A 70,730-nucleotide genomic window follows, 5' to 3' on the forward strand; every position below is an offset into this window, starting at 1 on the left:
ATTTTTCCTTACTTGTTTTCGATTTATAGATCGTTTCCGTCAGAAGCTTCGCAACATGGACTTTGACACGCTACTCCGCGTGCAATATGAGCACCATAGCCTTGTACGTTTGCGATGTGTTATATTTTCCTTCGCCGTTTTTCGCTCGGAGGTTGGTTGTGACTTTTATTTTTTGAGCAGGGTCATCACATGGCTGCCGCCTTGGAGGGGCGTTGCTCCTGGGAGGTTATTTGCCGGGACGAGGCTATTGGTGCTCTGAAGAAGGAAAATGAGACCTTAGAGGCCGAGAAGGCTCGCCTGTCGGAGGAGGTCAAGGGGCTTTCTTCTGCCCGACAGGAAATTGCGTCCCTGAAAAAGGAAAGGGATGATTATAAGGCTGGGTCAGAGGCCTTGAAGAAAGAGAAAGAAGATGCCGAGGCTTCGGCCGCTGTCCTCCGCACAAGTGCTACTGAGGCGGAGAGGGCTAGGGATTTGGCCTTGTAGCGAGCTGAGAAGGCGGAGGACATTGCTGACCGCCTCCGCAAGGAGCTTGACGCCGAGCGCGAGTCTGCGGCTGCAATGCGGACTCGTATGCAGAAGGCGGAGGCGGAGGTTGCAGATGTCGTTGGGCTATATACCAACTCGCTGGCACAGTTCGGAGGTAGCACCTCTGCTCCTCCGCCTGGTGGCGACGTTGGTGCTAGCCTCGCATGGCTGAAGTCCCATATCCGCATGCTCCCTGACTTTGTTGGGGGTGCTGTTGATTTTGGGGCTTTGGCTGCGGTTAGCTCCTTCGCTAGGTTTTTGCGCCGCGGAGGTTGCTCCCACGCCGAGGGGGTTGCTAAGGAGGAGTTTGCCTCCGCGGAGGATGTTGGCGAAGGCATCTCGAGCCTGCGCAAATCTGTCCGAAACTTCATCAGTTCGTTCTGGATTAGGTTTGGGCGGGCTGAGGCGAAGAAGATGGCGGAGGCTCGTCGCGCTGAGGTATTCTTTGACTTGGTTTTTCTTCTTGTATCCTGTTTTGCTGCTTTGCAATGTTTCTTAAGCTTGTTATTTTGCAGGAGATTGCCAAGAGGGCGGCTAAGGTTGAAAAGCCCGGTCCTTCGCGTCCTCCTAGCGAAGCGCGTCCTTCGACTCAGGCTGAGGCGGAGGTTCGTGACGCAAGTGCTAAGGCTCCGGAGGAATCTGGCGCCCAGGATTCGGCGCAGCCCGAGACTTCTGCCCCTCCTCCGCCTCAGGTGTGAGGCATTTTAGTTTGTAGGTTTTTATTAGCTTTTTTGCGTCTGTGTGTGTGACGCTTCTTTTGTAAGGCCGGAGGTTCTGATTATTTTGTAAAGAATGTTTAAAAATGTAATATACTGAGTTGTTTTCGGATAAGCTTTTGTTTTACACTTTGATCCTGCGCAGGTCTCTGGCGGAGGACCAGCGCAGGATCTTAGCGAAACTCCGCTTTCAATTTTCTATAAAGGAATTTATGTTTCTGGCGAGTTGTGGGAGTACTGGCGGATTGCCTTCCCTAATATGAGAGTGGTGGATATGTTTGAGTTTGTTGGATACGACCTAGATGACGAACGATCTGAATTTGTCCGGTCGCTTGCGCGCCGAGGTTCATGGCCTCCGGCTTAGGTTGTGGTTTTTGCCTTGTTTTTCGCTTATCGTAGGCTATGCGTTTATTTGTTTGACATGGTTTGATGTGTTTATGCAGTTGCCATATCCTATCCTTCGCATCTTTGGTGAGAAGGATAAGGTACGCTGGGTGACGGAGGTTCCCGAGGATGTTGCTGAGCCTTTTCTTCATGGTTTTCCTGAGGTTTGAAAGCTTTGTTATACGTTTTGGTTTTAACCTTCGTTTGGGTTGGTTTTGAAGTTGTTCTTTTTTGAGCAGGTTGTGAGATCTGCTCCAGGGGATGTTCTTCCTTCGAACTTTGTCGAAGGAAGCTACGTTACCCCGGTTACGTTCAAGCGTGGAGATCTGTACGTGAGGGGTTATCTGATTGATTGGTGGCGTCATAAGTATCCTACGCGTAGTATTGATGACTTAGTTGATTTTCTTGTTCGTGATTACTGCGATGAGCTTAGGCTTATTCCGGATTCGTATGAAAAAATTGTGCGAGAGTCTTAGAACCTTCGACTCTTGACGGTCGAAGGCTGTTTTTCGTTTTTGGTTGTAAACTTTTGTTCTGTGCGTTGTTTATAGTTAATAAAGATCAGACATTTTTACCATTGCTTTGGCCATGGTCTCCGCACTTTTAGCTTTATTTTTATTACAACCTTCGCGCTACAACGTTTATACATTGCAACGTCACGGTGGTGTTGATCCTAAGGATCTTTGTGTTGCTGTAGCCTGCTTGTGCTTGATGCTCGATATTGCGAAGGTGTTGGTGGTTGTTTCTTGTGCGTAGGATTGCCGCTTCTTGGCCTTAGGACCTTCGCTTTTTATGGTGCGAAGGATCATCTGCTGAATTGTGCTATTTTTTTTTCCTTTGCTCAACTCCCGTGGAGTATTGTCGAGGAGGACCTTCGGGTATGTGTGTTGTAGGTTCTGAAGGGATGTTACGAGACTTCGTGCGATACCCTTCAGAGACCTCTGAGTCTAACTTCCATTGCTTCTGTTGTGGCTGTACACGACTTTGTGGTCGACGTTCATCACAACGCCGCAGTTAAAGTATTACGAAGCTTCGTGCAATACCAACTTTTGTTGCTGCTGTGAGGCTAACTCCTGCTTCCATGGTGGCCTAGGATTTTTCCTTTGTGACTACTAGGCTTGCACTCGATGCTTGGGTCTTTGTATACTGATCCTGACTGAGCGTGGGGGCAATGTGAGCCTTGTTTTATAGGGTTTCATGCATTTATTGCATGTACTTTGTTAGGTAAAAATTTATTATTGAGTTATTGTTGGTTGTTGGTTTTTCTGTACCTGACTGGGAATTATTGTAGCTTTGTTTTATTTTTACACTTTGTGTGTTAGGGGTCTGCTTAGATTATCAGGATACCTTCGACCTTATTTTGGTGAAGGTTATGTATTTTTTTTTTGAGGTTTATCTTGTGAATGTGAAACCTTCGCTGCGTTTTGGCAGAAATAGTATAGTTCCGGATGCCTGATTGTCCTCAGTTCTTTGACAGGTTTGAAGGTTTTGTTCCTTCTGGCCATGTTGTGATGCCTGAGGAGGACAGGTCTTTTTTTCACTTTTGGCCATGCTATCCTTGCTGCCCGGCTCTTGGCTAGGACTTTTGCTAAGGATTTGGTGTTTTTTCACCTTTGAGGACGTTCCGAGCTTTCTTATTTTTGATTGAAAGCTGCGGAGGGTCCTCGTAATAACGTGATGTTTTGTCGAATGCTACAGCCTCGATGCTGGCTGTTTTTCGACTTTTGAGTTTTACTTTTGGGGGGATTCCTCTTTATATCTTAGAGGTTTTTACATAGGTTCTGCCTCGTTAAAAACCTCACCTCCTAGTAGGAGTACCCCTGTGAGGAAAAGAGTGCAGACCTTGGATTTGCAAAATAGTAGAAAAAGAAAGCAAATGTATCTAAAGACATGGATGCCACCGCTTATTTTGCAGGGGTCATCCTTACATTCAGATGTAGAACCTTCGTAGATTGTCGACGTTCCACGTGTGGGTGGAGGTTCTACCTTCCAAGTCTTTCAGGTAGAAGGATCCCGACCTTCCTGCTTGTACTGCTGTATAAGGTCCTTCCCACTTGGGTTGCAATTTACCAACGTTTGGGTGATCTCCTTTTTTCCTGAGTACCAGGTCCCCATCTTGTATGTCTTTCCGTACCACCTTGCGGTCTCTCCATTTTTTGGTTTCTTGTTGATACCTGGTAATGTTATCCACTGCCTCAAGTCTTATTGATTCTAAGGTTTCCTTGCAGTAGTCTTCATCTTCAGCCAACTGCTGCTTCATGGAACGCAGGCTTTGGTGTTTGATTTCTTCGGGCAACATTGCCTCTTCCCCATACAAGAGTTTGAATGGAGTGAACCCAGTTGTTCTTGAGACTGTGGTGTTATGAGACCACACAACTCTTGGTAGCTCGTCGACCCATTTCCCCTTTCGTAGGCTGAGTAGAGTTTTGGAGATTGCGGATTGCTCTCTCTACTGCCCCGTTTGACTCTGGGTGGTAGACGGATGCGAAGGCAATCTTGGTTCCTATATTATGACAGAATTCCTTGAAACTGTCTGAATCGAACTGCTTTCCGTTGTCAACTGTGAGCAGGCTTGGAACTCCGAATCTGCAGACTATGTTCTGCCAGAAAAATTTCCTGATTGTTTCAGAGGTTATGGTTGCCAGTGGCTTAGCTTCGATCCATCTTGTGAAGTATTCGATGGCCACGACGGCGAATTTATTTCCCCCCTGGGCAGTTGGCATTGGTCCTACCAGGTCCATTCCCCATCTTTGCAACAGCCATGATGCTGGTACAAGCTGAGTTGGTGCTGAAGGTCCTGATTGAGTTGGTGAGAAGGTTTGGCAAGCTTTGCATGTCTTCACTATTTCTTCAGCATCTTTGATGTGAGTTGGCCAGTAGAAGCCTTGTCTTAGTGCTTTAGCAGATAATGCGCGAGGTCCAATGTGAGACTCGCATATTCCAGAGTGTATCTCTTGCAGGAGTTCTCTGCCCTCGGTTTGTGATATGCATTTCAGCAAAGGTTGGACTACACCTTTCTTGTACAGGGTTCCGTCAATGATGGTGTAATTTCTTGCTCTCGCCTCCATTCTCTTGGTTAATGCTTCATCATCTGCGGCTGTCTTGCCTTTGAGGGAATCAGCTATTGCCTGCCTCCAATCTTCGCTTTCTGTCAGCAGGACTGAGCGAAAAGCTTTTGGCAACGATTCGGTTGCGGGTGCTGCAATAATTTGGTAGAAGGTTCCTTCTGGCAAGGGGGTGTTGTTGGCTGCTGCTTTCGCTAGCTCGTCTGCCTCGTAGTTCTCGGCTCTTGGAATGTACTGCAGAGTGAATCCCTTGAACCTTCTCTCCAGGCCTCTTACGACGGCCACATATCTTGCCAGCTTTGGGTTGTGTGCTAGGTATTCCTTCTCCACTTGTCCTGCCACCACCTGGGAGTCTGTTTTGATGAGCAGGGTTTTTGCTCCCGAAGCCTTAGCTTTGTTCAGCCCGAGGATGAGACCTTCATACTCAGCTATGTTGTTTGTTGCTTTGAATTCGAGTCTCGCAGCATATTTTAGCTTGAGCCCGGATGGTGCGATCAGAACGGCTGCTGCTCCTGCTCCTGACTGCCCCCAGGCGCCATCTGTGTACAGTGTCCACGGCTGGTCGACTACCTTCTCCTCTTTTTGGTTCGAAGGTGTCCAATCTGCCATGAAGTCAGCTAGGGCTTGAGATTTGATGGAGGTTCTGGGGACATAGGTGATGTCAAACTGTGATAGTTCGGCCGCCCATTTTCCTATACGTCCGAAAGCCTCCTTGTTCCTAAGGATATCACCCAATGGCTGTGAAGTGGGTACTTTGATCTCATGGCTTTGGAAGTAATGCTTGAGCTTTCTTGATGCGCACAAGACTGCGTATGCGATTTTCTCTATCTCCATGTAGTTCAACTTTGCTCCTGACAGAGCTTCGGACACATAGTAGACGGGTCTCTGCAGTGTTCCCTTGCTGCCGCTTGTTTCGTGTACCAAAACGGCACTGACGGCGTGCTCGGAGGCAGCCACATACAGCAGTAGTGGAGTGTCCGGCTCGGGCACAGTTACCACCAGGTTGGTTGCGATATAGCTCTTGAGTTGCCTGAAGGCCTCTGATTGTTCTGGACCCCATTCTGTTTTGCCTCCTCCTCTCAGCACTTTGAAGAATGGAAGGCTTCGTTCTGCGGATCTTGAAATGAATCTGTTGAGGGCTGCTATTCGGCCAGTCAACCTTTGCACTTCTTTCTTGCTTGAAGGTTCTGCCATTGACATGATTGCCTTTGTCTTGTCTGGGTTACCTCTGATTCCTTCAGAGCTGATGATATATCCCAGCATTTTTCCTTTGCTGACCCCGAATACGCATTTCTCTGGGTTGAGTTTCAGCCCGGCGGATCTGAGGTTGACAAAGGTTTCCTGTAGGTCCTTGATATGATCTTCTTTGCGCTTGCTCATGACGACAACGTCGTCAACATAGGCTATGATGTTTCTCTGCAGCTGACTTCCCAGAACCTTCCCCATCATTCTGGAGAAGGTTGCTCCAGCGTTTTTAAGACCTTCCGGCATTCTCGTGTAGCAATACGTGCCGAACGGGGTTGTGAAGCTTGCCTTCCCCTCGTCTTCCTTTTTGAGCCAAATTTGGTGGTATCCGGAGAAACAATCCAGTAGTGAAAATCTCTGGCAACCAGCGGCTTTGTCAACGGAGGTGTCTATCCTTGGCAAGGGGAAGGAGTCTTTGACACAAGCCTTGTTGAGATCTGTGAAGTCTATGCACATTCTCATTTTACCATTCTTCTTGGGGACCAGGACCACATTCGCCAACCACTCCGGGTACATGACCTCTCTGATGACCTTTGCGTCCAGAAGTCTTTGTACCTCTGTCTTCGCGGCTAAGGTTCTTTCTTCAGACATTTTCTCTGTCTCTGTTTCTTTGGCCTCATTCTCGGATCAATGTCCAGCGAATGCTCTATGATATCTCTGCTGACTCCCTGCAGGTCAGCGGCACTCCAAGCGAAGATATCTTGATTCTTTTGCAACACGTCCAGCAAATCGAGTTCCTCCTCTCTACTGAGGGTGGTGGAGATGGTGACCTTCCTATCTGGAACGGCCTCCTGCAGAGGGACACATTTCGTTTCCTCCTGATCGGCCAGGTCTGTTTTACCCCTTGGCATGTCTGGTGGCTGGGAAGCTTCCTGTTGCGTAGAGTCCACGGAGTTTATGTTCCGGAAGGACTTGTAAATCGCTTTCTCTATGTTCCTTGCCTCCTTTTTACTTGCGTGAACCGTTATCACCCCGTGCAGAGCCGGGATTTTCATGCACAGGTATTCCATATGAGCGGCCGCATTGAACTTGTTCAAGAATCCTCGCCCGAATATGGCATTGTATGGGTAGTGCAGGTCTACCACATCGAAGGTGACGTACTCTGTTCTTGCGTTCTCCGATGTGCCGAAGGATACGGGCAAGGCGACCTTCCCTAGAGCATGTATCTGCTTTCCTCCGAATCCGATCAAAGGTGACTCCGAAGGTTGGAGTTGGTTTCTGCTGAGCTTCATTTGGTCGACGGTTCCAGCAAATATTATGTCTGCGGAACTCCCTGAATCCACTAAGATCCTGCTTACTCCCCAACCCGCAACATTCGTTGTTATAACCAAGGCATCTGTGTGAGGGTAGCTTTCCAACCTTAGATCTTCCTCGGTGAAGGTTATTGGGGTTCTGGACCAATCGGTGCATCTTACTGGCCCTTGAACTGCAACGTTGTTGACGAGCCGGAGGTGATCCTTCTTCTGCTTCTTTGTCTGGAACTCCATTGAGGACCCTCCAGCTATTGGTAAGATCATTCCAATCGTGGGCAGGGGTGTATGAGGGCCGATCTGATTATCGGGGTGGGGTTCGGTTTTTGGTGGGGGTGGAGCTTGGAGTAGCTGCAGCTGGTTTGGGGGAGGAGGTAGTGACTGCTGGCGGGGCTGCGGGGTTTCGATGTATGTAATATGTGGAGGTCGTGGAGGAACATAGTTTGGTGGAAGGTTGTGATCCGCGGGCTGCTGTGCTGGGCGCCAAGCTGGTAGGAAGCTGGGATAGTAAGCGGAGGCTAGCGCGTTCGACTGAATGGAGCTGGGTGCTGCTGGCTTGATCCTCCGACATATGAATGGTAGAAGGTTTGAGGGAATGTGTGATTCACCTCCAGGGGTTGAGCAACTGGTGTCGGAGGTTGCGGAGCTGACCTGCTCTTAATCCTCTCCTGAGTTTCCTTTGCATCCGGGCAATCCCTGGTGGAGTGACCCTTCTCCTCCCCATGGAAGAAACAATATTGCTTCCGTGGCCGCTGATTTTGATTTTTTGGCCATCCTGCGTTTCGGCCCCCTCTTCCGGCTTGATTGGGTCTGCGTTCCGAGTTTCGCGCTTCCGCCGGTGGACGGTTATGTTCCGGCCTGTCACTCTTTGGTTGCTCAATATTCATCATCTGTCCACTAGCCTCTCGCTGTGGCCGGCGTTCATCTTGGCTAAGGCTCTTCTTCTACGAGTTTCTGTCATTGCCCTGCCTCTTCTGGGAGTTTTGGTCTTCCAATCTCTTGCGGTAGTCATTGTCCGACCTGCAATACTTTTCGAACTCACGGTACAACTCGTGCATGGATGCTGGTTTTTCTCTGGCCAAGTGAGCTGCGAAAGGTCCTATGCGAAGACCTTTGATAGCAGCCTCAATGGCAACCTCTTCCGGCACGCCGGGTGCCCTGGCCTTGGTCTGCACGAATCTTTGGAAGTATTCCCGCAGTGCCTCTCCCTAACTTTGGCGACACTGGAACAGGTCCGTGGAGGTTAGTGATTCAACTGCGAACCCCTGGAAATTTGCCAAAATCTTGTCTCGAAGGTTCTCCCATGAATAGATCGACCCGGTTCTGAGCATTGAGTACCATGCCAAGGCATCTCCTTCGGCCGCGATCACAAAGGATTTCGCCATTACAGTTTCGTTCCCTCCAGCTGAGGCTACAGCTGCCTCGAAACTCATCAAGAATTGGCGGGGGTCAGCTTTTCCGTTGAACTTGGGGAGCGTGATTGGTTTGTAGGTTGCCGGCCAAGGTGAGGTTTGCAATCCTTCAGATAAGGGGGAACGAAGGTCCAATGTGCTCAGCGCGCCACCGTAACTTGTTAGCTGCGCACTTACTGACGGACCGGCGCCGGGTTGGACAGTGGGTTGGACCGTCGGCTGTGGAGGTTGCATGCTAAGGATCTCCGCCTGCAGGATTGAAAGCTGCTGCCTGATCTCAGCTGCCTGCGCTGCGGCTACTGCTGCCTCTTGGCTGGCGGCGTAGGCGGCAGCAATTCGGTCTCGCTCCTGCTGGAGGCTCTGCAGCTGCGTCTGCAGTAGCTGGAGCTCTTGCGCGGCCGTGGGTTGTGCTGGGCCTGCGGCGGGAGAAGGTTCCTGGCTGGGGTCCGGCTGCTCGCCCTCAGAGCCTTCCCCCTCTACGGTCGCATACGTGCTCCGCACGGCCCTTCTCGGCCTTCCCCTCCTGGGGGGCTCTGCCCGAGGTCTTGTGGTGCTAGTTCTCTTTCCAGCCATCGTAGGTGATCCTTCGAAGCCCCACGGTGGGCGCCAATGTTGGGAAAATGCCCTCAGCACTCCCCCGCAGTACGGTGGATCGAGAACCTTCTCACTCGGTGTTGTGAGAGGTTTGAGCACAAACGGACAGTGGGCTCAACAGTAGGTGAACACAGTGAATGCTCTCTCTCTTTTTATCAATAACGGCATCACCTCTTATATAGGGCTCAGAAACCGACCTAATGACATTTACAAAAATACCCCATGACGGTGGGGGAATATCCCAGCATATTCTCCAATTACAGTCTACCGACTCCAAATCACTCGAGTAATTTCGCATTTCATACCCCACGCGTGCCCCCTGTCTAGGGCTTCAGCCGGTCGGAGGCTTGGATCCTCCGCCTGGTTGCGGATCCTTCGACACTTCATGTGTCGGAGGTTCCTTAGCTCGGACGCGCCGGGGGTTCCTCGGCTCAGCTGTCCTGGAGGTTCCTTGGCTCGCCCGGTCGCCGATCCTTCGGCGCGTCTCCGTCGGAGGTTCCCTGACTTGGACGCGTCGGAGGTCCCTCGCCTCCGCCACGTCCTCAACCATCCTCGGACTTGAGAGGGCCGAAGGTTACTCTCTTCCTTGCTTGTGGGCCTCCACTAGTGCAGTCCCTGCACGCACTTAGCACGACAAGACGAGTCATTAATATTAGTTTTTTTTCAGGGTCCTCCGCACGCAACTGCACGGAGGTTCTCTGGGTGGAGGATATCCTCCGACACTTCAGAGGTCGGAGGTTCCTTGGCTTGAAGGGCATCCTTAGACGCTACCGAGGGGAAGGGTGCGGCCATCCCCCAACAGTGCCGCGCCGCAGTGATAGACTCACTGCGCCAAGTTTGTCTACCGCGACCCACGGAGAAGCAGACCAACAAGTTGGTCGTGCTCAGCAAATGGCAGCCATCGACGAGCACCCCACGGTCAGCGATGGTGACACTTGACGCGACCATGGCCACTCGGTCCCACAAGGTGTTCCAAGAGCCGTTAGGCCAGGCTCACTGGGGTTTCACCAGAATGTCATGCACATTTATTAGAGCGTCGTGTCAGCAAAACTGTACTTTTTTGTATGAAACGAAGAGGAGAGAGAAGGAAGTAGTTTCACCATGGTGAAACTCTACGGGCGTTGTTTCCCACACGGTGAAACGGAATGAAATCTCTACTGAGGGTCAAATCGTTTCACCATCTTGCATGTGATCTAATCATTTTGCAGCAATTAAATGCTTTTGCTTAGCGTTGGAAACAACAAAGTGAAATGCTCCATTGCTAGGGTTATTTCATAGATGGTTTCATTTCAATCTCGATGACGTGTTGGTATGTGAAACCGTGTAGTGACACTGTCCATTGAGACTGGCCTTATCGTCGTCCAAGCGCAAGGCAATTCGGGAGCTCTTCCCCATGGTTGGTGCTCGCGGGAGGCGGCGTAGGCGCCTTGAGCACAAGTTCGCTCATCATCGCCAACCCACATTCAGTTTCTTAGTTACAACAGCGTAGGTTCTACCGCCTTGTGGTGCCTTGTGTGTTCGTGTCCAACCCCATCGCTCATGGTATGTCACCGTGATGTGATGTTGGGCGTGTAAAGTTTCTAAAGTTTTTTTTAATGAAATATGTGCTAAGTATGTTCTCGAAAAGAAAAACTTAATGGTCAATAACGAGATATTTATGATGATTTTATCAACATTAAAATTTAACAGCTTTTATTTTTCCCGTTATGAGCGTTCACGGGGTTAAGATTGGTGTGTACAAGGGTGAACACGTGTGTGTCTAACCAATAATAATATCTAAGAATTCGTTTGTCTGTCTTATAAGTTGTACTTTTTCTATCAGCTAGTTAGTAGTGTTTTTCTATCATAATAAATCAGTATGATTTTTCAGACAAGCGAATAGCCTCATATTTTGTAGTTCATCCGGAAAACAAACCTTTCCATTCACGTTCAAAACTAAATGTGATATTTTGCTATTGCAGAACAGACGCTATACAGGATCTGGCTCCATTCCTTTGTGACTCTGTCAGTTGCTCCAACAGCCCTGATGCGTGCAAACCTGCATGGTTCGTTCTCTTCTTCCGATCCAAGCACCTGCAGGCAGCAACTAGCTCTCCATGAATCATGATAGTGGTGGCAGCATGCATTGTTGAGAGCTCTTTCGCCAGGTGCGAGAATGTCCGTACAGAGGTGGGCACACACACGACACAACAGCATCCGGTGTGTTGAGGGATCCAAGGCCCCCATTGATCCTGTTGATTACTACACTATCTGTACTCCATTTCAGCGAGTTCACCAAGGTTAGACGCAATAGGATCCTCTGTTAAGTCGGTATCTAATAATAAAATGTCCCTCGCCGCGCCGCCGGTTCCCATTAGCTCCGTCCACTGTTCTCCACTAATGAAAGGCCGCCATGCATCTCGTCCAGGGAAAGCAAAGCATCATGATTTTCCTCGGGGGAAGCATAGATGGCCACCATGTGCCCTACTTATTGGCTCCGCGACATGCTTAGGCACGTCCCCCTAAACAAAACGATCGAGAGGCAATTTGCACGCAATGCATGCCTCGCCTTGTTTACTTTTGCAAAAGGTTCGCATAACCTTTAAGTGATACCCTTTAGAAATTAGAAATTTTGCATACAATCAGCTGAGTCGGAAAGAGAACCGTCAGCATATACCGCGAGGATACAAAATAAGGACTTGTCCACGACTATCAATGAAAACTCACGCACTATTCAAGCTACCTAGGCCTGGTTTGGTTTCTCTTGCTAAATTTTAGTCAGTCAAATACACTAACTAAAAAGAAAATAAAATAATTTAGTCCCACTTCATCCAAAAGTAGCTAAAATAATTTTAGTGCACTAAAATTTAACAAGGAGAACCAAACAAAACTTAATAAGAAGACATGCACAGGAAAAATAAATTATATTACCACTGGAGTTCTAAAATAGATATGTTTAATTCCGGCTCCAAGCAAGGTCAAAACATAGCCTCATGGGAATATGGAAGGCCGTACCTTGTGCTTAGGCTAGTCTCAATGCATAGTTTCATGACACAGTTATCAAGACTATAAACTAGGTAACCGAGCTACAGAAGTTTCATGGGGATGAAACTCCTCTCTCATATGATGAAACTCCTTCATTTAATGACCCTGCCAAGTCAGCAATTTTGCTTATGTGGCACCCTATTTAATATGCATGACACTCTCATGAAACATACATTGAGACTGGCCTTAGGGTGTCCGCAACGGCCTTGGTAAGGGCCTGTTTAGTTCCCCATAATATTTTTCAATCTCATCGTATCAAATATTTGAACAGCATGTATGAAGTATTTTTAAATATAGATACAAAATAAATAATGCCACAGTTTATATATAATTTGCAAGACGAATTTTTTAAGTCTAAATAGTCCACTAATTACCAGGTAAAATAAAAATACTATAGTAGCTAAAACCAAAAAGTATCACGAATTAAACAAGGCCTAAATTGCTAGCTGACACGTAGCCTAGTAGCAATTAAAAAAAATGCAGTCAAGTAGTGGTGAAAGTATGTTTCTCAAAAGCGTGCGAGCAGAGTGATTCCTTCCAAGCTAGCGCTGTGGATTTTCTATCCCTCTCTCCTTGTGATTGGCCCAGTGCTCCTCCTTACTGCTGATCTAGTATAATGCAAAAAAAAAGACTCCTATGTGAAGTATTTTTTAAAATAAAAAAAGCCAATAATACTGGCTTAACAATCGCAATCCATATCGCCAGTCCATTTTATACAACTATGGCATACCAAAGGAAACTCTGACAAAATCAGCCAATTAATATTACGAAAATCAAATCGTTCGACCACATCCCAGTAGCAATCAGATATCAGACTTTACAGCCAACACAAATCAGAGTGTTTGGCAAAATGTTCTAGATTGCATCTAAAAGAGCTAGACTCCACTCTTGACGACAAGAAAAACTGTTTATATCGATATCCCCAAATGATTCTGAGACCGGCTGCACAACTTGTGCAATGAACCACTGGAGGTCCCTAAACTTCGTTAGGCTACAATGAACATATTTTGCTTACAGTGACTTCAAATTCTAGATCACGATTCACGAGTCAGCGAGGATGTACCTCCCAGATTGCTTACTACAGCCATAGAATTCATAGCCAGGGAACAAGGTAAGCATGGTTAGAAGAAATCAGCATCCAAAATTAGCCAACACCATCTATGTGCACCAGCTCTCTACAATATTTCAGCATATGATAATTTTGAAAAGTTGCCCAAGCACAGCTTCACACCGGCGGATGTGCTGTTCTGTCATCCTGATCCTGTTGTTCTGCACTCTCGCCGCCTGCACATTAAGAGGCCCGAACAAGGTTACATATTTATTCAAGTACAAAACACGTCGTTCCAATAAACAAGCAACATAAGAAGCAAACTGCAGCTGATGCAGATGCACTATAGTACCAATATCTAACAAAAAAAAAAGGTAAATCCTTACTTTTAGGCCAACATCTTAAGATGATATCCTTCAATTGAGTCCTCGGAACTGGAATGAACTTTCCAACAAAAGCCAAGGGCCAACTGCATGACCAGTCAATAGTTAATTACAAGCAAGCTACAGTCAATCCTCTAGGACACCTATCAGAAATTAAATCTCATATATTTTAAGTTCAAACTGCTAGCAGACAAATAATTAGACAATTAAATAATCATAGAAAGTTATATTATATGTAACTAAAATGCCAGAAGCCCAGAAGTCGCCACTGCTGAGTTAGATGACCAGAGGCTGTGGCTGCAGATCAGGACAGCAATGCCGTTGCGTGAAAAGAGGAAAGACAAGAATGTAGTGGACTCAAGAGTAGGAAGGGCCTCCCTGACACAAACTATTTTTTAAACGACTCTGACATAAAGTTATAGCTACAAATTATCCCCATCATAATAATACACAATAGGGACATCACCCACCAACATAAGCAAAAACCACCAGCAACACTGGGTTAAAATTAACGTGTAACTGGTGCTACAAGTTCAGGAATAGGATGTCTGATCTTTTATATCTGGTGGTCGCCTGGTCAGATGGATGTTGCCCAAAAGTTCAGGAGGCTATTAGATCTCTCCATCAAATTATTTAAGAAAGCATAGCTTATCCCTACAAAACAATTAGGGGTTCTTAAAGTGGAAAAAGTATCTTACCTTAGAAAAGCAATAACTACAGAAACAAGCCAAAGCTTCCAGTTGAGTCTCACTGTCGACGTAAATTTCCCGAGGAACTCAATAATTATCACCTGACATAAAAAAGGCATATCAGGAAGTGTTATATCCTTAAAATCATGAATTTATTTCCAAAACTATCCAAAACCCCTTCATACCTGCATCACAACAGTTATGCTTACTACTCCCAAGAAAAGATGATTTCTTGAAACTCCAGCAAAGATGTTCAGTTCCTCTGGTTTACGAGAATTGACCTCATTAAACACCTATTGGGAAATGTGAAGTCAAGGTTTCAAGGTTCGTCAATTCCCAGAATGGTTTACACATATGCTAGCGGTTACGAACATACTATATCCCTTGATTCAAATGAAGAAAATCTAAGCATAAAAGAGAAATCAGTTGTCCGAAAATTTGTTACCTGACACAAGACAAATGTGTTGAATATAAGTGTATTTTTCACTTTACTGGAGTGATCTAGTGTGTCATGAGTTAAATGCAAAAGATCCCGACCCCTAAAGTTGAGAGTCAGAAGAACAGCAACTTGAAAAACAGCCTGTGGTTACATAAACATCGATATCAATATTTAACAAAAAGTAGTTCAGTCACAGTTTAAAGTTAGGCAACATCTGGCAGGACCTCAATACCTGAATAAACAAGTTTCTCCACATGATATTAGTCACAAGAGGTTCTCTGCATCAAATGCACAAGAAAGTTAGTCATTTAAGCATATACAACAAACAGTTATGAAAAAATGCAATGTCCTTTAGTTTTAAATTAATCTGAAATGCAAAGAATATGCTATTTCTTGGGTGCTTCCTTCACCAGGAAATTACATTTTCAATGCAGGCAAAATATAGCCTTAAGAAGGATATGTGTCAAGCTAAATGGTGATGCTCAATAAAAGGTTACACAGACCCTGATGAACCAGTAATAAATAATAATAAAAAATGACAAATGGGTACTAACAATAAACACATCATTAAAAAAACTCAACCAACTTAGGTGTAACAAGGTGGCATGGTAAATAAGAAATAATCAACCAAATTTGAGCCAAAGATGACCTGTGCTAAGGTACAATAGTCAAGGGAATTAGTGTAATCTTCTAGCCTAGGGTTTCCCTTTTGTGTCTCCCAGTCCCATGTACTTTATATATAGTCCCTGTTGGACCTGAATATTATTATCCAGTTGAGTCTCTCTGTATTCGTAACAGAACCTAGGTACCAAGGGTGTACATCCAATGATCCACAACTAACATAAATAAACATAAAATAGCCACTATGTTCTACTCTACTTTTCATGAAAAAAAAATATTTAGCGTTTTGAACCTAGGTACTAAGGCAGCTGGCAGGACCTTCAGAATTGAACTTCGGCAACTAGCTTCTTTCACATATAATACTCCCTCCAGTTAAAAACTTTAAAATATTTAGCGTTTTGGACAGAGCACAATCTTCAATATCTTTGAATGCTATTTTCTATTTTTTTCCTCGAAAACGCAGGAGAGAAATGCTTCATTATATTAAGAAGAGGGGGGGGGGGGGTAAAGAACCCTTAGTACAACACACACCCACACAATATTAACTCATAAGATGCATTCGCAATGGTAAACAAAGAAAAACGACCCTGCACCTACAACAAATCAACTAACAGCTTGCGCGGGGACAGTCAAGTGGGATAGCCCACGAGCCCCTGCCATTGTCCACCGCCGACGCTCATCACCGGCCAACTTCAAGCTTTCAGCTATTGAACGCTATTTTCTACTGAAATATATATGGGTAAACTTCAATAGTTTTATGAGGTTATGGAAGTTTCACAAAATTGACTGAATATTATCCAAGACGTATATGTTTGTGACTAGAGAGAATAATTAATTGTAATACTATGGAGTATTAATCATTTTTACAGCTTGGTAGAAACTTTCATAGGTCAATGATTTTCTTTCTGACTTATGAATCAATCAGCACCATTCTGTGTAACTTCACCTAACGTAGGACCAAATAAAATACTAATCTTGACATGTGCAGACGCCTTACGAACTGATTGAAGGAGTATTTAACAGCCTTTATTAGGAAGAGAGCTTTGCAATTGCAACTAACCATTATATTAGGCAAAATTGCCTCAATAACACTATGTGATGGGTGTTAGCCTTGTGCTAAACCTAGTTACCCTGTTTTCTACTTTCACTAGTATGTACTTTTACTGATGCAGGTTCCTTGGCAGCCAAGGTGATTATGATGCCTTGAGAACCAAGTAGAGCATCTTCAAATTTTGTTTGTTAGAATCTGTCAGGGCTGTTGGGGGGCTGTCTCGCTATATAAGCAGCAGCCATCCCCTTGTATCCTTAGCGTGTAAGCAGTTCTATTTCAATACAATCCAAGCGGCAACCTTGCCAAGCTGCCCTCTGGCAGCAAGAACTACCTGTGTTGATGTCCATGAAACCAACACTATGCACTATCCATGAACAGGTAACAGGTTTGCTAGCATACCACGTCTACAAACCCAGGTTGCTATTCTAGCACTCCATACTTCCAAGGTTTTATCTTTGCTAGCACTCCATGAAGCTGGTTGTCTTCCTCCCCTCATTTGCCATGGAGCCATCCCTCGCCCTCTCTTGTGGATGTGTACATGGTGTTGGGCCTCAACGTGGGACACTCCAGGTGGATGTGGTCATGGTGCAATGTGTCCATGAATGCAGCACATGACTAACACAAACCATGGAACCACAGGACACATTGCTGCCCGTGGCAACAAGCGGTAGACAGGTAGAGCAACACCACTTTGCATGAGCTATTGAGCTCGCCGCTAGGGGACCCCAAGAATGAAGATGCACCTCAACAGACATGCCCTCCCAGATACTCTCTGTTAGAGTATATGAGTATTAGGCCCATGAGGCTAGGCCCATGAGGTCCATGTATCCCTAACTATATGGCCACCCTGGTTAGGGTTAGCCCAATAATGAAAATCAGACATTCTAACATGGTATCAGCTTAGGGTTTCTTCCTCCCCTGCTCCCCTGCCCACCCCAGCCGCCGCCACCTCTGGCCGGCGCGCCGCCGGCAGCCATGGCCGGCCGGCCTGATCCCCCTCCTCCTCCCTTCTACTTCAACCACTTCCCTCCTCTCCCAACCTCTTTCTGGGCGCAAATCGCGCAGCAGACGCCGCCCAGAGCCGCCGCCCCTGCCTCTACCTCTTCTGGCGCAGCTGCCGGCCTGGCCGCCGGCGCGGCTGCGGCTCTGGCCGCGCGAGCGGAACCGGCGGACGCCGCCCAGGACGCGCTGCGCCTCGACCCAGGCGGCGCTCGCGCGGACGGGCTGGCCGCCGGCGCAGCTGCGGCTCGCGCGGAACCGGCGGACGCCGCCCAGGACGCGCCGCACCTCCTCCCAGGCGGCGCTCGCGCGGACGGGCTGGCCGCATCCGACGTCCACTTCGCGCCTGGAGCTGGCCTTCAGGCCGCTCTGGCTGGCGACCAGGGCGCGCCCGACGTGGCCACCGCGGCTGCATACGCCCGGGGTGTCGCTGCTGCCATCGCAGCTGGCCTGGGCATGCCTCCGGACGTCGCCTCTCTGCCTGGGGCTCTGCTCACGGCCTCTGCCCAGGGGACCGGCCCCTGGTCTGGCCGCAGGGACGCGCGCGGGAGCTCCGTCCGCGGCCCGCTTCCCCGCCCCGCCTCCGCTGCCCGTGATGCACCGTCCGGACTCCTCCCTGATCGCCGCTCTCGTCACTGCTCGTGCTGCGGCTGCAGAAGGCCGGGCTCGCGTGCGTGAGGCCGCTCTCGCTTGGGAGCGCGAGCGCGACGCGGCCGACACCTTGGCCCGCCAGATCGCCGAAGCCGAGCAGTTCCTCGGCCTTCCAGCCTCGCCTGACGTCGGGACCACGTCCTCGGGATCGGCTTCGGTCGTCTGGCACGATCCGGCCGACCCCCACGTGGTGCAGCTCCACTACCAGGCTGGGGGCGTCCAGAACATCCGCCTCCTCGTTCCGGTCGTCCTCGAGCCCAAGTCGCCCTCCTACGCTCGCTGGAGGGACTTGGTCCTCCTCACCCTCCGCCGCTACGCCCTCGACGACCACGTCCTCCTCGACACCGCGGGGGTGGTCCCGACCCCCTCGTGGCTACGCCTCGACAGCATCGTTCTCTCCTGGATTCTGGGGACGATCTCCCTGGACCTCCACGACCTCGTCTGCAACACCCCGAGCGCTCGCGGAGCCTGGCTGGCGCTCGAGGGACAGTTCCCGGGCAACGCCGAAGCCCGGGCTCTGCGGCTCGACGCGAGCTTCCGCACCTTCGTCCAGGGCGACCTCTCCGTCAGCGAGTACTGCCGCCAGACGAAGGGTATGGTAGACTCTCTCGGCGACCTCGGCTGGCCTGTGGAGGACCGCATCTTGGTCCTCAACGTTCTCCGCGGGCTCAGTGACCGCTACTCCTACCTCCGGACGTGGATCACCCGGCAGCGGCCCTTCCCCACCTTCCTGCAGGTCCGTGACGACCTTGTCATGGAGGAGCTTACTCAAGGCCTACAGCCTGGGTCCACCTCCGCTCCGAGGTCCTCGACCTCCTCGACTGCTCTTGCTGCCACTCCTCCACCCCGTCCCGCCACACCCCCACAGTCGTCACTTCTGGGTCCTCTTCCCCCCGGGCCGAGCGAGGGTGGGGGGGCCGTGGCGGCCGCCGTCGTCGTGGTGGGGGACGTGGAGCAGGTCGTGGGGGCACGACGCCGCCGCCACCTCCACGGGGTGCACCTTGGCCATCCTACAACAACCCATGGTCAGGGCGCATCTCCATGTGGCCGTTCCAGGCTTCCGGTGGCGAGCCTCGCCCGCCGGCGGCCATGCTCGCGGGTGCTCCCCCGGGGTTCCCCTCAAAACGGCAAGGCTGAGCGCATGATTCGCACCACCAACGACACCGTGCGCACTCTCCTGCTCCAGGCCTCTCTTCCTGCTCGCTTCTGGGCCGAGAGCTTGCACACCTCCACTTACCTCCTTAACCGCCTTCCTTCCACTGCTTGTCCAGCTCCCACACCTCACCACGCTCTCTTTGGTACCCCTCCTCGCTATGATCACCTTCGAGTCTTTGGGTGTGCGTGTTACCCCAACACCACCGCCACCGCTCCTCACAAGCTGGCACCCCGTTCGACTCTCTGTGTCTTCCTTGGGTACTCCCCGGATCACAAGGGGTACCGATGCTACGACCTTACCTCTCGTCGAGTCCTCATATCTCGCCATGTGGTGTTCGACGAGTCGATCTTCCCCTTTTCCACCACTACTACTCCTGCTTCCACCTCGGAGCATGACCTCTCCTCTGTGTTTCCTACTGACCCGGTGGTCGAGCCACCTTTCCCGGTGTTTCCTGCAGGTACAGCTACGTCGCCTGTCGCCCGTGACACCTCGGGGCCTCTACACTGCCCGGGTCCCGAGGTGTCACCTTCCGGCCCGGCCCCTGCGCCTGACGCGGGTCCCGGGCCGGCACCTTCGACACCGGCCCCACCGGTACGCTTCGCCCAGCCGGTGCGTGTCTACCAGCGACGTGCTCCCGACGTGGGTCCCGGGTCGGCGTCTCCGACTCCGACCCAACCGGCACGTTTCGCCCAGCCGGTGCGCGTCTACCAGCGACGTGCACGGCTGGCGCCGCTTCCTCCGGCGGCGCCGGTGGCCCCCTCTTCGCCGGGGTCACCTGCGCCACCGGCGACGTCTTCCCCGCCGGCGACACCGACCCCGCCGCCGCGGCACCCAGCTACTCGGGCCGTGACGCCGGTGTACCACCCACCGCTCCTTCACCGACACCCGCGTCATGTTCACCCGATGGTGACGTGACACGCGGCTGGGACCCTGCAGCCCCGGGCTCTTGCGGCGATGCCCGGGGACTCGCAGGTCTCACCGGTACCCTCTTCCGTCCGTGAGGCCTTGCTGGACCCTCACTGGCGCCGCGCGATGGAAGAGGAGTACGCGGCCCTCCTCGCCAACCAGACACGGCTCGCTGGGTTCTCCGGGGCTTCACTCAGCGGCCCGGTGTCGACTACGACGAGACCTTCAGCCCGGTGGTGAAGCCGTCCACCGTCCGCACGGTGCTCTCACTGGCTCTCATGCGCGGGTGGCCCGTGCATCAGCTGGACGTCAAGAATGCCTTCCTGCATGGCGTTCTTACTGAGACAGTCTAGTGCAGTCAGCCGGCGGGGTTTGTTGACTCGTCTCGTCCTGACATGGTGTGTCGGCTCAACAAGTCTCTCTACGGCCTCAAGCAGGCCCCCCGAGCGTGGAACCATCGGTTTGCTGCTTTTCTACTGACTCTGGGGTTTGTGGAGGCCAAGTCAGATACCTCTCTGTTCATCTATCACCATGGGACTGAGACTGCATATCTGCTGCTCTATGTTGATGACATTGTCCTCACAGCCTCCACTGAGTCACTCCTTCGGCGAATCATTGCCTCTCTTCAGCAGGAGTTTGCCATGAAGGATCTGGGTGCTCTACATCACTTTCTCGGGGTCACTGTTGAGCCTCACCCTGCTGGATTACTTCTTCACCAGCGGCAGTACACTCTTGATATCCTGGAGAGAGCTGGGATGACTGACTGCAAGCCCTGCTCCACTCCAGTTGACACACAGGGCAAGATCTCAGAGGCTGAGGGTATACCAGTGACAGATCCCACTGCATATCGGAGTCTTGCCGGGGCACTTCAGTACCTCACCTTCACCCGGCCGGATATCACGTATGCAGTTCAGCAGATCTGCCTCCATATGCATGATCCCAGGGAGCCACACCTCACCGCTCTCAAGCGGATCCTACGGTACCTCCACGGCACAGTCAACTTTGGTCTTCTCCTTCACCGACGGTCGTCTTCCACCGAGCTCGTCGTCTACACCGACGCCGACTGGGCCGGGTGCCCGGACACCCGCCGCTCCACCTCCGGCTACGCCGTCTTCTTAGGCGGCAACCTGGTGTCTTGGTCGTCCAAGCGCCAGCCGGTCGTCTCCCGCTCCAGTGCCGAGGCGGAGTACCGTGCTGTCGCCAACGGCGTGGCTGAGGCTTCCTGGCTCCGACAGCTCCTCGCCGAGCTCCACAGCCCTCTCTCCCGGAGCGCGCTGGTCTAGTGCGACAACGTCAGTGCGGTGTACCTCTCCACCAACCCTCTGCAGCACCAGAGGACCAAGCATGTGGAGATCGATCTACACTTCGTCCGGGACCGGGTCGCTGTCGGCGATGTTCGGGTCCTCCACGTCCCGACCACCTCCCAGTTCGCCGACATCTTCACCAAGGGTCTCCCGTCCTCGACCTTCACCGAGTTCCGCTCTAGCCTCAACATCACTAGTGGCTAGTTGTGTCTGTGGGGGGGCTCGTGTGTTGTACCTCTTTTCTTTCGTGTCCAGTCTGCGAACTCCGCTGCGACGGTAGTTCAGACTGCGGGGGGATGTTAGAGTATATGAGTATTAGGCCCATGAGGCTAGGCCCATGTATCCCTAACTATATGGCCACCCTGGTTAGGGTTAGCCCAATAATGAAAATTAGACATTCTAACACTCTCCCTGGGCCTCAGTCTCTTTCAGCACATAAAGCCAGCATAAACTTGGTCTGAAGTTTCCTCCACACCCACACCCACACCCTGCTGTAGCGAAACTGATTGCAAAAGAGGGTAAATTGGCCACTTTAAGATTACCATCTGGGGAGGTTCGTTTGGTATCCCAAAACTGCTGAGCAACAGTCGGACAAGTGGGTAATGTTGGGGTGAACCAAAAAAGTTTGGGTAGAGCCGGATCTAAGTGTTGGTTAGGTAAACGCCCTGTAGTAAGAGGGGTAGTTATGAACCCTGTGGACCACCCCCATGGGGGTGGTGAAGGGAAAGCCCATTGGTAGAAAAAAACCCACAACCCACCTTGGTCTGAAGCCAGCACACTCCCTCTTTGCCGGCAAATCTGGAAGGATGAGGCAATGAGTTTGGAGGAGTAAAATATGTGTGGTGAACTGGTGACCAGAGGGGGGATAGATGGAAGGTTGAAGGCAGAGATAGGTGATAAGGAATTGGGAATAACTGTGGAGATGGAGGAAATAACGGTGATAGGCGCCACGTCCAAGCTCAGCCATTGGTATTCAATTGTGTGCACGACGATGCTATGAAGGGGGAAAAACAAGTAATTAAGGCCTACTTTGGCAGCAGGGGATCCTAGAGGGTTCCCGCAGTTTTCCCGGGGCTAGAAACCCACGCGCCATGCTTCCCTGTGCTAGCTTGCCGCGCCATTTCGAAGCGCAAGTGACAGGGTTTGGTGGTCTGATTCCCTTCACTTTCCACGGGCGAGAAATCCACGACCCAACAGGTCAGGAAGCGCTCCCCGTCGTTCTTTGCTCACGGCGAGTCGATGACGCATCTGCTTCTCTTGCGCATGTGCGTGTGCGTGTGAATTGATGGACAGCAGCGACGCAACTCTGCTCTCTCTCTCTCTCCTCAGTCCACACTCCGCTGGACAGCAGCGACGCAACTCTGTTTCTTGTGGGCTCCAGGCGATCAGGCACCAAATGCAATCCATGCTTAGTTTCCCTGACACATCACTTCCAAATAGCAGTAGATAATCTTTCCGCACGTGAAAATTCCCCACGCAGATGGAGGGGGATTGCAGTGTCCACAAAAATCCCTCCCCTTAGCTTAATTTCCAGGGTTAATCACCCGGTCCTTGCCAAAGCAGCCCTAAGGAGTGCGAAAATAGCAAACTGGGTTTGAAGGGTATGCTAGAAAACCAGATTGTGGAGTGCTTTTTGTAGCAATATTGTCACCATGTTATTGTAGGTTGATTACTGAAAATTTTGAAACATAAAAGACTAACTGCTAACTGAATAAAGGATGATATTTGTAGAAGAATAAAATGCAGATGCAGATTTAGTGTTAGATCTGTTTGTTTGGTTGCCTGCATTAGTTTACATCCAGGATTCTACAGTGCAGCTTATCCATGTTTGCCTGTTTGGTTGACTGCAGAGGCCCTTATGCAGGCTTGCATAGTATTCATAAGTCATAACAGGTCCAATGCTGCATTAGCTAGTACGCCAGAATTGGGCATATTAGGTAATGCATGCAAGTTGCACAAGCTGATAGCTCCACACAAATAGAATCTTCTCACCTCCCCAACCTATACTAACATGATGTAACCAACCGAAAGCAATCTTACTTTATGTTTGCAAGTGCAGACGACAACCAAACACCGACATATTGCATATATTTATGGTGGATTTGGTTATGCTGCATAAGGCCTAATGCAGGCTAAATCTAGTGGAGGCAACCAATCACACCCATAATGATTCAAAGGAAAAGACTTCTAACCTCCTTCCAACAGGTGGCTGCCTCATAAGTTGATCCGTTGGTGGTTCAGTAGCCAAAGCAAGAGCACCAAGTGTGTCCATGATGAGATTAACCCAGAGAAGCTGTATAAGAAACAAAAGGAAGCTAATATTTGTTGGTGTCCAACTTTCAAATAAAAGCCTAATACTTCAACTACACTTTGTTCATTAACAACGGTTTGGTCCATGGCAAGTTGGCAATATTATTTTCACAGTACTCATCATTGACATTTATTTGTAAGGCATGGGCTTTATAATGCGTTACTGAGTTCACTCTTGGGCTTGAGCGCACTGTACCTAGAAGGAACAAGAAGAGCTTCACAGATTGGTGGAGACAAGCAAACAAAAAAGTTGTGAATACCAAAGAAAAGGTTTTAACAGTATGGCTATCCTAGGATCATGGACCTTGTGGCTTCACAGGAATAGAGGTTTTGACATTGTGATTCCTTCCCTAGCAAGGGTACAGCATTCCTTCAAAGAGGAAGTGAGTCCATGGTGCTGCGCTGGTGCTCGAAAACTTCAGGATCTATTTTTTGGTCGTGGACAGATGCTAGTGTAAGTGTGTAGAAAGGCCAGTTCCTTGTAAAAAGTGTTTGAGTGCTTTGTGTGTGTTTTTTCCTTACAACCTTCTCTTGTCTCATAGGTGAGGCATAGAGTTGCCTTGTATGGGATTTCATCCCCTTTCTCTTAATATAAATATACACAACTCTACTGTGTGTTCAAGAAAAAAACACATTACTCAAAAGAAAAGTATTCCTAATAGTTATTACATCACATTTGTGCATATATCTTTAATAGCCTAGCTTTGGATTACATTTGTCTGTAACTAGTTCCTGTTTACACATAAAGCATTTGATTCACCTAGTAAAAGAATAATAAAATAATAACAGGATTCGGTTCAGGTTAGTAGCACAAAATGGAGAGCAACAAGACAAGACCAAGTGTATAGTGCTAACAACCACATACTGCAGCATGCAACATTGCAGCCATTTATAATGATACAGAAACTGCAAGTTGGGAAAACAGGGTACCGCAAAAGTTATCTCTTGGTATTCAGAGTTTCAGACATCGGTAGCAGTTAAAAACTTAAAATATAAATATAACCACAATAAATATCGTATTTAGTATAGCAGTAATTATTTTAAAAAAAACATACTACAGATGTTTATACAAACCTGAACAGCATTTAGAGGAACATTTCCTGAGGAAACAGCAGCAACAACATTGATGACAAGAGCTGCAACATTTACAGTAAGCTGGAACTGAATAAACTTTTGGATATTCGCATAAACAGAGCGACCCCAGCGAACCACCTAGAAGAAAAAAAATGAAGAACATATAAGACAATGTTGTATTATCAAGATCGTAGATTCTAAAAATATGCCAAACCTTCACAACAGAAGAAAAATTGTCATCCAGAATAATTATGTCCGAGCTCTCTTTAGCTACTTCTGTTCCTTGGATGCCCATAGAAAGACCAATATCTGCCTGATAAATGGGAGTAATGATAAGATTGAGAAGGAGAAGAAAGGAACCTCAACATGTTATTAGTACCGTATTACCAAATAGTGCATCATATAACCACAAGCATGACAAATTCTTGTATTCATTTAAAATATGAACTCCCAAATTGAATGTACCTCGTGCAATGCAGGAGCATCGTTTGTTCCATCACCAGTAACAGCTACAACATGGCCTTTTTTCTTAAGAGCTTTTACAAGGAGAAGTTTGTCGTTAGGAGAAGATCGTGCCATCACCTACAATGTATTGTTGATAGATTGTTAGTCCCAGTAGAACAGTCAACAGCAAGAGCACAAAATGAACAATATAAAGTGTAATCCAAGAACCAAGCACATAACGCCTGTCCATTTACACGATGTAATAGCCAAAAACTGCCTCGACAAAACCAGCTAGCAAGCTAGAGGAAACCGAAAATGGTGAACATTTTGTATCTTACTGGTTTGTGGAACACAGATTCAATTGTTTCAAATTTTCATATTTTATCTAGCATTGACATTATTGCATGAATATTGTAACAGAATGGCAGAACATAGGATATCAGAAGTTAAGCATAGGGACATTAGCAGTCATACTAGGGGAACAATAGCAACCACAAGAACCAAACTTAGGAATGACACAAACACCACACCACACTCAAATATCCATGACTCAACCAACCCAAACTAAATTATGTTTCATAGTACTACCTCCGTGGCTCCGCCCCAAATTATAGGCCGTTTAAACTTTTCTAGGCACATAGCTTTTGTTATGCACCTAGATATAGGCTATTGTCTACAGAAAAGCCAAAACAACCTATAATTTGTAATGGAGTATAAATACATAATGGAAAAAGTCTACATAACCCCCAAACTATCTAGGGTGGACTACTTCACCCCCCGAACTAAAAAACCGGATATTCTACCCTCTGAACTTTCAAAACCAGTCAAATAACCCCCTCAAGTGGTTTTAGAGGGTGGTTTTGTCTTTTTCTTTTTTATTTATTTCCTCTAAGTCTTTGAAAAATCATAATAAATCACAGAAAAATCATAAAATGAAAATTTTAATTTTGTTGGACTCCTCATGAGTAGATCTATACAGTGAATATATAATATGGTATACTTTAGCACAAAATTTTTGCTGTAGCTTTAAAGCTAAGTTTTTCTGTAATTAATTCGAATAATTCATATATGTAGTTCCTATGGTCCAATTGCGGTAAAATTTTTATGGTGGGCTCATTATTGTATGCTTGAACTATGATAAAAAATTCATACTCATTGGATCATGTATAACTTAGTTATAGATAAAGCATATATTTAACAAGAATAAAACTAAATAAATCTATAACTAATTTATACGTGATCTACTTATCAGGAGTCCAACAAAATTGAATTTTTCATTTTATGATTTTTCTATGATTTATTATGATTTTTCAAAGATTCAGCGGAAATAAATAAAAAAGAAAAAGACAAAACCACCCTCCAAAACCACTCAAGGGAGTTATTGGACCGGTTTTGAAAGTTCAGAGGATAGAATATCCGGTTTTATAGTTCGGGGGTGGAGTAGCCCACCCTAGATAATTTGGGGAGTTATGTAGACTTTTTGCAACACATAATATTAATATTGATATTAATATATACATAACTGAGAAAGCCAAGATAACTGATCCCCATTAAACTATGCAACATGATATCAAATATATAAACAATAGGTCCATAGTCCTTTTTGTTTGTCAAAACAGGCAAAGGTAAGTTAAGACAACATGCACACAATTTTTCAGGATGATTAATTTACCAAATACCTTAAAACACATATTAACCATTACATTAATAAACTAGGAATGCAGCCCTAGTCCATACATACATACATACATGCATGAGTTAGACTTACAGCTTGTGTGTATATTTATTTATTTATTTATTTCAAGCACAAATGAGTTAGACTTACAGAAATCTTGTCGGCAACATTCTCCCTTTCAGCATCATCGTAAGCACGGAAAACTCTTCCTTCTATTATAGCTTGTGCAGATGCTTCTGAGTCATCGAGTATTCCACACTCAAGAGCTATTGCTCTAGCTGTCTTCAGATTATCTCCAGTTACCATTCGTACCTAGAAGGAATTCAGAAACCACAGAAGCCAGGCTAGATTCATGATTACTTCAGTAATGCAGACAAAATTTTAGGAAAAGTTAACATGGCCAATATTCATGTGCTTTCACAACCACTAAATACAAATAAACTGCTATTGTATCTAGAGATAATAGAAAAATACACATGGTAGGAGATCCACTTTACCAAGTACTCATGTTAGAAGATTCACTCTTACCATTTTGAATTGCATCTCGAAACAGAAAAATAAAATGATCAAACATCATACTGAGCTAACCAGTAAAAGAATACAAATTCATGAAAACTTCACGAAAGCTGGTTTTCTTACATGGGTATTATATGGAGAATAATATTTAATAATGAAATATTATGTAAGAAACCTCAGCATACATATTTCTGAGATAGATATGGCTTGTGTTATTTCAAACAGTCCTCAAACGTTTGCTTAGGCATGAACGCAACACAAATGCATACCTTAACACCAGCTTTTTTGCACAGTTCGACAGCATCTCTTACTTCAGGGCGACAAGGATCCTGCAAATAAACAGGGGAAACTTAGCAACAAGCAAGGACCTACAAGAACTAGAACAAGCAACATAATTCAACACTTGTAAGTTCATGAGCATATACCTTCATCCCTATAATTCCAATAAGAATCAACTCATTATCTGGCAATTGCCAGTTGATTATTTGCTCCTCACTTGGAACAACCTTCAGATCAAGATTTCGATAAGCAAAAGCAATGCATCGAAGACTTTGCTCAGCCATATCTTCTATAAGTTTCTTGAGTTGATCAGCCTGAAAGATCAATGTGGAAATGAGAGGTCTCAAAATACATCTTCTATTCTCAAATCTGCAACTATAGCTTTCCAAGATGATTTTTTACCATGTCTTCCTTACATGTCCCGCAAAAATACTTGTCACATTTGAGTTTGCAGCCTTCGATGCATATATTCGACTAATAGTTTCTACTAGAATATATTCTTAAAGTCCTTGAAATTTATAAGATTTGCTTTCAATAAAATTCTACACATATAATATAATTTGCATCTTGCATGTTTTCAAATTAAACAAAGTTATTTGTGCTTGTAGTTTTTTAAGGTTTAACTAAATATTGTCCTAAACGACATGTTTTTATGACAGGAGATTAGTTTTTTAAGGTTCGATTAAAATCTTGTCCAAAACGACATGTTTTTATGACTGGACAGAACACTATGGAATAGCTTAAAGACCATCCCAAGAACAATAATTAACCTGACGAAGGCTATGTGTGAAGCTGTAGTCTTCTATATGTGTTCCTTGGTTGTTGTTATTGTACAGGATCCTAGAATGAAATCTATTTAGGAACGGAGGGGGAAAGTGGGTAAACCTGAAGGGGCCAGTGTTTCTACCTTATCAGGTGTCATTACATGTGCTGAGCCATCCACATCGAGCCAACTTGTGCATAAGGCAAGAACAATTTCAGCAGCTCCTTTCCAGTGTACATGAACATCCGAATCTCTCTGAAAATGGCACATGAACAAGATTACTGCTCCCTTCACTGGAATCAAGTGCATCCAGAAATGCTTTGGGTCAACAGATTTCAAATTTGAACAACTGTACATTTGAGTACTAGGATCTTCAATATGAAAACGATGAGTTCATTTGTCTCAAGAATACTTCAACAGTGCCATATTATTAAGCACATGACAAATGACAAAGGATGGTTGAGAAGAGACAAGCAATCTCAATATATAAGATGCAACAATTTATCCTAAAGTAAAATTTGGAACTCAATCAACATATAGAAACAGATCTAGAAAAAAGAGTAAATTTCAGAATGTCATCATTTTAAGTATATGTATTATGTAGCAGCAAAGTCTCTCAAAATACTTCATCCACACTGAAAGCTGGCATCAATCATTTCAACAAATAGGACACCAGAAAGCAGGAATGATCTAATAGTAAACCAGAGCTCAAAGAAACAATAAAGACAAGGTGGAAAAGAAAATGCAGATGGAATTACCGCAACCACTGCAACCCCGGCACGCTTTTTTTCGGAGTTGAAGGGAGAGACATGAATTATAGAAGATCGTGATCTCTCCTCCGCAAATTTCATACGAAGCTATGAGGTACCAGCAGGTAAGGGAAAATGTAGACATGTAGTTATCAGAAATGAAATTAAATTTTAACAATCTCACCAGAAATAAAATTTTAATTGCTAATAAACTTACATCAAGACCCCAAGATAGGATAGCCTTTTCTGTTGGTGAACCAGTTACCTCGATGCTGCCATCCTGACAAGCCACGATTTAGGACGTCATATAAGGGATACAAATATGCAAATATGATATTTTATATCAGAAGATATAGACCACTCTAAGTAGCATCAATGATAACAGAAGCAGTAAAGAAATTGACATACATAGAGACAACTCGCTAAGAATTTAGATATGCCAAACGTACAAGACAAAATCACAAAATACATCCCAGAATTACCATTTCAACAGTTTCAACAGTAATCAAACTGAAAAATTAAAAAACTTAAGCTCGGCCACCCACCAAGGATGGTCCCCTCAAGTCGCCAGGCATCTTTGTTGATTAGAGATTTTGATCAAACCAATTTGGTGGCCAAAGCCTTTTGCTGCATCACCTGTCATTTCCTTAAAATGGATACAAGGATCTCTTTTTTATGGACATGAACCGACTCCTAAGTCCTATACACAGCCTATCTCCACTTTACTAAGCCACATATCTCTTACTTCCCATATAAATATTTTTTCATGAACACGCTGGAGAGCTGTATATCATTATATTAAGAATAAAAAGGTTTGTAACCCATACACCAAACAACCAGATACACATCAACAAAAAAAACCACATTCTTGCCTGTAAAATTAAAACTTTCCCAAATAAATAGATAGAGACCCAATTAACTGGCCATTGATCTAGGAACTGTTCATTTAGATTTTTTTTCTCGAACACGCAGGAGAAAAACTAAATGAGGACAAAGAAATCCCCCCCTACACACGCAGACACACCCATTGAAAAGAAAAGTTTGTGTGCAGTGTTCGTGTGACAGCGCCACAAAATCAACAGCTCAAGTTAAAAGCTGAATGCAAAGTAGCTGCGACTGCGACTGTCTTACAAAATTTTAAAGAACTATCTAAGTTCACCTTTGTAGTCTAATGCAGTAAACGTAGTTGTGTGATGAGAAGACAACATTACCTGTGCCTCAAACACACTGCCTGAGGTATTCTGTGCAATTCCTTCAAGTAGAAGTGAGACCACAGTAGGTGACAGTTTATCAACATTAGCAGGAGGTTGCAGCTTTACTTCACCGACAATAGATTGCACAACAGTCATCTTGAACAACAAAAAGTTCCAGGGTCAAATAATCACAAAACAGAGGCAATTTACTACATAGTACCAACTAATAAAGAATAAGTACAAGGCCCATTTCAAAACAAAAACAACTAACCTGGTTCAATGTTAATGTACCAGTCTTGTCACTACAAATAGTTGTAGCTGAACCCATTGTTTCACAGGCAGAAAGCCTCCGCACCTGAAATTGACATGCTTAGCAACATGTGATAACTGGAAGAATACATTGTAAACTAATCTGGAGAAATATGTACCAGTGCTTTGTCGGCCATCATTTTTCGCATGGAATAAGCCAGACTGATGAAATGGGAAAAGGACATTGAGAAGTTAAAATAAAATGGAATACTAAAGAAAATGACAGAATATATCAGCTCACGTTAGTGTGACAGCCAGCGGTAAGCCCTCAGGTACGGCGACAACAACAATAGTTACCTAGATGATTCAGCAGTATAAGATTTAATAATAAAAAAAATAAGTCTACAATGTACTCAAAAACAGCCACTACATACCGCAACAGTTAGTATCTTTATTGAACCAAATATTGCAGATTTCACACTCGTGTGCCTCTTAACAAACTGAACAGAGCCATCTGAATTTGTTGTATGTCCTGTAAAATATCTGGAAGCAAAGAAAAAAATTTCTAATTTGACATAAATACAGGAAATTTACAGCAGAAAAAAAAAAGATCTGCAGTATGTTGTCATTCTGAGCCCTATAGGATAACACTATGGGGGGGAACACAAAAAAGGGAAATAATAAGTCTGATGCCGTTTGTCTCGCTCTCACATATAAAAGATCAGTTCATATTGAGTCATAGGTCATTCTAATAGATAAGGAATATTATATTGTCAGTTGTGTCTGCAATATGCTTTGTAGTGCTTTAGCAGTTCCAGAATACTAAAAGGAAAAAAAATAGTGTTGTGAATCAGCGTGAAAGTCTGCCCTTCAACTGTAGGGTTATTACCTGAGCTATTCAAATTTTAATCGTCAAGACTTCCAGATATTGTTATTACCTTGCAAAGAGGACTACGAGGACCATAGCAGCAACAGAAAGCCCTAAGATACCTATGAATGTCGCTACTCCATTCAACCGCACCTTAAAGACAAAAGATAAACCCATGAAGTACACCATAAAATGTAAGCAAGTCTTCAGAGTATCAAAGCACGATGCTCAATTCATGGTCAAATCATCAGTGAAAGATAAGGTTGAAACCTGCAGAGGAGTTTCTTCATTGTTGTCTTCTGAAATACTGGCCATTAATAAACCCCATTCGGTGTTAAGGCCAACTGCCGTTACCTGCAAAGAACTAGAAACGTTCATATATACACAAAACATCCATGCCTCATTGCAAAGCCTGTTAATAAGGACATTTCTTAAGGGTGTCATCAACTAACTTGCACTAATAATTACTCTAGCTGAAAGTGTAATCCTTTGTATAATCTATAGCAATAATTAAAAAATCCATATACGGACAAATGAACAACAGATGGAATGGGTGTATTTTGCTAAGTTTAGTTTCACATCGGAAGTTGATGGTGGGGGATCACAACATATAAGGCAGAGGTGTTAGTATATTTGGTAGTTAGGATTGTAATCCGATATTGCCATATGTATACAGGCGAGGGCGCGAGGCAACTTGCTCTCGAGTCAAAAGTCTATGTACTTTACATATACTGCCTGAGAGGCTCAATACGATCTGTCCCACGCATAATACCCAATCTACAACACTGTCAGGGGGCAACCTTCACCTATCAAGACTAGTGTTTTGGGCAGAGTTAAGCCTAAGGCTTTTGTTGGAGTATGAGGTTTAGGCCCATGAGGCCCATGTATGTCATATATTGCTACCCTTCTAGGGTTAGCTAATTATTGAGTATTCAGAAATTCCAACATGGTATCAAGCTAGGGTTTTCTTTTCCCCCCTCCTCCCCAGCCACTAGCCGCCGCAGGCCGGCCCACCGCCGCCGCCATGGCCGCGCTCTCCCTCCTCTTCCCTCTCCGGGCGCGGGCGCGGTCCCGGTGTGCATGGGCGCGTCCCAAGCGCGGCCTCCAGGCGTGGGTGCGAGTGCTCCAGCCCCCGACGTGGCCTCCGACGCAGCTGCACGTCAGTACCAGACGCCTCTCCGCCATTTTGACGCGGGCCTAAGTGCGGTGTATCAATACCAGAACCAACAGCATCTCCGCCACGGCACGGGCGTCCCCACCCCGCCTCCTGTGCCGCCCGATTCTCTCCTACACGTGGCGGGCACCGGCGCGCCCCTCCCTGGCGCTGCTGCCTCCGCCCTCGCCGCCGCCCACGTCGCCACCCAGGCTACTCCGCCGCCGTCGTTGTCTCCTCTTGGCCCTCCTCCCTCCGAGCTGGGGTTGGGGGGCGAGGTGGCCGCCATCACCGCCGAAGTGGACGCGGGGAACCTCACCCGCAGGCGGCCATGCTCGCAGGTGCACCTTGCCCGGGCCTGTCGGTTGGGACCTGACGGCCTGGGCATCTTTCCACACCCCGTGGTCGCGGGCCATTTGGCCTCTCCGGGCTCCCGGTGGTGCGCCTTCTCGCCCAGCGGCGACCATGCTTGCTTGTGCTCCTCCGAGGTCTCTCTCCGCATCTCCGTGGGCTCCACCTCCTGGCATCTCGCCCAGGCCTATCGGTTGGGACCCGGCGGCTTTGGCCACCTCTTTTAACGCCATGACTCCGGCACCTCTTGTCGGGCCACACTGGGTCGCTGACTCGAGAGCCACTTTCCACACCACTCCCGACCCAAGTATCCTCTCCTCCGTTCACCCTCCTTCCTCTCATCCTTCGTCCATCATGGTCGCCAATGGCTCGTGTCTTCATGTCACATCCGTGGGTGCCGCCTGCGCTCATTGCTCCTTTTGTCTTCCCGACGTTCTTGTTGCCTCTTCTATGGTTCACAACCTTCTTTCTATTCGTCGGTTTACCGCTGACAATTCCTGCTCTGTTGAGTTTGACTCTTCTGGTCTTACTGTGAAGGACTTGGCTTCTCGGCGGCCTCTTCTCCGTTGCGACAGCACTGGGCCCCTTTACACCCTTCAGTTTCCGACCTCTGTGTCCTCTTCCTCACCTCCTGTTTTGTTAGTTGCCTTTGCCACCACACCTTCCTCCACTACTTGGCACCGTCATCTCGGCCATCCTGGTCGTGATGCTTTGACGCAGCTGAGTCATAGTTCCGACATTCTGTGCCCTCGAGCTCACGATGAGCACTTGTGTCATGCGTGCCAGTTGGGCCGTCATGTTTGTCTTCCCTTTTATTCTTCTTCTTCCCGTGCCACTCGTGTGTTTGATCTGATTCACTGCGACCTATGGACTTCTCCTGTCCTCAGCATTTCTGGTCGATGATTTCTCTCACTATTCGTGGACTTTTCCCTTGCGTGTGAAGTCTAAGGCTTTCCCCACCCTTCTGCACTTCTTCGCCTGGGTGTCTACTCAGTTCGGCCTTAACATCAAGGTTGTTCAGTGTGACAATGGTCGTGAGTTCAATAACTTTACCTCTCGTGCCTTCTTCCTCTCCAACGGCGTCAAGTTGCGCATGTCCTGCCCTTATACCTCCTCCCAGAACGGCAAAGCTGAGCGCATGATTCACACCACCAATGACACCATACGCACCCTTCTGCTCCAAGCGTCCCTTCCTGCGCATTTCTGGGCAGAGGGCCTGCACACCTCCACCTATCTCCTTAACCGTCTTCCTTCCGCTGCATGCCTAGCTCCTACACCTCACCATGCTCTTCGATACCCCTCCTCGCTACGACCACCTTCGCGTCTTCAGGTGTGCGTGTTACCCCACCACCACTGCCACTACTCCCCACAAGTTGGCTCCCCGTTCGACCCTGTGTGTTTTCCTCGGGTATTCCCCAGATCACAAGGGTTACCGTTGCTTTGACCTCACCTCTCGTCGGGTTCTCATCTCTCGCCATGTGGTGTTTGATGAGTCTGTCTTCCCCTTCTCCACCACCACCACACCCTCCTCCACCCTTGACCTTGACCTCTTCTCTCTTTTTCCCACTGACGTGGTGGTCCAGCCACCTTTGCCGCTGTCTCCTGCAGGTACTACCACACCGTACCCTTCGTCAGGCCTGTGTCCCAGCTCGCCGCATGCCAGTGCCGCCCTAGGTGCGGGCGCGGCACCAGGCGCGAGCGCGGCTCCCAGCGCGGCACCAGGCGCGAGCGCGGCTCCCAGCGCGGCCCCAGGCGCGGGCGTGGCCCCGGGCGCCGGTGTGGGTGCTCCAGCCCCCGGCCCTGCGCCCTGCATGGGTCCGGAGGTGTCGCCCTTCAGTACGGCTTCTCCTAGAGGGGGCGCGGTGTTCCAGACGCGGGGCCGGACACCTCCTACGCGCTTCGCCCAGCCGATGCATGTCTACCAGCACCGACCGCGGCTAGACCCACTGCCTCAGTCACCACCGGTGGGTGCTCCAGCCCTCGGCCCTGCGCCTTGCACGTGTCGTGCCGCCGGTGTACCACCCATCGCTTCTTCACTGACACCCGCGACATGTTCACCCTATGGTGACACGGCACGCGGCTGGTACCCTGCGGCCCCGGGCTCTCGCGGCGACGCCCGACAACCCGCAGGTCTCTCCTATACCCTCTTCCGTTCGTGATGCCTTGTCGAACCCTCACTGGCGCCACGCAATGGAAGAGTACACAACTCTCCTCGCCAACCAGACATGGTATCTGGTGCCTCGTCCGCCCGGCTCCAACGTCGTCACCGGCAAGTGGATCTAGACACACAAGCGGCGGGCTAATGGTACCCTGGAGCGGTACAAGGCTCGCTGGGTTCTTCGGGACTTCACGCAGCGCCTTGGAGTCGACTATGATGAGACCTTCAGCCCAGTGGTAAAGCCGGCCACCGTCCGCACGGTGCTCTCACTGGCTCTTGCTCGCTCCTGGTCAGTGCATCAGCTGCATGTCAAGAATGCCTTCCTGCACGGGACCCTTACTGAGACAGTCTACTGCAGTCAACCGGCGGGATTTGTTGACTTTTATCGTCCTGACATGGTCTGCCAGCTCAACAAGTCTCTCTACGACCTCAAGCAGGCCCCTCGAGCGTGGCACTCTCGACTTGCTGCTTTCTTGATGACACTGGGCCTTGTGGAGGTCAAGTCAGATACATCCCTGTTCATCTACCACCATAGAGATGAGACACTCTTCAGCAGGAGTTTTCTATGAAGGATTTGGGTGTGCTCCACCACTTTCTTGGGGTCACTGTCGAGCCTCATCCCACTGGGCTTCTTCACCAGCGTCAGTACACTCTTGATATCCTAGAGCGAGCAGGGATGACTGGCTGCAAGCCCTGCTCCACTCCGGTTGACACACAGGGCAAGCTGTCAGAGGCCGAGGGAAACCCCCACAGCGTACCGGAGTCTTGCCGGTGCACTACAGTACCTCACCTTCACCAGGACGGACATCACCTACGCCGTGCAGCAGATCTGTCTTCACATGCATGATCCTCAAGAGCCCCACCTCTCTGCTTTCAAGCGCCTCCTCCGCTACCTCCGTGGCACCGTCGACTACGGGTTGCTTCTTCACCGGTCTCCCTCCACCGAGCTGGTCATCTACACTGACGCTGACTAGGCCGGGTGTCCAGACACTCGGCGCTCCACCTCCGGCTACGCTGTCTTCCTAGGCAGCAACCCGATGTCCTGGTCGTCCAAGCGTCAGCCGGTCGTCTCCCACTCCAGTGCCGAGGCGGAGTACCGCGCTGTCGCCAACGGCGTGGCTGAGGCTTCCTGGCTCCGGCAGCTCCACGCCGAGCTTCACAGCCCTCTCTACCGGAGCACGCTGGTCTACTGCGACAACGTCAGTGCGGTGTACCTCTCCACCAACCCTGTGCAACACCAGAGGACCAAGCATGTGGAGATCGATCTACACTTCGTCCGTGATCGAGTTGCCATCGGTGATGTTCGAGTCCTCTACGTCCTGACCACCTCCCAGTTCACCGACATCTTCACCAAGGGTCTACCGTCCTCAACCTTCGCCAAGTTTCGCTCCAGCCTCAACATCACCGGTGGATAGTTTCGTCTGTGGGGGGCTCGTGTGTGTACACTTCTTTTCGTGTACAGTCTGCAACTCCGTTGCACCGGTAGTTCAGACTGCGGGGGGGGGGGGGGGGGGGGGGGGGGGTTGGCGTATGAGGCTAGGCCCATGTATGTCATATATTGCTACCCTTCTAGGGTTAGCTAATTATTGAGTATTCAGAAATTCCAACAGCTTTGTTTGGTTGTGGACTCCGATGGGCCTGGAGGGGCATCTCTGTGCAACATGTTTAATATAATATACCCCTAAAACAATAAAACCAGTGTTTAACCTTTAAGCATGAGCACCCTACTATGGATTTCATTGGCGATTATGTACCATGAATACAGTGGAAGTCTATTTTGTCCACATCAATGATGAGGTCTAGCAGTCTATTAGGCCCTAGTCAGTTAGAATTGGACTAGTAAGCAAACAGTAGGTCATTAAATCATCGGCGATTTGGCAACCATGATTGCAGGGTGAAAGAGAGGCACTAGGAGGAAAACTGAAGGAGGACTAAATGCAGATGGCCAAGCAGGGGAAGCAGACTAAAGTGATGAATCAGCAAGGGAGATGCTGAGCCATACAGTGGTAGCTCAAGTTCAGGTAGGAATTGGCATGCTAGAGGAAGGGAAATGTATGGCAACAGTAATGACCTAGTAATGTGGGAGGCCAGTCAATGGAGGGGGAGGGGGGGAATAAATAAATGGGATACCAGTGTCATCATCTGGGGAACATGGGAACAATTTGATCTCAGCCTTGGCAAAACCTTTCTTAAATAGTGTTCCATGTTCCTCAACAGCTGTTGTTTTTGAAGGAACTCATCCGAATGTCCAGGTTCTTCAAATGGTAGAGGAATGCCATTTTTGGTGTTTCGCCGGTGCTTCTGCTCTTCAGGAGCTTATCCTGAGGTCGCTTGCTCCAAGCCCTTAGTGGCCTAGTATGGCAAGCAGGTCATGATCGGGCTTTCATTTTTGCAGTGGCGCAAATTTCTTTTTAGCTATGGATCCTCACATTTGTAAGATTTCCTTTCTTAATGAAATGCCACGCAGCTCTCCTACGTTGTTCAAGAAAAAAAAATGTTCCTCGACCCAATCGACCTAGGAACTTGGTGACTACAGATATAGAATACCCCTTTGTAATTGCAAGTTGTTAAGGTATAATAGTCAAGGCCTCAAGGGTGCTAGTCCTTAACACAAGTGAACCACTGGAAATATTCTCAGGAGTGGGTAAGCATATACTTAAACAATACAGATTGAGTCTAGCCTCTTTTTCTTCAAGAAAATGCAGTTTTCAGAACAAAACAGAAAAATAAACAAGGAGTACGGAGGCAAAATACAATCACTCACCAACATGGTACCATAACCATCAGCAACTTTGCATCCAGCCATTAAAAAGGGTGACTTCTGATCCTTCGTAACCTAACAGAAGAAGGATTGTTAGTGTGTTTGCTAACCATGGGGAAACTGATTCTAGGTAGAGTGTAAACTGTAAAATGTGGCTAACAATTTTGCTTTCCCCAGTCATACTGGACTCATCGATGGCAAGAGAACGACCGCTGATTACAACGCCATCGGCTGGGACCTAAAAATGTCGTTTTGATACGATTATAATGTCAGGAACACAAATATTAGCCATAGCCCATAGAAGCGAAATGTATTTGCTTTCTTGCCTGATCACCGATTTTTAAAGCCACAATATCACCAACTACGATATCAAATATTGATACTTGAATCCTTCTACCACCCCTAATAACCTGAACAACACAGCATGATGAAAGCAAATTAGAGTGCTACAATATATTGACCCAAACTTGTATGGAAGTTAAATTTCACAAACCTCCACTTGTATGTTTTGTTTCTCCTCATTGAGGTGTTGGAACTGCAGCGACTGCTTGTAGTCACTAACAGCTACCACAATAAGAGAAGAAAATAGTTAGGGGTGGAACTTTTATTCTCAATGGAAAATCGTTTAGCAAAGGCGAAAAACAGGCACTAAAAAAACTGCACTGGAAGCATATTAGTGAGGATTCAATCCTGCACACTACAAACATAACTGAAAGTAAGGATAAAAACAAATCTGGATTCTGCCGCCCAAAGTTACAGCATTTACTCAGAAAGTTCAAGAATAAGTGAACCCATGATTTTCGTCATCCTATTATATTCTGTTGCTTAGAGAATTAATGAATATATAGATTAGAGGGTCAAAAACAAGCATCATACCAGTAACGACTATCACAAGAAAGACTGCAAATGCAATACTAGTGCCATCATACCAGCCTTCTTTGATACCCTGGTGAAACCCTTGGAGTTAGAACTAATTAACAAAACATATGTTCAAAAGCATAACTGTATAGGTAAAGTGCTCAACTAAAACATTGTTTCTGAAAGCTTATTTAACAGACTTCAAATTCATAAGCAGATAAGCATAAATAGCAAATGATTGACAAACGGTAGCATAAAAAGAACAGGGAAAAAAACATAGGATAGACTAAAGGATGACCTCAGTTGCAATGCCCAGTACTAGAGAAATTACTGCAGCTATGATAAGGATAACTAGCGTCATGTCTTGGCAGGCCTCCCAAAGAAAAACCTGTAGAAACAGAACCACCCCCACCAAAAGAAAAAAAAAATGTTAACTGTTAAAATAATAGCTTCAATAGAGTAATTGCAGTTAAATCGGGTAAGGAAGCTTGCCCAAAAGCTCCTTCCTTTCTTGCGAGGATATCTGTTAGGCCCAAAAGCATTTGCCCTGCATGACAAATCTGCCTCATCGCCATGAATTCCCTTCTCTAGGTTGGTTTTCAGTAAATTTGCGAGCCCTTTGACCTAATTTTCAAAGAAGACAGGCATGCCTTAATCGGCTGTCCATAAATTGGAGACTCAAATTTACTTTCAAAGATAATGATACATGCCCCTCCATATTCTTGCAGAGCAGAATAATTATGATCCCTAGTCATCACTGTCAGCTGCTGCTCTCCAATTCCAAACCCACGTGGGAGAATTTCTGCATAAAAAGAACAATAATGAAGTACTACAGCAGAAGTATTGCCATTTTTGCACAACTATAGATAAATATGGTGTTAGGTCCTCAACTTAGTAAGCAACCAATCCTTGACAAAGATGTTGATCATGGGGACAAATGTCACTGATAATTACAACTAGGATATTGACACTTGTACACTCCGTGAAACCTAAAACTAAAAGACATCCATTATCAAAAACAGTTACCTGGCAATTCTGTGTCAGGATTCTGCTTTTCCCCAGCCTCTTTGAAAAGTAAAGCAGCCTGATTACATTCAAACTCAAATCCATCAAACGAAAAAGGTGCAGCGTTGTATGAAAAATGCATTCCAGGAACATAAGATAGAATGAATACCCGTATAACTTGGGCATGGGCCCTTATCTTCCTCCTTATTTGTTCCTTCTCCTCCTCCTTTTTTAGGTCAAGTGTGTATCTGAATCGTCGATTAGCATTGAGGACAAGCGCAGCTTGCTGCCAAAGTTTAAGAAACACATTAAGAATGTGTAGAAATTAGTGGACAGATAAAAACAGTTATGACTGCATGTGCAGCAGCACTAGTTGAAATACTTATTGGAAATTTCAGAACAAGCATGTCTGAAGCACAGGAAACGATGCATGAACTAGTTAAGAATTTTATTTCCCTCAACTTGTGTTTGTTAAAAATAAGAAGGTACACCCTCTTCTCTTAAAAACAAGGGTGTTTCAATGTGTTCTTTGTTATTAGAATCTGGGCACTCCAGCAATTACACAAATGATCTAAATTGGTCATATGCCCACAAGCAACCGATATCGCTATAACATAGTTTTGTAATATTATATTTTACCAACAGTCACTAACATATGGTCCTTACAGTAGCTGTCAATTTCATATCTTGGAGAGCATGAAAGTCATTAACATCGAACAAGAGGAATGGAGAGTGATTTATATCTTTACTGTTAGCCCGCCACAGTACCATGTTCACATTGCTTGAATTATGCGACACTTGGCAGATTTGAAGCACTAGAATTCAGGCCAAGGACGTTATAACAATTTTCTTCATGGATGAACACCATGAATATCATATGCTTCATCCGCAGAGAAAGCTCCATTTCTTCAGAAAGAATGCTAATGTCAATTTGGGAAGCCCTGTTGTATGGGTGGACTTCTATCGCTCACAAAGCATAAAAGACGTTAACAAATGAAATTAACTAGCTAACCCTGGAGTTATTTCAGCTCCTCAAGGCAATTCAAACATTTATTTTAGAAACTAATACGGTAAATTGCATTTTTCTTTCAAAGGACGATGAATTAGAGATGGTGTCATAGGTGGATTTTGTTGTGAACTGTCAACTCCTACAGTTTCTTATTGTATTCAATCTAAACATATGTGAGATGGTTTTGTTGTGTCAGCTCCTATGGTTCCTCTGCCCCAGATTGTATCCATTCAAAAACCTTTGATTTTTAGCTTTGTGAAATGCACTGGGGCCCTTAAACTTTTTCCAGATTCCCACTTAGGTCCACGAATAAACTCTTTATGTATCAAAAAGTTTTAAGGACCCAGAGCCTGAGAGTCTATGGACCTAGTTGAGAATTTTGGAAAAGTTAAGGACCCTGGTGCATTTTACCCTTTATCTTAGTATCTTAGTATTAACAAAGAAGCAATGCTGTATTTACTTCAGGTATCAAGTCCACCCAATAGACTACTCCAATATTATACAAACAAAAAGGGTGTCACCAAATTCTGGCTTAATAGTCCCTGCTATTAGTTCACAGCACATGCTCTTGGACCAAAGGGCTAAGGAGGCGTTGGGATGCTACGAGGACTGTGAATTTGAAGTCTCTCATCAGGAAACAAAAGCAACAGTGCAGCATCCGGCAATACCCAAAGAAAATCAAATATTAGACTTACCAGTGCTGGTTCATCTCACTATTTTTTTCTTTTGGGTAATCACAGAATAAGATTTGGGTTGGGTGATGAATTGAATTGGAATGAGCAGTTAAGGTCTACAACATTCAGTGGTACTAAGAGCATCTCTAGGAGTTTGCTATAATTTACTTGCTAAATTGATTAGACATCAACACATACATTAATAATTCTATAACAATGATCTCCTAAACTAATAACATATGCTTCGCTAAATCAGACATCAACACATACATTAATAATTCTAATTCTAATAGTAGCCAAAATTCCGTATGATATACCAACACTTATATTTAGTAATGCGGAAAAAACTAAACCACATTACCCAGAATTACAGAAAGCGGCTACAACAAAGCAGGCACTCAAGTCAGCGTAGCAGACGGCAGAGGGCACAGCACAGCGAATTCAAAATAGTGGCCGGGAATGGGGGTCAGGTACTCACCCTCCAGCGCCGCAGCCGCTCGACGGGGGCGCGCTTGGCGGGGATGTCGAACGGGTCAGCGTCGGGACCACGCACGTCGATGCCGAGCACGTCGGCGCAGTCGTCGTCGTCGATCTCGTCGCGGCGGCGCTGGTACCGCCCGGGCGACGCCTCGGGCGCCTGCCCCCCGGCCATCGCCGCGCCGGTTCCTCAGGAGAGATGACACCGCACCCCTCCCCGATCTGCAGCCACATTCCGCAACAGCACATCAGTCAGTCAGCAAACCACGAATTCCGACAACCCCACTAACGAGCGGGAGCGCCCACGCGCGCGCGCGGCTAGCGGACAGTACGGCAGCCACCTCGGGGCGGGCGCTCGCGGTGACAGCTACAGCGCTCCGGCGACGCAGCGGGTGGCGTAGCGAGTCGCCGTGGCGGGAAGGCGAGGGGGTGGGAGGGGGTAGGGTGGTGTAGTGGGGATGAACCGGAGAAGGCGTGCGGCGGAGGAAACGAAGCGGGGCGGGGGACCGAATCGGGCGCTTGTCTCGCTCGCTTTCTCGTTTCCGCGTTGCTTCCTCGCTCGTTCCCCTGCTTTTTTCGCGCTTCACGCTCCCGGATCCCTCGCTCGCTCGCTTCCTCCTTTTCCTTTTTGCTGCTGCGCCTGCGCTTTAAACGCGGCTCGAGGGAGGTCGCGGCGGGGCGAAGGTTTTGGGTGACGGATCGGTTTCCTTTCGGGAGTGTTTCGGCGGGCGCGGGCGCCGGGAGAGAGACGAGACGAGAAAGGAAGCCGGCGAGGGAGACGGGCCCGCCCACGCCGCTGGCGCTGGCGCTGGGACTAGGGAGGGAGGGAAGGGTGGCGACTAGACTTTTTTGGTGGGAGACGCTCGAGTCCAGTCGCGGTCTCGTGGGTGACCTCACAGCACCCTCCCCTCCCTGTTCGCGCACGAGGCCCGACCCGCGCGGGCGCCAGTGGCAGCCGAACCACTAGCGTGGAGTACGTGTTGACTGGCACGCGCTCGCGCATGGTGCGGCGTGAAACGGACGTCGCCGACTCGTCGTGCGTGGCGTGGGCGGAGAGCATTGGGCGGTTTGGACGGACAGTGGAGGCTGCATGTCACGCCTCTTGCATGGCTTGGCTTGATGGTGAAATAAAGGGCCATGCATGTATTTGTCTTTTTGCCAGGCTGATAGTGCCCCCCATTTAAAAAAAAAGAAACAGTTGCTCTTTTTCTTTTCATCTGATTGCATCATGTGGATAACCAATGCAAACTGTGCTTTTTTCCGGTTGTCGTTATGCTGTTTTAAGTATTTTTGTGTTTTGATATAAGATATCGAGCTACTGATTGGATTAAGAAAATAGATTGGACGACAATGACCTCTAACGGGTCTGAGTAATCGTGCAAGTGTTGGTATTGCTTCTTTTTAAGTTGAGTGGCAATGCTTCTTAATGAATACGAGCAAATACGCGTTATTGAAAAAGTTGAGTGGCAATGAAGTAAACAAAATGTGCATTTATAAAATCACTTGTCTATTTTTTTGCCGTGCAAGTGATGATATTGCATCCTTTCTAGCTGGTAGTGTACTGTATATAAACAAACAATAAGTTACAACTAAGCCTCATTCAACATTATTTTTCTCTCACAATAAATCAGCGAACAATATTTTCGGTCGTGGTTTTTTTTATTTTTTAAAAAATAGAATATCAACTCCATCCGCCACTATGGAGTCGATGGCTACGCATATTTCATCTTCCAATAGACAAATTTATGCTTAGGGTGGGGCCATAATTTAAAACTTATCGTATTTTATTTTCCATGCTTTGTCCATTTGTTTATGATGCTTTTACTAAAACTCTATAATGGTTTTGGTCTAAATCTATTTGGAAAAAAGTCTATATAACCTCTAAACTATTATGGTTGGAATATTTTAACACCTCCAAACTAATAATCAGATTTTCAAGCCCTAATTTTTTCAAAATCGGTCAGATAACCCTCATACAATTTTGGGCGGTGATTTTGCTATAGTAACGATGGTTTTGTCTTTTTCTTTTTTATTTATTTTAGCTAAATCTTTGAAAATCATAGTAAATTATAGAAAACTCTATATTGTTGGACTCCATATAAGTAGATATATACTGTGAACATATAATATGGTATGCTATTGATTGAATTAAGAAAATAGGTTGGATGAGAATGACCTCTAATGGGTCTGAGTAATCGTGCAAGTGATGATATTGTTTCCTTTTAAATCGGGTGGCCAATGGAGTAACAAAATATGCATTTGTAAATTCACTTGTCTATTTTTTTTGTCGTGCAAGTGATGATATTGCTTCCTTTTTAAGCTGGTAATGTATATAAACAATAAGCTTCAACTAAAGAAACAGTCTTCGATTATTTATATTTTATTTTATTATTTATTTTGAGAAAAAAAAACATCAACTCCATCCAAGCCACTATGGAGTCGACAGCTACGCATATTTTATCTTCCTATAGACAAATCTATGCTTACAATTGGGCTATAATTCTAAAATTATGGCATTTTACTTTCCATGTTTTGCCCATTTGTTTGTGACATTTTTGCTAAAGATCTATAATAGTTTTGGTCTAAATCTAATTTATGTCCCTTGTGAAAAATATTGGAATCATAACTCTTTGTACACAATATTATATTAAAAAAACAAAACTAAGCCTAAACAGTGCAGGCTGCACGTGCCCTGGCCCTGGTTCCAAGAAAAAAAATAAAGAAGTAGACGTATATTAGGTCTCGTTTGGTTTGCTCCGATAAATTTTAACTTCTCTGACATCAAATATTTATATTATTTATATAACTAAAAATATAGAAAAAGAGTAATTTACGAGATGATTTTTTAAAAATTTAGTTAGTTCATGATTAAACACTAGCGAAAATGTTATAATATCTATTAAACTTTAACACTTAGGCCTTGTTTAGATCTAAAAACTTTTTGGATTTTGACACTGTATTTTCGTTTTTATTTGACAAACATTGTCCAATCATGGAGTAATCAGGCTTAAAAGATTCGTATCGTGATTTATAGGTAAACTGTGCAATTAGTTATCTTTTTATCTATATTTAATGTTCCATACAAGTGCCGCAAGATTCGATGTGATGAAGAATCTTGTAAAGTTTTGGGTTTTTGGGTGCATCTAAACAAGGCCTTAATCAAACACTCCTTAGTATATTTGCAAATAAAATACTGGGGCCTTGTTTAGTTCACCCTGAAAACCAAAAAATTTTCAAGATTCCTCGTCACATCGAATCTTGTAGCACATGCATGAAACATTAAATATAAATGAAAACAAAAACTAATTATACAGTTTAACTGTAAATCACGAGACGAATCTTTTGATCATAGTTTGTTTATGATTGGATAATATTTGTCACAAACAAACGAAATTGCTACAGTGCTGAAAACTTTTTATTTTTTCGGAACTAAACAAGGCCTGGGTTTTAGTGTACAGACTGAATACCATAGTCCAATCTGACCAGTAAAACATGTACTTGTCCTGCAAACTATCTGGCGGCCAGATCAGCCATCAGCATGCCGCGACAACGAGACGCAGCGAACCGGCAGCCAGCGAGGAAATTGAATACTTTAGGCCTTATGCAAAAACATTTTGGGTTTTGACACTGTAGCATTTTTCTTTTTATTTGACAAACATTGTCTAATTATGGAGTAACTAGGCTTAAAAGATTCGTCTCGTGATTTACAGATAAACTGTGCAATTATTTATTCTTTTTATCTATATTTAATATTTCATGCATGTGCCGCAAGATTCGATGTGATAGAAAATTTTGTAAACTTTTGGGTTTTTGGATGTATCTAAACAAGTCCTTAATCGAAGAGTGCATAGAAAGACTCGGCAGCAGGCCCAGGCCGGGGAGAGACCGTCAAGAGTCAAGTGATGATATATTAACCTTGACTGTCATAGGCTCAAAAATAGTGCGTGATGGAGTTCTTTTTATGGATATGGAAGCGCGAATTTTGAAGCTTGCCAAATATTACTCCATCTATTTCAATTTATAGTTTATTTTGACTTTTTATAATACACAATTTTTATTATGTACCTAGACATATCGTGGGCTTACCATGACTTACCATTTATGATAGAGGGTGGTAGTAAAGAGTGAAATAATTTTCTATTTTTTTTCTACAGAAATTCTAGAGGATGGCTTGAGTTGTTTTTAACCTGTTATGATTATTTGTGTTATACTTAATCTTTCACTAATCTGTGGACTTTCTCTTAATCTAAACAAAATCGTGGGCTTTGTTTTTCTCTTTTTTTCTTTTTTTTTGTTGAAGGTTAGTCAAACGTTTTTTTAATTCTGGGCTATTTATTTAGTGCTAGTATTATTTTTATTACTGAACATAGGAATAGTCTTCCACTAATCAGAACATTTTGAGTAACTTTCACTTGATGTAAAAGAAATCGTGGAGTTTTTTTTTTTTTTTTGAGAAACAATCGTGGAGTTTCTGTTGGACACTGTTGAAGCAGTAGGCTAAGGGCGTGCCCAACGCTCCACTCTGGATGTATGCCTCAACCTCCACGTTTGCATGTAGCGTTCAAATCAGCTCAGGTATTAGCTTCGCATGCTGTCAGTAATGCTTGCAGAAGACACCACTGCTTGGTCTGACAAAAAGCTAGAGCCACCCCTCCAACACGCGTTGTGGCCTTGTGGCCAGATAAAAAGACTGTGCAGCAGCAGAAAAGCTGCAATGCATGAAGCTGCGCTGGTCCCTACCCTTGTATGCCTGCGCTGTGGTATTTGATGCCTTGCTAGTACTTGATCTACATGGATCTCTCTTTTAGGTGAAACCACTGGTAGTTGTTAGCTTGCGTTGCTGCTGCCCTAATCAAAACAAACTCGGCCCAACTCTAGCCCACAGAGCTTAGCCCGAGTGTGTTCGTGTTGGCTCGGCTACAGTTTTGGACCAAATCTGCCGAGCGGGTCTGAGAAAAGTCACTCCCACTCCCACCCCACCCAACAACCCTCAAAAGGAAATGAACCTAAACAAAACAAAACCCTTTCAATCAAAATCATATACTGAGTATATATCTGTAATAGTATATGAACACGGACTGTTATTATCAAATACGAATAACGCCCAGTCAAAGAGTATCACGAAAACACAAGTCTGTGTACCTCCATACCCATAAAAAATGTTATTTTGAACAAGGTTTGGGTCAAATATTAGGAATATAAATCATGAATAACTTTTAAGTTGTTGAGTTTAAAAATATAAAAAACATATGAATAGATTTGTCTTGAAAAATAATTTCATAAAAAATATATCTATACCACTTTTTGATAAATATTTTTATAAAAATAAGAAGTCGAAGTTAGATTTTTGACACCGTGTCATTATACAAAACGACTTGTTTTACGGTACGAGTACTTTAACTGTGCAAAACACAAAGCTGTCGGAAATGCTAAGCTGACCCCTAGTACGGGTCGTGTGTCGCTTCGATTGGATTGGACCTGCGGCGTCTAAAGGAGGAGCCAATCAGGCATCTGCCTAATCCTCTGGGTCAAGCAAGAATCCCTGATACTACGTAAAAAGCGAACTACAAAGCGAAAAGCAGAACTGAAAAAAGAAAAGCGAAACGAAACGAATCCAGAGGCCGCCCGTCGGGTCGTCACCGTCGCTACCGGCGCCGCCGGCTGCGGTGGGGGTCTGCACGCAGCACGGTGCCGCCGGCGCGGTCGGCCGGCGGGAATGGAAGAGTTATTATTATTACATACGTACCTCGGCTAGCTAGCTAGCTGCCGCCGGCGCGGCGGTGCCGGCTGATGGAGAAGACTAAACTGCCCTGCTATAGCTGCTCTTCTCGCCGGAGTAGCAGCCTAGCAGGCGACGACGGACGGCGGGACAACAACTAGCTAGCGTTTTGTATGTTCTCTCTCTCTCTCTCTCTCTCTCTCTCTCTCTCTCTCTCGTGTGGAGTGTGTGAGTGCTACGACTGGTGTTGCGCTCTTGCTGCTAGAGTTATAAGGGTGGAAGCGCGGAACAGGAGCTTGCTTGACGAGGGGAGCAAAGGAGCGCCATGGCGGCCGCGCGCTCTCAGCTGGTGCTATGCTACCTTTACTCAAAGTCGTCTCTAGTAGGTGCAGTGGCTTTTAGACATTCGTGATCCGGCCTGGACGTACGCTCAGCTCCTTAGGCCTCGTTTAGAACTTTACAAGATTTCCCATCACATCGAATCTTGCGGCACATACATAGAACATTAAATATAGATAAAAACGATAACTAATTATACAATTTACCTGTAAATTACGAGACGAATCTTTTAAGCCTAGTTGCTCCATGATTGGATAATGTTTGTCAAATAAAAACGAAAATGCTACCGTGTCAAAATCCAAAAAAATTTTGGATCTAAACAAGGCCTTATTGTGGCCTCATTTTATAGCTAGAGACACGGCGAGATATATATCAGAGATGAGGCATGTTGTTACAGGCTGCGTATTCGTTCGTTCGTTACTAGTGCTATATATAGAGTTGTCTTCGGTCTACATCAGCGTGGAACGGTGTTGTGTGCAATATATGTATGGCTTTAGTTTCCAAAAAATTTAAAGATTCTCCGTCACATCGAATCTTACGGCATATAATGCATGGAGCATTAAATATAGATGAAAACAAAAACTAATTGTACACTTTGTCTGTAAATCGTGAGATGAATCTTTTGAACTTAATTAGTCCATGATTGAATAATATTTGTCAAATAAAAATGAAAGTGCTACAGTGCTCAAAAACCCAAAATTTTGGGAACTAAACAAGGCTCCTCACCAAAACTCAAATTTTTTTAAGATTCCCTGTCACATCGAATCTTTGACACATGCATTAAGTATTAAATATAGACGAAAATAAAACTAATTACACAGTTTACCTATAATTTTGCGAGACGAATCTTTTGAGCCTTGGAACTAAACAAGACCTATGTATCTTGTTGTATAATATTGTACTTAGTCTCTTCGCGTGTCTAAAAAGTCATGGTTGAAAGCATATTCCTCACAAACAACAGTCCACGAGAAGCCTTTATTTATAGACTTGTAGCCTTTTTTATTGAAGCATTTGATAAAACAACTTCTCATGGACAATGGTAGATAAATAAGATAAAATGATCCTACTTCCACTATCTTTTTTTATTTAGTTTTTCTTCTCCCTCTCCTCCATTCTTTTTTCTCTCCTCATCCTCTCCCTAGCCGCTCGATTGAGGAGCTTCGTCCTCGTGCCTGGCCATCCTCAGTGACAGTGACACGATGGTGTGCTCGTGCGCCCAATGACCCCACACCGGCGCAACTTCATTCCCTATGCCACCACACCCCTCCTCTTACCACACACACCCTACGCAAATCCGATCATGAGGCCCCAGGAGACGAGTGAGAGCGAGGCATAGCTACTCTTTTTCTGAACACCTTTGTCTTGAGAGAGCAGGAAAACTAGAACTTCACGCGCAGAGAAACCACCTCCCAAAGTGTTTGGCTGACATCCTTGTGAAGGTACTCTAGGAGAGCTGCTCCAATAGTGGTACCAAAGTGCCCCTTAGTCATCGAAAAAAGCATAGAGATTACTGAACTGGTCAAGTCGTCTGCGTAGACCTTAGAGAAAGTTTCAATTAAGTTTACTTGTCCCTCATTGTCTTTATTTTAGGAAAACCATTGGCGGATCTAGGATTTCTAGGGTTTGTTGTACAAAAGAAATTATATTAATTTGGTAAAACTATTTGTTAATTCTATAAACAATTATATATTTTATGTCATTCAGTATATATATAGGTAGTAATTAACATGATAAGTCTTAAATTCAAAGATTAAGTTAAAAACTTTATTAAATTACTATATAAACTGTTAAATAGTTCAAATGCCATGCTTGATAGTTTTAAATATAGACACAAAAGAGACTTCCATACTATTTTTGAAACTTTTTAGTTGTCGATTCAATAAGAGAGTATGGAAGCATATAGGGGTTTTCTATACTAGAAAATAAGAGCCAACAATGTACTCGCACATTAGCAGCTCGCCTTGACGCCTCAGTATCGTTGTTGGCCGCTCAACGTGAGGGGCTTTTTTTTTTTTTTTTGAAACGAACCGGCAGGAGAGCTGCCTGCTGTATTAAAAAGAAGAGATCGCCTAGACAGGCACTATACAACCCCAGCCAACTGGGCTCTATACACAGCTAAAAGAACCGACGACAAGTAAGCAAAGCAAAGCAACAAAAAGAAGCTCAAAAAACTAGGGTACAGAACAAAGATGGTGTCGTTAGATGCAAGAAGAGAGGTGCTTTGCTCCTGCCAAAATCCACAACCTCGCCTCATCTTTGATTTTCTGAAGTACCACAAAATTGGCGGACTCTCTGTGCTCAAACACTCTCGCATTTCTCTCCTTCCAGATCTCCCAGCAAGCTAGTATAATGAGTGAACGTAGGCCTTTCCTACTTGTACTCGGCGCATTTGATATCGCCATCCACCATTCCTCGGTCGTGTTGCTTGGCGGCCATGCACTTGGGTGCAGGTAGGAGTTTTGCGCCCATGTGGAGATTTCCTTTCACAGGCGCTTCGTGAACCTGCAGTCCTTGAACAGGTGCAGGCCTGACTCCACATGGAGTCGACATAGAGTGCAAGTTCGTTGGTTTGGCCATCTCCGGGCTTCCAATCTATCTGCAGTCCAAACTCGATTCTGAATCGCAAGCCAGCTAAAGAATTTGCATTTGGGTGGCGCCCAAGGTTTCCAAATGAGTGCCTCAAAGGTGTTTTTAGTTGCACCAACAAATTGGGCGTGGTAAGCAGAGGATGCTGTGTATTCGCCATTTTCCTCAAATTTCCATGCAAGGCTATCTGGCGTGCCCGTTCTTAGAGTTATGCGCCTGGTTGCTTGCCAAAGGTGTGTGTACTCAACTAAGTGTTGGGCAGAGAAACTTTGATGCTGAATGTTGATGTCACGAATCCAATTATTATCACGGAGTGCCTGTTGCAGAGTTCTGTTCTTCCTTCTGGAAGTGGAGAATAGGTGTGGCGCAACGTCACAAGGCCGTTGGCCGTCAAGCCATGCACTTGTCCAGAACAACGCTTTTCCCCCATCCCCTATTGTCAATGTCGTGGATGCCGCAAAGAGAAGCTTGTCAGTCTTGTTGCATGGGGTCTCATCCCCAAGTTTACCATCAAAATTTGGAGACCATTGTCGCCACAGCCATCGCAATCTTAGCGCCCTTGCGAATTTCCCCAAGTGGAGGATGCCCAAGCCTCCAGAGTATTTGGGTCTAGCTGACCTCGGCCAATTGACCTTGCACTTTCCTCCTGTTAGCGTTTCAGCACCTGCCCACAGGAATCTCTTTCTCTGCCGATCGATGTCCTTGATTATTCCTTTTGGCGCACGGAGGGACGTGAGGAAGTAGACTGCTTGCGAAGTAAGGACAGCTTTAACTAGGGTCGAGCGACCCGCCGGGTTAATTTGGCGCCCATTCCATATAGTGAGCTTGCTGACCGTTTTGTCTACCAGAGGCTGGAAGTCCACTCGCCTTAGTCGCTGAGGTGTTAACGGCAGGCCTAGGTATTTAGTTGGGAAGCATGAAATTTCCGTCGGTGAGCCAGCAAGGATTTCATTAAGATTTAATCCTTCACACCGTATAGGGATTAATGTCGATTTTTGGAAGTTAGTTTTCAATCCTGAAGCCTCGCCAAATAATGTTAGGAGTTCAGCCAAAGCTAAGATGTCTTTCCTTGTTGGCTTCACGAAGATGGCCGTGTCATCAGCATACATTGAAGCTCTAAGTTGGGCTGTTCTTCCCCTTAGCCTAGACAAAAATCCTTTTTCGGTTGCCAGATCGAGCAATTTCTGCAGTGGATCCATTGCTATGACGAACAACAGAGGTGATAGCGGATCGCCCTGACGAAGCCCTCTGCCATGCTTGATAGGCGCGTTTGGGATGCCGTTCAATAGCACCCTCGTCGACGAGGTGAATAGAAGCGCCGCAATCCAGTCTTGCCATCGACTAGGAAAACCGAGTTTATCCAACAGCGTGAGGAGATATTCCCATCTTACTGAATCGAAGGCTTTGGTGATGTCGAGCTTAAGGAATATAGTTGGTAGCTTAGAATTATGGTAGCGTCTTATCGCGTTGCGGACAGCCATGTAATTGTCGTGGATGCTTCGCCTTTTGATGAAAGCACTTTGTGCTGGGGAGACAATGGAGCTCATATGGGGTGCTAGCCGTAGTGCGAGAACCTTGGCGAGTATTTTAGCGAAGGAATGGATTAAACTAATGGGTCGGAAGTCAGTAATAGCTTCAGCGCCATCCTTTTTGGGGATCAACACCACGTTGGCTGAATTGAGGAGCGCAAGACTACTTGTACGCAGTGAATGGAAGGCATTTGCCGCATTGACGACATCGACCTTGATGATGTCCCAGCACGATCTGAAAAAAGCACCAGTGTATCCATCTGGCCCCGGTGCTTTGTCAAATGGCATTTGTTGAATAGCAAGCTTTATCTCCTCTTCGGTGAACACTGCATCAAGTCCGCTCAGATCGTGCGATGGCAGATTCAGCTCGTCCCAATTTATGTCCTGCTGCCGTTCTGGAGGGTGCCTCATGAAGTTCGAGAAATGGTCCTGTATTATAGAGGCTTTATCGTCATGGTTTATCGCCCAACCCTGGCCATGCCTCAACCTCTGGATGTATTTTTTCCTCCTTCTCGCATTTACTCTGCGGTGGAAAAATTTTGTGTTGGCATCGCCCAGCTTGATGGACGACAGTCTCGAAGCCTGCTTGGACCTAGCTCTTTCGATCACTGCTAGCCCCAAAATTCTTTTTTTGAGCTTTACCCGCAGCAACAGTTCAGCAGCCGTGAGATTCCTATTTTCTTGGGCAATATCAAGCCTTAGGATGATCTCTTGCGCCATGAAAAAAAGTTTTTTGGCATCAGAGATAATTTCCTTACTCCATGCTTTCAGCTCTTGTGAGGTAGAGCGCAGCTTGTGGTACAGGACATGGAACGGCTCATGGTGCTCCAATGTAGTATCCCATGCATTCTTGACAACGCCTTTGAAGCCCGGGAGTCTGATCCAGAAGTTTTCAAACTTGAATGAGCTAGGCGTTCTAGGTCCTGATTGGTCAGATAACAAAAGAGGGCAATGATCGGAGAGTGATGTCGACAACGCGTTCAGGGTGTGGGTGCTAAAGGTGGCGTCCCAATCTGCGTTACAGAAAAAACGATCGAGCCTTGACATCGTGGGTTGAAGCCTCTCATTGCTCCAAGTGAACTTTCGGTTCTGCAGGCTAATTTCAGCAAGATCACACTCATCTAGCGCCTCGCGAAAATGGCGCATTAGGCGTGGGCTTAGGTTCCTATTGTTTTTATCAGCGGCTCTGTAGATGAGATTGAAGTCGCCTGTGATGAGCCACCGCGTGCTAGGCGCTGGCTTTAGTGCTTTTAATTCATCGAGGAATCGTAACTTGTCCGCACGACGACGTGATGGCCCATATACCACAGTAAGCAGGAAGCTGGTGTTCAACGTGAGGGGCTTTTAGGGGCTAGAGCAATTGTGGACATGGACAGGACTGCGTGGACTTTGGATATAGGTTAGATATAGGGCTGTGCCGACACAACACAACTCTCTCATGCTTTAGCCCTCTCTCGATCATGATCTTTATGTACGCGAGGCACGTCCGGCCATGCCATACTGGTGTGGCACAGCGAGTCTTTGCTTCGGGAAGCATCGTCCATGACACGCCATCATGCCTTCATTTCTTTTAGATTCGAGCATGACTCTCAAACTATATATTTGCTAGGTTTCTTTTTATTTGCTCATGATATAAAAATATATCATTTTTTTGTACCTGACATTGTCATGAAAGTTTTGATGTTTTTTATATTCTATTAATAAAAATTAGATGAGCGATAGTATGATAAATATTAGAAATAGTAGTATTGATGTGCTTAATTACATACTACTTTCGTACTGTCTCAGTTCATACGAAATCAAAAGCAGGGGTCGAGCCATGCAGCTTACCGTATTTGATTTGGGTTGTTAAAGTTTAACATTGTAGTATTTTTATTTTATTTGACAATTAGTGTCTAATCATAAACTGATTAAGTTCAAAAGATTCGTCTCACAAAATTACTCTCTAGCTATGTTGTTAGTTTTGTAAATAGTCTATATTTAGTACTCTATATATGTATCAAACATTTGATGTGACGGACGGTGGCAGCAATCCTAGACACAATGTCGTCGTGCTTTGGATCATGCCAAAAGATCAAGAGCACCACTTGTACGCGCGTAAGGTATTTAGGCCTTGGATCCATTTTTTATTCTAATATCGTAGAATTTTTGTTTATATTTAGCAATTATTGTCCAACTATAAATACAAACAACTGTGTATTAGTTATTTTTATATATATTTAATGCTCTAAGTATGTGTCGCAAGATTTGATTTAATAGAAATCTTGAAAAGTTTTTAGATTTTGGCCTTAATAATTTGCATATTCACCTGAACTTTCGCGGAAGCTTCGCCTGCATCAGATCAGGACGGCAGAACAAAAGGCTTGACTTCGAATTGTGATAGCCGTTGACGAGAGCATCATCCCGTACTGCGAACCGTGTGAAACCGCCGCTGGATTATGCTGCTGCATGGAAGAGCCTCGTGCTCCAAGCGCTTTATCAATTAATATCTAATCATAAATTAACGAGGTTTAAAAGATTTACCTTGCAAAATATATCTAAATTATACAATTAGTTATTTTTAATCTATATTTAGTGCTCCATGTATATGTTCAAATATTCGATGTGATAGGACAAAGATCTTGTTTAGTTCCAAAAGAATAATTACAAAATTGACATGGTAGCACTTTCGTTTGTATTTGACAAATATTATCTAATCATATAGACTAACTAGACTTAAAATATTCGTCTCACAAATTACAGATAAACTGTGCAATTAGTTATTATTTTTATCTATATTTAATGTTTCATGTATGCGCCGTAAGATTTGATATGACGAAGAATCTGAAACTTTTTGTAAAATTTTTTGAGAACTAAACATGGCCAAAGAGCATGTGCAAACTGCGAACCATTCAGGTTTTTTTCAAGCTTATCCTACTTAAGTGTGAACTACTCCTCTCCAAATCGTTTCGAATTAATTTTACCCTAAATCATGCTACAATAAAAATGATTTCACTAGACTCCAAAAATTTGATTTTTTTAAAATGTGGGCCTATCGATACACCACCTCCATATATATTAGATGCTTGACGATGAGAAGCCGCCGCCATCGCTAGACAAATCTCCACCAGCTTGCTGGTATGGGCTCTCCTTGCAGCTTGATCTGTTTGGTTGCGAGTGCAGAGGCACTCAAGGCCTTCGAGAGTGGGGATACAGTGGCGGTGTAATGGAAAGACTCACGAACAAGCGGTAACAACGGTGAATGTAGCGATATCGAATTCCGCGGTATCAAGCACATGTATCGCGATCCGATTTCCCCATAATAAGATCACATTATAAATGCCATAGTCTGTGATTTAAAACCTAATTGCAAATCCATAGTAAATGAGGTCCTCGGAGCCACTGAGGTGTAGTAACTCTCTTTAGCAGCAGTGCATCTCACATCAACCTCAAAGGCAACTTCCAAGCAGTTTCCATGAAAGATCAGGTGAGCTCACGATTTCATGAGCGTCTGCATCAGACCACAAGTGCCAGTTTAAAATGTAGCGTCAAGATTTATTGTCTGAATAATGGATATGTATCGATCAGTTCCCAAGTAATACTACATAAGCTGATTTTATTGTATTATAAGCATCACACAAATTAAGTCTATTTACAGGAATACAAACAAGCTCTCTTGCATCCTTAGTCCTCGTGAAGCGGGAGCGGTAGTGATGGGCTGCACTACGGGAAGCAGTGGCTTCCCCGAGTGTCAAATGCACTCGGGGAAGGCCCAGTTGCACTCAAGGAAGCCTTCCCCGAGTGCAACACTCGGGGAAGAGTGTCCGGGGTATCTCTTCACGGGAAAGACGTCTTCTCCGAGAGCCAAAAATCGTGTACTCGGAGAAAGGGCGTCTTCCCCGAGTGTCATGCATTAGCACTAGGGAAAGGGCGCCTTCCCCGAGAGTTTTTTTAGCACTCGGGGAAGAATTTTTTTATTTTAAGCTCCAACGACGCTGTTTGTTTGGGACGTCAAGAAACACTTTTCTTCCCCGAGTGCGGCTCTTCTCCGAGTGTTGCGCTCGGGGAAGAGGACTTTTTTCCGAGTGTCATTCTTCTTCGAGTGCCAGGTAGGCTACGGCACTCGGGAAAGCCTCTCTTCCCCGAGTGCAACACTCGGGAAAGACTGGCTTCCCCGAGTGCTCGATTTTTGGCACTCGAGGAAGCCTGCGACACTCGGGAAATTTTGATTCTCCCGTAGTGCTGATGGCAACAACGGGCCAACGGCCAGGGTTTGTGGTAAAAAATTATAACTTTATAACCCGAGATACTTGGAAGATTAGAGATGGTTCAGGATCTGTTTGGATCTTTTGTTGGTTACCATGTTACATAGCTTGGCTAGAATTAAGCTGGCATTGGGAAGGTGTTTTGGATGTACAGAAGCTTGCCTTCGGGTATGTATTTTCTAGCATTTTGTTCTCATAGAAACTAAGAAACTTTGTGAGAGATATAAACATGCTATATATTAATAGTGAATAGCTAACCATGGTATGAGTGAGCTGAAAAAAGCTACAAACAACCAGCAAGTAAGTTGTATTATTAAACATGTTCTTAATAAAGAAAAAAATAGAGAAAGAAACCAAGAAGGCCATGGACCATGGTGCCAGCGTACGTAACGGACCTAGGATGCCGAGTTGGCGCCCACGCCTCGCAGCCCAACCTATGTACGTAACGTACCTACGGGCTACCGGCTACGGCCGGTCCAAGCGTGGACGATCGTCCACGGGACGCTTCCACTGTTTTTTTTCCTAATTCTTCGAGTATACTTGTAGTATCTGAAACTCACCTACCACGGTACATCACCACAACACACACTAACTCTCACACACACACCCTATTACACAAGGTAGATCTACATCTTATAAAGAGACTATATATGACCGAGAGGTATCCAAAGTCATCAAAAGCTTCGCACGTGATGGACACGTCACCCTAACTATTGTGGCGTATCCATACGTGAGGCTGTAGAAAATGGAAAAAAATCTAGGTAAAATCATGCGTTGAGTAGCATTTGAACGCATAACGCACGATTTTCTCTAGAGGTTAGGATTGCTGCCTGACAGTATTCATATGCTCTTTATATAATTTAATCACTCGTCTTATTCAATAATTTATCAATTTTAAGTCATTTTAAAAAACTTTATTAATAAACCAAGTTATAATAAAAGAAGTAATATTTTGCATATTTTTTTAAAAATAAAATGAGAAGTTAAACTTAGTTATATAAAATTAAAATATTTTATAATTTAGGATAGATGTAAAACATGCCACAATAGGCGTGATTAGTTAATTAGCAAAAAAAAAAGGCATGATTAGTTGTCTTCCATGTCGAGCCTGACCTATATATATCACAAAGTCTGGCCTAGTCTATCCGAGGCAGTTTTGTTTGGATGATATCATGATAGCATTTGACAGCCTGTGCGCTTATTTACTGGATTTGTTAGGCACTTAGTAGTGTTTCTCTCTCTCAATAAATCAACAAACAATACTTTTAGACGGAGCCAATATTTGGTTGTCTGAATGTATAGAAAACGTATACGTGCTCAATAGCTTAATTTAAGGCTAACGACCCCCACCCGCTGACCCGCCCCATTCCAAGGATTAATGGAGTGTTTGGTTGTAGATGTTAAAGTTTAATAGGTACTATAGTATTTTTGTTTTACTTAGTAATTAATGGCTAATTATAGACTAATTAGGCTTAAAAGATTCGTCTCGTAAATTATTCTCTAGCTATATTTTTAGTTTTGTAAATAGTTTATATTTAATATTCCATGTATGTTTCCAAATATTTGATGTGGTATACGTTAAAAAAAAGAACAGGAGCAAACGTCAAATGCAACTGTGCAAGTGTGTAAATGTACCATAGTCCATAGGGTTAACCGGTAATCCTTCATATACACCACTATCCAAAATAAAGCCTATATACATGTCCGCGGGCCAGCCCATGTAAATCCGCATTGTCGCACATGCGTGCATATCGCAGGAGCCGCGCCTTCCGGTCCACCGGGCCGGTGTTGCCATCGAAGCGGACTGCTGCCTGCCAATGGAGGGCGGCTTGCATTATCTTGGTTGGAATTGGGCCGACGCCGCCGGGAGCGAGCGTCTCAGTCAGATGGGCCGAGGTGGCCTCGTCGCGCACTCGCGCGCAGGCACCAGGCAGCAGCAGCAGCGTCGTCGTCCAGGCCGGACCGCCGGATCCAGAGCCGGTGGAAACCCGCCCGTGCGCGTCCGGGCGGCAGATCCGGTGATCACCGAGCCCGTGCGCGCAGCCGAGGCCGCCGTGCCGACGTCTGCCCGTGCAGCCACCGACGACAACGACAAGGAGCCGATCGCGGCGAGATCGCCGTACCAGAGGCCCAGAGCCCGGCCCCGGCGCTATAGTATAAGTACGTGGCCACGCCAACGACCCCGGCGCCTTGATTGCCGTCGCCAACGACCGGGCTCCGGCCGGCCGGTCCCAACGGACACCCGGAGAGGCCCAAACCCATGGATTCATCGTATCATCATGTTACAGTACTCATATCCTACCTGCAGCAACGCATGCTCATGCCTCTGGGCTCGTGATCCGCTGGGGCACATGCGCGGCCGATGGTACGCGCGGCACGGCCAATCAAGCGCCCGGCCCCGTGTGCTCGCCGACCTGGCCGGGATCGCATCAAATCGCCAGCGAACCGCACCCCACCCCCGGGCCCTGGCTCATGGTACTACAAGTAGTACAGAGAAGCGCGTGCGTGCCGTGCGTGCCGTGCGTATTTTGCGCGAAACGAAAGTTGATTTAGGGAGCTGTGCGAGCCCGCCCTGCTACTGTGATCCTGGATCTATCTACTCCTATATATATATATATAAATATATATGTATATATATACATTGGCATTAGCAGCAGTCGGTGAGAAGCAGGCAAGCAGCGCGAGACGACATCCTAGCTACGGGTAGCTCGAGGAGCACGCGCAGCCGTTGTCCGGACTCCGGAGCCACCACGGCGAGGCTAGGAGACCGTGCGCGGCGGCCAGCGGAGCCGCCGCGCGGACCAGGCGGCGGCGGCGGCGGGGCGCCCAGGGTCGCTGCTAGGACGACGCGCGTCATGGCGTGGTGGCGCGCCTGGCTCGCCGTCGTCGCCGCGCGCGTGCGCCGCCGCAAGGGCCGCACTGGTAAGCAGCCCTTTTCCGCAGTCGCTCGGCGACCTCCTCTTGCTCTAATTCTCGGCTGATTCAGTTGGCTCGCCGGAAGGCAGCTAGTAGAGCATCGCATCGGTTCTTGGACCTGCATTCCTCGGCCGATCCGAAGCGATCGAACGAGCAAAAGAGCAGGAGCAGTTCCTGATTCAGTTGGTTCGCCTTGTGTAGTTTTCAGTTTCTCCCCGTTATTAGTTCGCTGAAATCAGTTCGAATATCTTGAAGCACAGCTGCACAGGGATTTCCAACATTGCATAAACTCCTAGTATGTACGTGTGATCTAGCTAGCTAGCGTCTCAGCATTTTGATGCTCACAAGAATTTAATGATGAACACCTAACAGTGTCAACAGAAGTGGCCATACATACATAAATACAGTACATTCACAGTAGAGGAACACACAGGGGCGGACACAACTACGCCACCTTGTAGTCTTGTGTTCCAAGCCCCTTTGCTTTCAACGGGTTGTTTGGATACACATGGGCAACTTTTGCCTTGAGGCCGATCAAAAAAAAAAAAAAACTTTGCCTTGGGACCTGGCTTAGCCAATTGATTTGTACTGCCATATGGCATTGTGCTTCTTTTTTAATCTTGTGTCCAACATCCTGGCATGTATGGCATAAAAGAGGCATATGGCAATCTCCTGTACTGCCGCCCCCATAGGATTTTTTTTTTTAAAAAAAAACTTTCTTCATCCACTACCACTAACTAGAAAACTATGCTTGTCACCGTTGATGCGTTTTGACACGGTTGATTCATGCAGCTCCAAATCTCTGATCCTCATGAGCAGTGACACCATGTTTGCAGATTGTATCACTACTTTTCTGTATGAACAGACTGTATCAGTCCAAATCTGTGAACTGATCTCCACACCGCTGACAATTCCTCCTGTTGGCACGTTGGCTGCAATGCAGGGCGCGCAGGAATCGTGGACCTCCACAAGGACGTGGAGACCTGCGGGTACCACGACGTCCAGGTGATGTGGGACATGCTGGGCCTGGACACCGGGCCGCCCAGCAGCGCGCCGGAGCGCCGGAAGCGGTCGCCGTTCTGGACATGGACGCCGTCGTTCTGGCACTTCAGATCGTCGCGTCGCGCCGCCACGGCCGCCGCGCGGTGAGGCTCGGCACCGACGCACTACCGTGCCGTGCCGTGCCGTGCGATAGATGATGACTACGCAAATAGGCAATGTCTCTGTGTGTCGGTGAAAAGCTCCACTGCTGCGACCGGTGGGGCATACTATATTACTATCAGTTTAATTTGACTAGGAAAATGGTGCTGGTGTGTGTACTATGCACTACGTGCACGGTGCCACCTTTACTGCGCATTGTAGAGAGAAAAGAAAACGTACATAAAAAATATCAGCTCTAATTTCCCATGTTTATTTTGCTTTTGTTTTCAGAACTGGACCTGACCTGACTGCAAAAAAAAGTTTGATGTGAGGCAGAACTCTGTGCCAACACGATCCCTTGGTCTGTAGTGACCTAGCCTTTCGGCAACACAATAGCGTCATGCGTGAGCGTGAGTAACAGTAGCTAACATGATTGGGAATTGTCACGCATTGTCAATTCAAAAAAAAAAGTTTGACGCAAAGTCACTCAAAAGCTTACAAAAAAAATGGCGCTGAAGCTGAAGCTATGAAGAAAATAAGACCTTGTTTGTCATAACTAGTAAAGTTGTTTTTTAGAAAATAATTTTATGAGCAACTTTTCTAGATGAAGCTAAGCTATTTTGAAAAAAATATTTGATAAAATAGCTTTGATGGGAGAAAGAAATAAGAGAGAGAGCTACAATAAACTACTTTTTTCAGCTTCATCCCACTCATGTTTTGTAATAGAAGAAGAAAAACAGCTTCACCAATAGAGCTGTTTTGAAAACAAGTGTTTGGTAAAAAAAAAAACTCACAACAGCTCATGAGGCTGTTGTTGTGACCTGTAGGGCCTAAATCTTGATTAGCTATGCGACGTTTTAATAAAAAACTATGAAAACTTTGGAAACATCATCAGTTCATCACGATGTACTAGTATTCAAGACCTTGAGGGGCATGGCTCCGGATCACTCTCGCCTTATTGCTGCTTGCCGGGAATCAGCTAAGCTATGGAGATGCCGCCTTCTTAGCAACAATCCACCTTTATTTGCTATCTGGCACCTATTTCATTCACCTCACCCTCATGAAATTCCTGGAATTTTGTAAGGTCTTGTTTAGTTCGCGATTTCTTTTTGGATTTGGCTACTGTAGCATTTTTATTTGTATTTGATAATTATTGTCTAATCATAGACTAACTAGATTCAAAAGATTCGTCTCACAAATTACAGACAAACTGTGCAATTAGTTATTTTGTTATCTATATTTAATGCTCCATGTATGTGCCGTAAACTTCGATATGACGGGGGATTTTTTAAAAAATTGGGAACTAAACAAGGCGAGCCAAGCCACCTACCTGTTCACTCTGACATTTATGGCTTTCAATTAGGCCTTGTTTAATTGAGGAGGTGAAATATTTTTAGTATTGTAACATTTTCGTCTTTATTTAGTAATTATTGTTCAATTATGGACTAACTAGACTCCGAAAATTTGTCTCGCAAATTACAGACAAATTATGTAATTGATTATTTTTTATCTATATTTAATGTTCCATGCATGTACTGTAAGATTTAATGTAACGGAATATCTTAAAATTTTTTTGGGTTTTGGGTGTAACTAAACAAGGCCTTATCACCCCACTAGTTGGCCTAAAAAAAACTAAAAACAATAGACACCTAACCAAAATTTAAAAGTTCTCACATGGAAGTTCCCCTCGCCCTTACCGGGAAGTGCTTTTGCTGAATTTAAAGTTCCAAATTCCCAATTTGGATAATTTACGCTGGAATTTTTTTTCAAAACCTTTTATAGGCCTCAAATCCTAATCCTAAAAGTAATAATCATAGAAAAACTGAAGCTCTGGTGATTCCACATGAATCTATGAAAGCATGGGAGTTATTCCTCAGATCCTAGGAATTTGCATATAAGCACAAAAGATCCGTTCCAACAAAGAGGTCTCGCTTCCATGCTTGATTTATCTTATTACAGACTTTTTTTTATCGGGATTTTATCTTACACTAGTGTATTAGGCGCGCCCATGCGCGCGGGCTAGCACCGGTGCATGCATTTGTTTTGATCCAAATCGAGGTCAGATGGCCAATAGCGTACATATATATGGTCACCCATATTAGCAAATACTAGTATATAGAGCCACCATCTACAGCTGAGACGATGAATCTCTAGGTTAGAATTATACACGTCCGATGTTCACATAATACTAAAAACTGATGGTTCGAAACAAACAGCTAAGTCGAACACCAAAAGAGAAGTTCTGCCAGTCCTGAAGTTTCCATCAATATGTCCAGCGTCAATAGAGCTTCCAACTTCGATCTGATTCAATGCTATCGGAGGAGTAATCTGTGAAACAATTATGTATGAAGTTAGCGTCTATGATGGGAGTGCACGTGTGGTGCTAGAAGGGTACAGGTGGAGTGTATACCTCTGGGCAGGTAGAAAGGCTGATCAGAAGAAGTGGTGTAGGAAGAGGAAGGTGCTGCAATTTGCATGTCCATAGTATCCTGATCGTTCAAGTCTCATGTTGGCTGTACGGCAGATCGAAACATGATTAGTGAATTTTTGAAGCACGAAAGTAGTGTCCTGGTACAGGAAGTACCTCTATGTTGGCGATCATAGGCTTCTTCGAGCACCTCCCTGTCATAGCCTAGCTCTTCAGCTAATTTAAAAAGATTAATATTGTTAGTAAAGCAAATATGATATGGGCTAAAAACACATGGTATATACAAGCTAGAGGTGTAAAACGTGTCGACTACCTGTGTCCCATGAAGCGACGGAGTCAGTTTTTTCCACAGGAGCATCAAGCCCACCAGGTTCCTCCTCAAGTTTTGGGGCTTCAGAGTATAGGTATGTTTTCATTGTGACAGGAAACACCACGTTGCGCACACCATCTACTTTCTGATATTGGAATCCCATGTAGCCGTTTTTGGGGATAGATCTTGTGCTAAGTGTGTAGGCATCAATACGACAAATACCTTTGGACTTGATGAATTGATAGGTTTGGATAGAACAGTGACGTGAAAGCAGTGGTCCTAAGGTGGCTGGATCAAATGCATGAGGTGGGAAGCCTGATATGTCTATAGTCACTGCAGTATTCCAATCGACAGTCGTAGCTCCATATTGGCTAGACCAAGGGAGAAGAAGCATGCTAAAATTGTGGCCGCTCAGTATTTCTGCCAAAGCGACAGTGTCTCTCTCATGGAGCGTGGCAAACTGGATCACGAAATCTGAACGAAATCGCGTGATGGCTACAGGGACGGCCTGGTTTCCAAATTGGCTTTCAATGGCAAATCGAATTTCTGTAATGGAAAGGGTAGCACTGGCTGGGTCGGGTTGAGTTGCAACTACTGCATTGGCAAACTGTGCCTCCACCGTCTCTGTTGCGTTGGTTGGCTCAATGAGCGAGAAATCCTGAACAGAACGTGCATCCTACAAGAGCACCACTGAGTGGACGCGCTAATCTATAGCTATGAAAAGATTTTGTGAGGGGGGACACACCATGTGTCTTTCCGGCAACTGATCTCGTCGTTAGTCGCTTAGAATGAAAGGTATGACTCAGATCTGATGAAACACTTTAAGGGTGAACTGGTCGTACAACAAAATCAAGGAACATGAGATGACTCAGATCCGACGGTAGCAACTCTAGCCAGCATAAACCTAGCATCCGCCAGGAGAGAAACAAAGAAAGCGAGGAAGGGAAGAGAACTCGAGCACACGCACCCAAGGCAACCGGCAGAATGGAGGGAGAAACGAAAAAAGGGGTGTGAATGGCTTCTTCTTTATCTAGGGAGCAAGCGGACGAGGGCAACCGACGTTCGGCGCTTACAGTGCGCTATGTTCTAGAAACAAACGCTGCCACACGGGCCCCCTCCAGAAGCCCCCACCAGACAGCGACAGGCTTGACACCAGCAACCCAACGGCCACTCCACTGCACGCCCACCCGCAAGACCCGCACAAAGCGGCCTTTTGGAGACGAGGCTGCCACCATAGGCCAGCGTTCCTCAGCCAACCGGCACTCGACAACGACCCCAGACGTCCAATGGCTGGACGACAGCGACACCCGCCCCGTACATACCCCTGACCAACAGAAGCACCACCGTCCACCACAAATCGGACGGCCAAAATCTTTTTCGCCAACGTGGCCTCGCTCTCCTCCCGTTGTGGCCAACAGATTGCATATCTTTAGATACTCCGTAGGAGTATGGAATCCGCTCAAATCGTGCGCGATCGAGGAAAAGGAAAAGCAAGGAATATAACCGGACCGTGCGAACACACATATTTGGGCTGGCCCAGTGAAGGCCCGAGCCGAACAACTAAACCTGAACGCTGAATATCCCGAAGCCCTAGCCGCCATCTCTCTCTCTCTGCCCATCGCCGCAGTGCGTGCGCGCTGCAACACATCGCTCACCACCACCTGCTCCTCCAGCGGCGGCTCCCCGGGCGAACCCGAATCCCCAAACACCATGGCGGGTGGCAAGATCCAGAAGAAGCGCCACGGCGCGGCGGGAGGCGCCGGCGGAGGGGGCGCCCGGCTGCAGGGCGGTATCCCGTTCGAGAAGTCCAAGGGGCAGCACATCCTGAAGAACCCGGCGCTGGTGGACTCCATCGTCGCCAAGGCCGGGCTCAAGCCCACCGACACCGTCCTCGAGATCGGGCCGGGTACAGGAAACCTCACCAAGCGCCTCCTCGAGGCCGGTGTCAAGGCCGTCGTCGCCGTCGAGCTCGACCCGCGTATGGTGCTCGAACTCAACCGGCGGTTCCAGGGGCACCCGCTCTCCTCGCGCCTTAAGGTACCGTTTTCTCTCAGCTCCTAGTACTCTGGTTTTTGAATAAATTAATTGTTTCACTGAAGTTCGCTCTGCGATTGTTGCTTACAATTTTTTTTCAAGATTTTTTTTTTGTTGTTTCCGATTTTGGTTAACTTGATGTCTTGTCGACTGTAAATGGAGAAGGTTTGTAATGAGCTGAATGGTGTGGTGGAACTGGAAAACTCAGGTTTAAAATCTTCACGTTGGAAAGATTTAGATTAATGAGACTTTCCTCTCTCCCATTGTGATTCCTGTGCTTTGGTAGCAATGTTGGTGAACAGTTATAATTTTAGGTCCTTAGTTTGCGGGTACTGATGGTGAACAGGTTATAATTCTAGGACCTTAATTTGCGGTAAACTAAGTGGAAGACATTTGGTTCAGTGTCAACTGCCGCTAAAGTGTAGTACATGTAGCTTACAAGATGCATCATAGATAGCCTTCATGAGCTAAAGTGCTGAACTAGTAAAATGCTGAGGATCTTGGTTTCACTGCCTCATGTTAGAGCTTTTACGAGCTGATGAACAAGTAATTGCATCAGGATTTTCTTTCGAGTGTACCATTGGTGTTTGTGGTACATAAACATGAAGAGTCTTTGAGTTGGGTTTGTCAGAAATGAGTTTTTACTTGTTCATGAAGATGCTGTGATGTGGTTATTGTTGGTGATTTTTTTCAATTGGTGCTATTCATATCATCATGCATGAGAAAGCAAATTGAATTGGTGTAAATCAAATCCTGCAAATGAACTATCTATGATGCATCATGTCAGCTTTCAGTTAGGCTTATTTACGTGATAATGAATGGTTTGCAGACAGTTAATTTTATGAATCATTCATTGGGGATAAAGTAATTACTTTTAAGTGTTATGAAAACGAAAACTAGCCTGGCACGATGCCAAAGTAGATGGCAGTAATGTGAATCCTCTGTTAGGGCCAGCTGGATTGTGAGTGCAAATTGAACATGAAGTCATTATATGTATTTCTTCATCTTGTTTTGCTTTCCCTTCCATAATAATATGGACACAGAATTGTAATACAATAAGTTGTCTCATGATGCAGGTTATCCAAGGAGATGTCCTCAAATGTGATCTCCCATACTTCGATATTTGTGTGGCGAACATCCCGTACCAGATCTCATCTCCCCTTACTTTCAAGCTTCTGTCACACCGTCCAATCTTTAGGTGTGCTGTGATTATGTTTCAACGTGAATTTGCCATGAGACTTGTGGCACAACCAGGAGATACCCTCTACTGTCGTCTCTCTGTGAATGTGCAGCTCCTGTCGCGAGTGTCGCATCTCCTAAAGGTTGGGAAGAACAACTTTAGGCCTCCGCCCAAAGTTGATTCTTCGGTTGTGCGGATCGAGCCCAGGAAACCGCTCCCTCCTGTCAGCTTCAAGGAGTGGGATGGGCTTGTGAGGATTTGTTTCAACCGGAAGAACAGGACCCTGGGCTCCCTCTTCAAAACGAAACGTGTTCTTGAATTGCTAGAGAAGAACTACAAGACTATGCAGTCTCTCCAACTTACACGAGATGCAGACATGGGCGAGCAAAAGATGTCTGCGGACGACGTCGCGTTGCTGGCTAATATGGTTGAAGATCTGAACATGGAGACTGGGGATGAGAAGGAAGATGATGAAATGGAAATGGATGATGCAGACATGGCTGGAGATGGTGCTGCAAGCTTTAAAGAAAAGATTATGGGTATTTTGCAGCAGGGCGATTTTGCAGAAAAGAGAGGTTCCAAGCTGAGCCAAGTTGATTTCTTATACCTGCTGTCCCTCTTCAACAAAGCTGGCATACATTTCTCGTGATTGGTTCTCTAATGGGCCAGCTACCCTTGAGAAGTAGTATATTTCTTTTTGTTTTTCTGTTGTGTTATTATGATTGTATTAAGTTACTGAATCAAGACCTCTAAGCTTGCGGTCATAGAAATTTTGATAGGCTCATCCTATCTGGTTGAGCTGTAAGGAAAGAAATTCTACATGCTGTTGCCTTGCCTGTGCAGGATGGTGACTTTTACTAGTACCGGATTTGGCACAGATGTCATTCCAGCCTATTTTCTTACGACAATGCAGTGATGCAGATACAATCCCTCTGTTTTCTTAAAAGGAACGGAGGAAGGCGTTAGGTGATAAGTCGTTAACGAGACGACAGTTAACGCTCAGCGGCAGCACAATTGCACCACTATTGGCCGACTAGCGCCATACCAACACGGTGTTAACTCATGATAAATGCCAACGTGTCTAGCTAGTGCATTCACGCCCGCCAAAAAGAGAGATTTCTTTGAACTGAGTACAACATTTAATGCCGAATAAGTTTTTTTTAATAGAAAAAGAGTGAATCCTAATGAAACGAGACGAGCAACTTCAAACGGAGCGAGAGTCCTGAGATGCAAACACAGTCAAATTTGAAGCCAAACTATGAACAGCCGAACAAAAGAAATCCAACAAGGTACACATGTCGGAGCTGTTCATAACAATGTGCAACAGAATAAAACCAACATTACCAATACTTTTTTTTTTTTGAAAAGAACATAGTCAATACTGGTGCACTGGCGCTGGTCCCTTGTCATGACCTGAACATTCGTTTGCCTCATCTTATTCCATTCATTCTTCCTCCTGTTCAAGAACTGTCTGTGGTAGGGGGCTTGATGTGCTCCGACTACCACGAAACACTGAACCAAAGCTCATATCAGCAGAAATGCTGCAAGAATCTTGTCACGCTTTGGTATGCATGTCTCAGATCAGGCTCCAGTGTTGAGTGAGCCAGGCTCTCTGCCATGCACCCTGAAGCGATAGATGCATGTAAGTTCCAAGTTCCCATGGTTTGAGGAGAAGTCAAGCTGAACCATGTTGACAACCCGTGAATCAGCGGTTCTCTCTAGTTGGAAGGTCTGAGCATTGCTTTTGTCAAGGTCATAAGAGAACTCTCCTAAAGCAGCCATCACATTTGAATGCTTTTCTGAATCATCATGTGATCCTTGGTACCATCCACGGACCTGGAAATCCTTTGGAGCACTTGATCTATCATAGGCCACACTCTGCATAGGTCATGATGTTCGTGAGTTAGTAGGAATAAATTGTAGAGAGGGGTTGAATCACAAAAATAACATCCACCTAGCTCTGACCCAAGGAAAGATATATCATTCATAACATCAATAATTTATTTTATGATATTTCACTCAACCAAAGAAACAAAATCTCAAGGGTTTGGCAGCTTAAAATTGATCATGTGATAGTAAGGATAGGTTTGTGACGGTACATCAGGATAGTGGCAACTCGAATTACCAAATTCAGGTTCAGTAATAAATAAAATTCCCTAAGGCTCTGTTCGGTTATGCAGTTCCCTGCCGTTCCTGGCCAGGAATGGTTCCGGCATTATAGAAAATATTGACGAACGGCAGGCCAGGAACCAATCCCAATATAACCGAACGAGGCCTAAACAATTTAACCCACGAACAATCGATGATATTGTAATCAGATATCATAAACTGTGTTCTGCATATTTTTTCATGCATCAGTAATCAAGTTACCATTCATCACTTTATGTGACATGTCCCATCATAATACTAGCATAATTGAGTAGGCAATTAGAGGAACAATGTGTTATTGAAGTTTCCCAAATCTAGTCATGTGAGATAGTATAAGCAGCATACTTGATGTCGACAATCAGTATGCTCCTAATGATCAGATCAGATACACAAGTCAGACCTAACCTAATAACAACTAAATAACGAATTCAGGATTTCACATGAGTTCCTTTTGAATCAATAAGTGCCTGAAAAAACAAAATGACCTCCAAGTGATATGTCAAATTGTCAGTTCCTCTCTCAAACTATTCAGATTAACCCGCACCAAAGAAAACAAAATGTAAAACATCAAATCTGAAATAGATATATTTGTGCTGGAAACACATCTATGTTTCTAAGTTCTAGCATTGTGGATTATATCAGGAGTGATCACAGATTGACTACCTGCTTTCTAAACTTACTGACAGAGGGAATTGAATTAGCTCAGCTGATAACAAAGGGCAGTTGCCTTACGGCCACTGTTACAGAGACCCGTGTATCCGAATTTTTTGGCACACCAATCGTATCCCTGTGTCGATTGCACCGAACACAGTGCGACACACATAAGACACCTTGCAGATGTGCCAAAAAGGAAAAGGTCACCTTCATCGAGATGGAGCAAGCCAGCTATATAGTAGGATGTAAGGAGGGCGGGAAGAAACATCCAGCATCATTAGAGATAGAGGAGGTCCATGGGAGTAAGTGCCTTCTGAGCATCAGCCACACCTCCAGACGCAGGCCATGCCAAAACTGATGCTACTGGAGAGGTGAGGAGTGGGGTGTGTGTGTGTGTTTTGTGGTGGTGGGTGGGTGGGTGGGTGGGGGGGGGGGAGGTGGTGGTACTGAGTTTGCTAATCCATGACGGGACATGGTGGCTGTGTGGTGGCCGATGGGTTCTCTGGCTGCAGCAACACGTCTTCTTGAGGGAGTGAGAAGCACTGAGGAGGAATTGAGAAAAAGGATGCAGCAGCAGCTTTGTTGATGAGTAGTGAAGTCAGGACTCGGGAGTTGGATGGGTTAGGGCAAGTCATTTAGGTCAGCAGAATTGGACAGTAAATGGCTTCCTTAGACTGTCTCCAACAACAAAGAGGCAAATACGAGACCTATTCCAGACTTTGGGTCACAGACAAGAAAAGGGTCATGCACCCAAAGCCTTCATTCTCCAACAGCACGAACGCAAAAGCAGAGCACCCAAACTGCAGCTGGCGAGCGCCTCCTTCCCTCCCAACTTCCGGCAATCCCGCCCCACGGCTGCTCCCTCCCCTGTGCAGCCGGCGAGCGCATCCTTCCTTCCCTCCCTCCGGTGACCCCGCCACGCGGCTGCTCCCTCCCCTGCACAGCCAGCGAGCTTCCTCCCCTGCACAGCCAGCGAGCTTCCTACCCAAAATGCGTGCTCCGTTTGCGTCGTCTGTTGGAGAGCTGTTTTTTTACTGTGCATACCCTATTTTGCGTTTGCCTCTCGTTTTGCATGAGCTGTTGAAGAATGAAGACAGCCTTAGTTCCTTTGTTCGCTTTCCTTTTTATTTTTTCCCATTATTTTCTCCCTTTTTAAACCTGTGATACATGTGCTTCTAGCACGGTCATAAATGGATAATTATGTACTATGACATAACTGTACAATAATAAAATTGTTGATAAACTATACTTATGTTCTATTTTTTATTTTATATAATTTAAAAATAATACATTAACAATGACCAAATCCGACACCTGCACCCGAGTCAGAATCCGACACCCACACCCATGGCCAGGTAACGCTATTGTGGGAATATGTTTCCTAATTCCTACACACCAACTTCGGTGGGATATATGTTTGCTACAAGAACATTTTGAGATGGAAATACCTAAGCATTCAATCATATAAATCAGTT

The 70,730-nt window shown here is 45.8% G+C and overlaps 4 protein-coding genes across 6 annotated transcripts in view; 1 reads left to right on the forward strand and 3 right to left on the reverse strand.

Moving 5' to 3' along the window:
• On the reverse strand, positions 12,954-48,116 carry LOC8076135 (calcium-transporting ATPase 5, plasma membrane-type). Of its 3 annotated transcripts, none has more exons than XM_021458552.1 (35): positions 47,775-48,116; positions 42,030-42,250; positions 40,038-40,154; positions 39,890-39,947; positions 39,574-39,665; positions 39,356-39,487; positions 39,162-39,251; positions 38,882-38,951; positions 38,499-38,569; positions 38,332-38,415; positions 38,166-38,243; positions 38,009-38,080; positions 31,853-31,936; positions 31,653-31,735; positions 31,149-31,257; positions 31,016-31,071; positions 30,894-30,936; positions 30,737-30,820; positions 30,484-30,621; positions 29,490-29,552; positions 29,282-29,380; positions 28,668-28,778; positions 27,907-28,074; positions 27,751-27,810; positions 27,116-27,277; positions 25,312-25,428; positions 25,061-25,159; positions 24,847-24,984; positions 23,655-23,755; positions 15,007-15,052; positions 14,781-14,915; positions 14,521-14,628; positions 14,345-14,436; positions 13,650-13,732; positions 12,954-13,499 (listed from the first exon to the last, which is right to left on the reverse strand). In XM_021458552.1, the coding sequence occupies exons 2-35, from the start codon at positions 42,201-42,203 to the stop codon at positions 13,441-13,443; spliced, it is 3,276 nt and encodes a 1,091-aa protein (XP_021314227.1). In that variant the 5' UTR covers positions 42,204-42,250; positions 47,775-48,116; the 3' UTR covers positions 12,954-13,440. The 3 variants fall into 3 exon arrangements, with proteins under 3 accessions (XP_021314227.1, XP_021314226.1, XP_021314225.1); XM_021458551.1 differs by lacking the exon at positions 47,775-48,116 and adding an exon at positions 42,493-42,869; XM_021458550.1 differs by lacking the exon at positions 47,775-48,116 and adding an exon at positions 42,370-42,869.
• Positions 62,435-64,951, reverse strand: LOC110434711. Its single transcript, XM_021459416.1, has 5 exons — positions 64,895-64,951; positions 63,243-63,915; positions 63,086-63,145; positions 62,912-63,014; positions 62,435-62,829 (listed from the first exon to the last, which is right to left on the reverse strand). Exons 1-4 carry the CDS (start codon positions 64,949-64,951, stop codon positions 62,935-62,937), a joined length of 870 nt encoding a protein of 289 aa, XP_021315091.1. The 3' UTR covers positions 62,435-62,829; positions 62,912-62,934.
• On the forward strand, positions 64,789-67,316 carry LOC8076138 (ribosomal RNA small subunit methyltransferase). Its single transcript, XM_002451599.2, has 2 exons — positions 64,789-65,276; positions 66,350-67,316. Exons 1-2 carry the CDS (start codon positions 64,950-64,952, stop codon positions 67,100-67,102), a joined length of 1,080 nt encoding a protein of 359 aa, XP_002451644.1. The 5' UTR covers positions 64,789-64,949; the 3' UTR covers positions 67,103-67,316.
• LOC8077203 (protein SAD1/UNC-84 domain protein 2) overlaps positions 67,657-70,730 on the reverse strand; it is a 5,198-nt gene continuing 2,124 nt past the window's right edge. Inside the window, exon 3 of the mRNA XM_002453344.2 lies at positions 67,657-68,331. Within this exon, the coding sequence (XP_002453389.1) occupies positions 68,035-68,331 (297 nt within the window). The 3' untranslated portion in view covers positions 67,657-68,034. The remainder of the gene's footprint in view (positions 68,332-70,730) is intronic.

Source organism: Sorghum bicolor, chromosome 4, assembly GCF_000003195.3.
Source record: "Sorghum bicolor cultivar BTx623 chromosome 4, Sorghum_bicolor_NCBIv3, whole genome shotgun sequence".
NCBI classification, from domain to species: Eukaryota; Viridiplantae; Streptophyta; class Magnoliopsida; order Poales; family Poaceae; genus Sorghum; species Sorghum bicolor.

Bases quoted from the DNA above. Each gene is read 5' to 3' on its own strand.
- LOC8076135 (XM_021458552.1), bottom strand. From the start codon at position 42,203: ATGGCCGGGGGGCAGGCGCCCGAGGCGTCGCCCGGGCGGTACCAGCGC. The intron at 38,416-38,498 runs GTTTGTGAAATT...TGTGTTGTTCAG, and splicing joins AACAAAACATACAAGTGGAG to GTTATTAGGGGTGGTAGAAG. The intron at 31,072-31,148 runs GTATGTAGTGGC...TGAATCATCTAG, and splicing joins TAAAGATACTAACTGTTGCG to GTAACTATTGTTGTTGTCGC.
- LOC8076138 (XM_002451599.2), top strand. From the start codon at position 64,950: ATGGCGGGTGGCAAGATCCAGAAGAAGCGCCACGGCGCGGCGGGAGGC. The intron at 65,277-66,349 runs GTACCGTTTTCT...CTCATGATGCAG, and splicing joins CGCTCTCCTCGCGCCTTAAG to GTTATCCAAGGAGATGTCCT.
- LOC110434711 (XM_021459416.1), bottom strand. From the start codon at position 64,951: ATGGTGTTTGGGGATTCGGGTTCGCCCGGGGAGCCGCCGCTGGAGGAG. The intron at 63,916-64,894 runs GTGAGCGATGTG...GTGCTCTTGTAG, and splicing joins CGCTGGAGGAGCAGGTGGTG to GATGCACGTTCTGTTCAGGA. The intron at 63,015-63,085 runs GTACTTCCTGTA...TCTGCCGTACAG, and splicing joins CTATGATCGCCAACATAGAG to CCAACATGAGACTTGAACGA.